General features: G+C 36.5%; 3 protein-coding genes across 6 annotated transcripts; 1 reads left to right on the top strand and 2 right to left on the bottom strand.

Annotated features, from left to right (window-relative positions):
- Positions 1 to 12,150: 12,150 nt before the first annotated feature.
- LOC144978416 (uncharacterized) lies at positions 12,151 to 26,529 on the bottom strand. Of its 2 annotated transcripts, XM_078924435.1 has the most exons (7): positions 26,159 to 26,529; positions 23,828 to 23,885; positions 20,671 to 20,771; positions 17,400 to 17,485; positions 16,147 to 16,247; positions 15,161 to 15,321; positions 12,151 to 14,431 (listed from the first exon to the last, which is right to left on the bottom strand). In XM_078924435.1, the coding sequence occupies exons 1-7, from the start codon at positions 26,213 to 26,215 to the stop codon at positions 13,097 to 13,099; spliced, it is 1,899 nt and encodes a 632-aa protein (XP_078780561.1). In that variant the 5' UTR covers positions 26,216 to 26,529; the 3' UTR covers positions 12,151 to 13,096. The 2 variants fall into 2 exon arrangements, with proteins under 2 accessions (XP_078780561.1, XP_078780562.1); XM_078924436.1 differs by lacking the exons at positions 23,828 to 23,885; positions 26,159 to 26,529 and adding an exon at positions 23,412 to 23,534 and having other exon boundaries at positions 12,157 to 14,431.
- Positions 26,530 to 32,235: 5,706 nt separating this feature from the next.
- Positions 32,236 to 38,760, top strand: LOC144978415 (uncharacterized). 2 transcript variants are annotated; one of them, XM_078924433.1, is made up of 2 exons: positions 32,236 to 32,440; positions 36,173 to 38,760. In XM_078924433.1, the coding sequence occupies exons 1-2, from the start codon at positions 32,339 to 32,341 to the stop codon at positions 38,069 to 38,071; spliced, it is 2,001 nt and encodes a 666-aa protein (XP_078780559.1). In that variant the 5' UTR covers positions 32,236 to 32,338; the 3' UTR covers positions 38,072 to 38,760. The 2 variants fall into 2 exon arrangements, with proteins under 2 accessions (XP_078780559.1, XP_078780560.1); XM_078924434.1 differs by lacking the exon at positions 32,236 to 32,440 and adding an exon at positions 35,542 to 35,726 and having other exon boundaries at positions 36,173 to 38,215.
- A 3,025-nt stretch (positions 38,761 to 41,785) lies between these two features.
- LOC144978414 (uncharacterized) lies at positions 41,786 to 53,700 on the bottom strand. 2 transcript variants are annotated; one of them, XM_078924430.1, is made up of 3 exons: positions 53,513 to 53,700; positions 46,930 to 47,146; positions 41,786 to 43,755 (listed from the first exon to the last, which is right to left on the bottom strand). In XM_078924430.1, the coding sequence occupies exon 3, from the start codon at positions 43,753 to 43,755 to the stop codon at positions 42,541 to 42,543; it is 1,215 nt and encodes a 404-aa protein (XP_078780556.1). In that variant the 5' UTR covers positions 46,930 to 47,146; positions 53,513 to 53,700; the 3' UTR covers positions 41,786 to 42,540. The 2 variants fall into 2 exon arrangements, with proteins under 2 accessions (XP_078780556.1, XP_078780558.1); XM_078924432.1 differs by having other exon boundaries at positions 53,518 to 53,680.
- Positions 53,701 to 64,814: the final 11,114 nt, after the last annotated feature.

The following is a 64,814-nucleotide window of genomic DNA, read 5'->3' as shown; positions in this document are numbered from 1 at the left end:
CCAAATTGTGTCGCAATTTGGCACATCTCGGCACCCCTAGATGCTAGTCATACTAGAGCTAACATTAACAATAATAAAAGTAATTTAAAATTTAAGATGACCAGAAATGTGAAATTTTCTTTTTTGGGGTTTTTTTTTTTGTTTTTGTTTTTGTTTTGTTACTTTAACAAAATATAATTACTCTACCACTACCATATTCTGAAAAAAATATTAAAAAACAAACAAAACAAAACATAAAAATACACACGTATTCAAAAGTCTGGCCTGAAAACTCGTCCTAAAATATCTTCCGAAGTCCCAGGTTTGATAGTTTTTGTCAAGGCGAGGGTCGTTTCAATCAATCAATATTCGAAGGTCGAGTTTTCAAGCCAAAATTTTAAATATGTATATATGGGTTTGTTTTTGTTTTTTATTCAGAATACGTTAGTATTGTTTTCACTTTTAAAAAATACCCATATCTATGTAATTGTAATTTGTATCCAATGTTCACATGTTTCTTTACAAATTTAATTTTTTTTAGCATTAAATACTGACCTGCCAGCATACCATTTTGAAGGCACGGGCCACAAATTGAAATTGATATTTCTTGTTTTCCATGCCCTATAATGACCTGTTTTAACCAGTTAACTGCCGTACTCTGGAAAAACGCGTATTTGAAAATTTGACCAGAAAACTCGTCATTCAAATATCGATCGATTTAATGACCCTCATCTTGGCAAAAACTCTCAAACCTGGGACTTGAAGGAAGAATTTAAGAAGTCCCAGGTTTGAGAGGGTTTTTTTTTTGGTCTTTTTTTTTTAGCCAAGATGGGGGTCATTTAAATCGACGGATATTTGAAGGACGAGTTTTTTTTTTTGCCAAATTTTAAAATATTATGCGTTATTTTCCAGAGTATTGCAGTTAACTGATTAAATAAACGTTTAGCATTTTCCCCCTTTTTAGAAAAAAAATATGTTTTTTTGTTTGTTTTATAATCTTCGAGTCATATTTGCAAGTGTATTATTTTATATAACAAAACAAAAACGAACCTAGTTCTATAGCCATGCATTTCATGCACCATTGATTTTTTTTATCTCTATTGTTTAAAATATAGCCAAGTTTGTTTCTTTTTTTAAATAAAACAAAATAAGACTGCTGTCGGTGTTTGTTTTAATCTCGATATTAACGAGGATCTTCCTCCTTTTTTTTTTCTTTTTTTTTTTTTATTAAAGCGCTTTTTAAGAGTACTAACGGATAGACTTTTTGCTTTTCCTGTCATCTTCCTCGTTGTTGATGATGAAATGATTTAAAAGCGCATTAAGTAAGACTCTTGAAATGGACAACAAATTAGATGACTTGGTTTTTTTTGCCCAGACCCTGGCTTGGGTCCTTCTCTGTAAAGTAGAAGATGATACTAAGCTGCGAGATGTTGTGGACTGTAACATATATTTAGCAAAAATGAGGGTAACAGCTTCAACAACAACAACAACAAAAAAAACAAAACAAAAAAAAAACAAAAAAACACCAAAATAAAAAACAAAGGAACAAAATACTTAATTCGGAACGTTTTAGACTCAACAAAAATTTTGTTTTAATCAATTGGCTTGTGTGTGTGTGTGTGTCTGTGTGTGTGTTTGTTTTTTTAAAAGCATTGTATTCATTTTTTTGAGAAAGTAAAAGAGGGTATTGGACTTTTAAGCGCATGTGTATGTGTGTGGTTTTTAAAAAAATTTATTTATTTCAAAAAACATTCTGATACAATTATCAAGCAGCAAAGAAAATACCTACAATTGCCGTAAGTACTCTGGAAAAACCCTAATTTAAAAAATTGGCGAGAAAACTCGTCCTTCAAATATCGATCGATTTAAATGACCCTCATCTCGGAAAAAAAAATAAACAAACAAAAAAAAAAACCTATCTAAAACCTGGGACCTCGCCCTTCAAATATCGATCGGTTGAAAAATCCTCGTCTTGGAAAAAACAAAAAACAACTCTCAACTCTGGGACTTCGCGAAGTCCCAGGTTTGAGAGTTTTTGCCAAGATGAGGGTCACTTAAATCGATTGATATTTTAAGGACGAGTTTTCTGGCCAAAATTTTAAATATGGGTTTTTCTAGAGTACGGCACTACAGTCCTCGCTGGATTCTAAGTTAGAATCCAGCGAGGACTGTAGTTAGACTAACTCGCTTTAACTTTAATCCAGCATGCTTTGCAATAACTCGCGCTGGAGCAGGGTGACCTAATTTTATCTTTAAGTACTTTGATAGAGTGCTTTTGGAATCTACACCTGTTTCTTTTTTGAACAAATTCCCCTTTGTCTTCCCTTTTCTTGGATGCTTTATTGTAATTGTAGAACTTTTTACTATCCCATTTTCTTCCTTTTACTGGCGCTGATATGACCTTAATGTGTTGCAAGCGCCGTAAAACCCTTAAAAACAAAAACAAAACAAAAAAAAATATCTTAAAAATAAGTCGTTACCTTCCCTGAGCATCGGATTCCGGCACGTTTTTTTTTCCTCCTGAGAGCGTGCTGGAATCTAGCGAGAACTCTAATATTGTATGATAAAAGAGAAACGGAGACTAGTTCAAGATCAGATGTATATATATATATTTTTTAAAGAGCATTTAGAGGCGTAGATAGTATCAACTAAACATGCTCTTTTCTAGTGCTTTACAAAACCGAAATTTTGGGGACCTTCTATACCATTTCGGTTTAAAGACATTTTGGTTTAAAGCAAGTTCCCGTTTTGCGATGTTTTTCAAGGGTAGTAACTATTTAAGGAATTTGTTCATTTAATCGTATCATGGGTTTCGCCTTAAATGGAGTTGTTGAATAAATGCCGTCTTTGTAACCTTTTTTTTTTTTTTTTTTTTTTTTTTAACAAACATTTTTTTTGGGGTGTGTTTTAAAAATAGTTTTGGGGGTTTTCGTTTTCCTTTCAAAATTGTTGAAAGAGTTGAGTTCGGGATGCTGTGTTTTTTACATATCTCCTTCTTGCTCAACTTTTTTATCGACTTCACATAGTATTTTGAATTTAAACTCCAACGTGTAAGCACAGTGATTTCTTTTAGTAAAATGTAAAGCTAAAATAAGATCGAAAGTTCTTGTGCGATAATTGATATCGAATGATGCGAACTACTCAGAGGTGAAGTGAAATGGAAATGAAAAGGCGTGTTAATGCTATGCTGTCTACGACACACCCCACTTTTGTTGAATAGCCATTAGGTTCAAAGGCCTAATTACATAGAATCCCCCCCCCCCCCCCCCCCCCCCCCTCATACACGCATATTTAAATTTAAACAAAGTGGAAATAAAATGACATATCAATGGTAAGTTGTCAACCCCCCCCCCCCCCCCCCCCCCCCCCCCCCCCCCCCCCCCCCCCCCCCCCCCCCCCACACACACACACCCAGCCCCTTATTGTGTTGAAAATCAAAAGCATCAACACACGAGCGAGAACATCTCGCTTGCGTGATTCTACACCCCAACTCCCCCTCTTTCCTCATTTTTCGCCTGCCAGTCACCCGTTGTCTTCCTTTTCCAATCTGTGCGATTGTGGTGTTGGCCAAGCCCAAGTTTGAAGTGTTTGCCTACCCCCACCCCCAGCCCACCACTCACCTTCATCTGAGAGGTACTTACGCTCTTTGTTTATTATCGCCGGGCATTATTACGTGAGGCCACCTACCCAAATTTTGGAAGAAAAATAGAGAGAGAAAAGGGAAGATGCCCTCAAGTTGTTTCGGTTTAAAGAAAGTCCTGCTTAGAAGTATTTCGGTTAATCGTAAGAATTAGTACAAAGATAATGAAGAAACTAGTACAATTTATTAAATTCTTTGCGATTTAAGGTATTTTTCGGTTTAACTTCTTTCGGTTTAAAGTAATTTTACTGTATGGGTTTTTCTAGATTACGGCACTACAGTCATCGCTGGATTCAAGCACGCTTTATTTAATCCAGCATGCTATACAATACCTCGCGCTGGAGCAGGATGACCTAATTTTATCTTAAAATAAGTCGTTACCTTCCCTGAGCATCGGATTCCGGCACGTTTTTTTTCCCTCCTGAGAGCGTGCTGGAATCCAGCGAGAACTCCAATATTGTATTATGATAAAAGAAAAACGGAGACTAGTTCAAGATCAGATGTAGATTTTACCAACCATAGGAAAATCGTCACATTCGTTACGATACAACCAAATTTTTTATGGCTAGGGCTATTGGTCAGTACTGACTCCCAGGCGCTAGCACATGCGGGTCAGTACTGACGAACAGACGCCAGTGCCTGGAGGTCAGTACTGACCAATAACCTGGTGTCTATTGGTCAGTATTGAACAACAGGTGCCACCGCCCACAGACAACCTCTTCGGTCTGTGCCACCGCCCACCATTGATCAGCACTGACGAACATCGGACCTGTTCGTCAGTGCAAAGACCTCTTCGCACTTATTCGTCACTTCCAAAAGTATACCATTTAAAAAAAAAACAATTAAAATTCCAGGCTCTCAGGCCAACTTATCCGATGGCACACAGTAACACTTGGTCACCTAGATAAGTTTGATTTCTAACGCGTTAGATGCCGTTGGGGCAACGATATGACTCGTTATTTCAAGCCACCGTAAGATTCTATTTTATTTTATGTTGTCCATTCTATTTCTTTGGGTTATTTTGTTTTTATTGTTTTTTTTTTTCCCCGTATATTTTCGTTATAGCTTTATTTAAAGAAAAATAGAGGAAAATGTGTTATAATATTTCCTGTTACGATTCTTTTATAATACTTTGTCCATTCTATTACTACTACTACCACTCACTACTACTACCACTACTGCTACTACTACTACTGCTACTACTACTACTACTACTACTACTACTACTACTTATATGTCTTTTATCTTCCATTATTTTCTGGAAGGTTCTGTTCCCTGACGCTGACCTTTTCTTATCAATCAGATCACCCCCATGGGGCACCCTATCCTCTACCCACGCTGACATTTCATTCATACTGCAACCTCAACCACCATTGAGTACAGACGACAAAGTTATTTTTCATTATATTTTATTTGTTTTCCACGTTTATTTGTGTATTGTTGTGTTAATGAAGGGTTTGTACCCGAAACGTCCATTGTCTGTTTTGTTCCCATACGAAGCCTTTCATTTTCACTCTTTCGTTAGTATTTTACGATCACCGGCTTCAGGCAGCCCTTACCGTTTTCTACTTTTCCTGTCTCAGTAAGATGCGAGCAAGCCGAATTTCAAATGACAGGAATGAAGAAAGACGAGACAATGAAAGAGCTTTCACTTTCAGTTCTAGCGCCACGCATCAGTGCAGTGAGCATGCGCGTTGGATGAACCGAAATATAGGGCTTCCAGTTTGGCGTTTCAACACCAAATTTGGTCTTTTTCTCAGGATTGGACAATTTCACTTGTTTAATTAATTGATATATTTATTAAACAAATCTCACGTAAACCGACAAAAAGATTTAGTGAAAACAAGGGCTTCCCTGCGACTAGTATGGGACAGGAAATGCTGATTTATTTGTCGTAGAGCAAGTTATTTTTAAAAATGGCATTTTTCCATAATTTTGGTACCGTCAACGCCCGTGGCCAGGTCAGAACTGACCAATTGGCATCAGTACTAGTAATAGTAATAGTAGTATTAGTCAGTACTGACCCCCAGACGCCGGTGCCTGTTCGTCAGTACTGACCCGCAGGTGCCAGCGCCTGGGGGTCAGTACTGACGAATAGCCACTCCGATTTTTTATCATTCTGCTTTCTTATGAACATCACAAAATTTAAAGAATTTTTTTTTGTTATAGCTATAAAAATTTGACATTGTATTATAGAGCTCATTTTGCTGAAAAATATTGTGTTTAGAATGTACTTGTTGGTTTTCTGTTTGAGTAAGAAAAATATATTTTTGTATTGGATGGGCGTGACGTTTTGTGGGAAACTCTGAAAATGGGTAGTAAGGAGAGAGTTAAAAGAGCATTTAGAGGCGTAAATAGTTTCAACTAAACATGCTCTTTTCTAGTGCTTTACAATGGGTCCATCCATAGCCAACATTTAGGGAGAGAACTGAACAATAGTGGTGTGTAATGGTAGCGCGTCTGATCGGTAATCAAAAGGCCTGAGGTTCGAACCCCAGTCAGCGCCAATAAAAAGAAAGATCGTTTGGGAAAAGTTGTTGGACTGGAGTTAAAAGCACCAAAAAGAAACACACCATAACAAAGGGGACTCGTACTAGTTCAAAAAGGGGGGAAAAGGATTCCACAATTCCAACAATGTGCCATATCTTGATATTACCAGGCACAAGCAAACGATCCTGCTATGACGTACACTCAAATGTTTACAAAGTACAATATGTATATTTACAACTAAAAACTAGTTATATAACTAAGACTGATAGATGATTTGAGAGAGAGAAAAAATCCATCGCTCAAGAAAAACAAAATAGAACTATAGATTTGATGGCTTTCCTCTCAGCTAAGGATCCCAGCCACGGCCACGAAAAAAAAACAAAGAATCAATCTCAATCCAGAACAAAGGCAGAGAGCAATATGGAGATGGAAAACATAAAGGGAGATTAGAGGATACAGATAGACTGACCTATCCGCACATCGTAGGAGGTCAGAAGACCCAACCTAGGTTTGGATGGATTGAAGAGATAAATAAGGTAAAGACTGATAAAGACTGTCGGTCGTGGGGGGTCAAACGGCCCCTCGGCTTGACGGAAATTCCACCCACTGCAGGGTCATTTTAATCGATATTTCAAGGAAATGTTTCCCACTCAAAATGAACAAAAAGGTGTATGTCGAAAGACGACAGCATATTTTATAGCCCAGGGAGGAGGAGTTTATCCCGGGTTTTCATAACGTGAAACGGACATTAGCAATTGCTTGCTACCCTTTGGATAGGACGCTAGTGGATCGCAAAGTAATTCCCGCCAGATCGGACAGACCTAGGTACATAATCACTGCTAAGTAGAAGAGGGGGGGGGGGGGGGGGGGGGGGAGTCGTTGTGTCCGAAAAAAGAATCTCGACTGCACCCGGGACTTTGCTTGCGAAGCGAGTGGTTTACCCACTGAGATATTTGGACGCTCCCACGACAGCATTAGATATCCCCGAATGTTTTACTTAGCTACCTACCTACTTAAACACACACACACACACACACACACACACATTCACTCACACGCATATCGAAACGAAGACGGTCATTAATTCTCATCTTTATACAACAATGCAAACAACTCACATTTTGTATGATATTTACAATTTATTTTGGAAGAACATGCTGCAATACAAAAAAAAAAAAAAAAAACCCAAATAAAAAACCCAACTTGTCTGATCAATTAAACCTCATACTTATACATGTATTATTTAATACGTTGCCTCTTGATAAGCTCTGTTCTCATTTCAACATGAATCATAAAGTTTATCAACAGACTGATCAAATACATGCAAAATTAGGTGGGTCATTCAACTTATGTCAATGTTATTTTGAGAAGAATTAAAGAATATCGATTTTGTTGCAAAGTCATCCATTATACGGAAATTTAGTTGAAAGTTAACGATTACGTTCCCAACCTCCAACGATCGACTAACGACGAGGAAGAAGACGAAAATATGTCCTAAGACTCTGAGGACTGATATTTGTTTTCTTCCTCGTCGTTCCTTGCAGGCTGGGAACGTAATCGTTTTGTTTATTATCTTAATGCTACTGCCATTTTCTCTCCTGTGCGCATGTCAACAATTAATTTATGGGCATTAATTATAGTCATGAGAATATCTTACTTTAAAAACAGACAACTGAGATACAAAATAGAGACTGAATTTGGTTTCCAAAACTCCTGTACTATAATGTCACATGTCCCAAAGAAAGGACAAGCTGTGATTTTGCTCTCAAGCATGCAACGTGACAAGTCAATTGACCCTGATCAAATCAGAAAACCTAAAATATGCATCTGCATTACAATGCCACCAAAGGAGGTGTACATTTCCTTGATCAACTTGTTCACAGATATGAGTATGAGTAAATGACAAACTAGGAGAAGGCCATTTGCATTTTTTTCCAACTTGTTTGACGTTTCAGGTGTGACTGCATAATATCGTGTAGACTGAGCACAAATCCTTTTAAAATCAAAATAAAACGCATAAAAGAAGGTTATTCCGAGAACACTCGCACATCAGCTGATGATTCCCGAGATTGAACAACGTTTTTTTTAAAAGCCTGCTAAGACTAAGATCAGTGTTTTTAAGGGCTCAGCTATATGGAATAACACCTTGACCATCAAGAGAGGCAGTAAACATGTTGCAGAAAACTACAGGCCTGTAAGTTTTAACAAGTGTCTGTTGCAAATACTGGAACGCATACCTTGACAACATGTCATGAAACACCGTGAAACCTGGTGTATTATTATTAAGTTATTGCCCTTTGCTATTGTATTACTTTTTTCTGCATGGGATTATTTTTGCAAGTTTCAGCATCAAGCCACCAGTCCACACTGTGTCATACACAGCAGAGAGATCAATAAACACTGTGCCTGTTTTTTATTTCTTTTCAAATCCATTTTCAATTAAGGAGGTGAGGGCAAGGACCTGCTCGGTTGTGCATCTATTTCGTTGAAACCCTGCCTGTTCAATTGGGATTATAGGATTCAAGTAAGGGGTTATTCTTGTTAATATTATTTTTTTCTAGTAGTTTGTAGAGGCAACATAGTAGAGAGATGGCTCTGTTGCTGGTTTTCCTGGTTTGAGGATGGCTATAACTCTAGCATGTTTCCATGTTTGTGGGTATCTTCCTTTGTCAAGTATGTCAGACATTATGGCAGCCAACCAGTTCTTTGCATTGTGTCCAAGGTTAAACTGCTCTCATACATGACAGGACCTAGAAATTTCCATGTGGTACTTGGTGGCAACACCAGCAAAGTCAGAAGAATAAAAAATGGAGTACCACAAGGCTCAATCTTAGCACCAGCATTGTTTAACGTCTACATAAGCGACATGCCTCAAACAACTTCCACAAAACTAGGATATGCAGATGACTGGGCCTTAGCATACCAATCAAGAAACTGGGAAGATATAGAAACAACTCTTAGCAAAGACACCACGGCCATGAAAAGGTATTTTGACAGGTGGTATTTAAAAATGAATACGACAAAAACAGCTGCAACTGCATTTCATCTTAACAACAGGGACTCATAACGAAAACTGATGATCAAGACTGATGACACAACACTACCAACTGATCAAAATCCAAAATACCTCGGAGTGACACTGGATAGACGGCTGACCTATAGAACCCATCTTGAGGGTACAGCAAGAGAGATAGGGAAACAAAATTGTCTACTCAGAAAACTGGCAGGAACAACATGGGGAGCATCGCAAACTCTTCTCAGAACATCAACCCTGGCCCTTTGCTACAGTGTGGCAGAATATTGTGCTCCTGTTTGGACGAGAAGTGCCCATACAAACCTTGTTGATGCGAAACTAAGAGACTCGATGCGAATAGTAATTGGATGCCTGAAATCAACTCCAACACAATGGCTGCCAGTCATGAGCGCTATAGCACCACCCCACTTGAGGAGAGAGGATGCAACACAGAAATGGATATCCAGAGCTGAAGAAGATAGTGGAACTCCTCTGCAAACCATATACAAAACTGCGCCCCCAACATCAAGACTAAAATCTCGTTCACCTTTCTATCTATCAAAGAAAGAAAACTACAACACACAAGAAGCCTGGTGCGAGGAATAGAAAAAGAATAAACCAACAGGAGGGGAACTAATTGAAGATCCCTGTAAAAGTCCCCCAGGTATACAGGATCAACCAAGAAAATACTGGGTAGCTGCAAATAGACTACAGTCAAAACATACAAGAACAGCTGCCAACGTGCACAAATGGGGGCTCCAAGAATCACCAACATGCCCAAAGTGCAACCAAGCACCACAAGATGCAAACCACCTCGTACTAGATTGCCCAGAGACAAAACTTAAAGGGGGGATTTGAAACCATCAACAAATGTGATGAGGACGTCTGAACCTGGATTGATACCTTGAACATAGAAGTGTAGCCGAACGATACTACTAGTACTAACTATTACTGTATTACTAATATTGTATTTCCATGAATTATACACTGAATTACATTTAATTACTTCTAAATGTCACAATTGAATGTATTTTAGGAATACATTATAATCGTATCAACTACACTTGTGCATTGACGTTATATTACATAACGTATATTCCTGTTTATGTATATTTCTATACTGCCACGTTAAATATTGCTAAGTCTGTGATATATGATTTATAGAGCTTGAAAAAAAATAACTTATTGACTGGCCACCAACGAGTGTATTCCCTGTCAGTCTTTGTATGCACTGCTTTGGTGCATAACATTACTACAATTCATAATGTCAACAGAGTTATTCTATTCACATGGTATGGTATGACAGGAGTTTTAAGAATCAAATTGGCTGTATCTGCAATTGAAGCTGGAGCAGAGTTCCCCCGAGTACCAAATAAAGGGACAGAAGCCTATTCTCTAAGTCTCATATACCAAAGATCAAGAGATCTATCCATGTTGGCTTATACTTATACCATCAAATATTCGAAGTGGTGTGTATCACGCCATGTATCTGACTTGGTAGCTTTCATTACCTTTTATTTATATGCATTGACTAACATCACCTTAGCCCTAGAAGCAGACTGGAGTAGCTTCTCCTGTCTTATCCGGGGAGCAAAATCAGGTTGTCTCCATAGAGAACATTTTGGACATCACATTTGGGAACGACATGGCGGAAGTAGGAAGAGGGGCTTCTTCAAAGGACATTAGATATCTGTTTATCTTTCTTTTGGAAACATTTAGGTTTCAGGTTCTCTCGGGGATCCAACAAGAGATGGATATCTATCTATTCTAAAGAATAAAATAGTAATTTTAGTCTCCGATCTTGGGCATCTATGGTCTTCTCTAGCCGAACGGTGTAATCACCCGGATTTCTTTAAGTAGCTGCCATTGAAATGCTCCTTGTTAAGGCTGGCCCAAGAGACAAATCCTCGTTAAGAATGTGCACAATGAGTGCTTACTTTCTATATTGTGGGAAAGTCGGTTTATTAAAATATTTCGGGGGCCAAGGTTGGGTAGACAAAGGCAGACAAAGCAGAATGTATATCTTCTACCAGCCAGCGGTAGGTGAATTGATAAGGATGCTCAAAGAAAATGAGGAGCTTGATAGAATAGACTCCTACACACCTTACTACATAGTTTAATATTTTTAAAAACTATACAGAACCACAACAAACACAAACTCCGCTATAGGGTTCATTAAAAGGAACATCAAGACACATGAAAGAAACCACCTACAATGCACTCGTATAACTAATCTTAGATTATTCCAGTGCAGTTTGGGACCCATGTTTACAATCGGATATAATGGCCAAATATTCCATAATACATTCTGATTTAGTTGGGCTTCCTATAATCGTCTGAAAGATTTGGGTTAATGAAGAGACTAAATTTATTTCAAATTTCTCCTAACTTTCTCAGGATTTTAAATAACTAAATACATATTTTCTCACAGCGTACTTAGATAATTTTATAACCCCATCCTCACCTACATAATTTTACAATTACCACCAGGACGCCGATTTATAACAATGGATTAATTAACGACCAACTGAGAGATGCCACATGCCTGCATAATTATTACCTATCAACTAGATCAAACCATCTTGTTACTCTTAGCTACAGTTTATTTTGGCAGTAAAATTATCGTAAGATTACACAAAATGATGTCATCATTTATTAACTGATGACCAGCCATGGACTCGAATACGAAATGTGATTGGATCCGAGTAAGTGACCAATAAAATTCTGGCACTAACAAATCCAGGAAAATTGGTTTCTGGAATTGACTCAACTCCAGTCATATTCCTATATAAGCCAGTAATCAGCGAAAACTCGGCCTTTCTCTTATTCCATCACTGGGGGGGGGAAAGGAAAAAGAAGTTTCCACAGACAACCTCTGACTCAGGCAGTGTTCAACTCTGAATCAGAAGAGCAAAATGACCTCGACGTAGATTGGTTGCTGCAGAGGACTTACAGAGACTCAGACAGTGATGTCTCTGATGAAGATACTCAGTCGAGCCGAAATGTGTTCAATAAATTCCTGTCTTGATTTTTTTTTTTTTTTTTGGATGAAATTGTCCAGATTAAACTGTTAAAACAAATCTTGTTTTCCTTAAAAATTGTTTGCCATTATTGTCAAGTGTATGTTATAAATAGTTGCTATGTCCTGAACATATGTTCCAAAATTTATTAAAATATAATCAGTCATTAGGGCAAAAAACACGGCTTAAATTGAGAAGACCTTTGTACCACACAAAAATGGAAGACTTCAAAAGAGAACTGGAGAGAAATGTGGAACAGGGAAAAACCTAGAGAAGGCAGAATCAAAAAATACCCCACTGAAAGAATACTTGCATTCCACAAAGCTAGGAAATACTGGGTTACTTCAATTTTTTTTTCACAGGACATGACAGAACTGCAGTAAATATGTACAAATGGAAACTTAAGAACAGCAATACGTGCTGGAAGTGTCGGGCAGCTCCAGAAACCAGTGATCACATCATCATCCACTGTCCAGTAACAAGACTTGCAGGTGGCTATGAAACAATTCTTAAGATAGAGGAAGACTTCCAAAACTGGGGTGATGAAATAAATTTGGAGGTGTAGCCATACGCTACTACAACTACTACTACTAGGCATGAGAGCAATTTATGAAAAGTTGTGGTTGAAATTGACCTGGTTGGAACAATCGGTGATCCAAATACTGATTTCGCTCTAAGATTCAGTTACACTTAGTCCTTTGATTAACTGGAATAAGAAAAAGGGTTGTTCAATTACTATAACTTGATTGCCTATTATTTCATCCTTATTGTAATGTTTCAAGTTCACTTTCTTCATATGTCAAAGAAATAATTTGTTGTTTTGAAGTGAAAGCATCTATTAAAATTAAATCCTTTTCAACTCCCCCCACTCCCTTTCCTCAAAAACCAAAAAAAAAAAACCATGTCATTAGAATATGAAGAATGCAAAGTGTCTTTCGAATAGTTTGAATATGCCTATTTTTTCGTTGACTTTTTGTGTTTCTTTGAAAGGTGACTCTTTCTTTCAATGTCATCACTTGAACTAGAACTAGAACTGCTGCTACTGCTATTATCATTATCTGATTTACTACTGTCATCACAACTGCTAGATGAAGATCTGCTTTGTTTCTTTTTCTTGTCTTTTCTCTTACTTTCTCTCTCTTCATGAACATCCCTCTCCAATTTCAAATCTCTAGACCTATGCTTTGACCCTAAAATTGTTTCTTTATCATGAGATTTCCCGTAACTCAATTCTTTACCTTTTAATTTTTCTGTACTTGAATGTGATTCTTGACTTCTACTTCTATAACGCTTAACATTTGATCTAGATTCCAAAGGACTGATTCTTGACCTTGACTCATGAGATCTTTGTCTTGATCGAAATTCTTGACCTCTAAACTTCTCACTGCTTGACCTTGACTTATATTGCCCATGTCCTCCTTCATGGTTCCTTTCCTCCCTTTCTCCTCTGTATGTGCTGGAGGTTTTGTCATAAGACAAACGGTCTTGCTCAGCATCCCAGCTGCTTAATCTTCTACCATCAGCACCAACTCTTCTTTCATCTTGATCCCTGTGATGTGGCCTTGATCGACTGTTGCGGTAATTATCAAGATTCCCGTGACTTCTTATTCCCTTATTTTGTCTCCAACTTGAATCACTGTCCAGATTCCTATTTCGTCCTCTGGTGTCTTCTCTCCTGTCAAATCTCTCACTTCCTCTCCGATTCTCTGATCCTGATTGTGACCGCCTATCCTGCACCTCACTAAACTTTTCTGGGCTGCCATCTTTATTCCTTCTTAAATCATTGTTGCTTCTTCGCCTGTCATTTGAAAACGGTGATTCTCTTGACTTTTCTCTGGAGTGCTTTCTGTGTTGATTGTCAAAACTACCTCTATCATCTCTTCTAGAAAGCCTGAGGCTTCTCATTTCACTCTCACTTGGCTCCTGGTCAAGCTTGGATTTCCTTGTCTTTGAGTTTGAGTCTTTTTCACTTTCACTACTGCTGCCATGATTTTTGCTTTGGTGGTGCTTAAATTTCCCTTTTGAGAGACTTTCACTGACATGCTTCAATTTGGTTCTTTTCAATTCCCTATCGCTCTCACTGCTATATTCATCCCTACCTTTTTTAGAATGTTTGTGTTTTGTATGTGATGGTATTTCATCTCTTTTAGATCTCTTTTTCTTTCTTATTTTCTCCTGACTGTCACTGTCACTTTCGCTGTCCTCTGAAGACGAATCGTCAGAACTGACATGCTTCCTTTTCTTAGCTTTCTTCTTCTTATTTTTCTTCTTTTCTTTCTTGGATTTTGTCTGGGAATAAATATACAAATAAATACATTGACTTTGATCGTAATCAGAAAGAGAATAATTAAATTTTTTTTTAAAAGGGAGGCTCGAACCCAGGACCTTCTGATCCGAAAGCTAGACCACATTAAACATTTTAATCAGCAAGTGAAACATCCAGAAAAGTAATAGTTTGGGTCTGTTTTTTCATATGATTGTGTTGGCCCTTTTATCCCTGTTTTGGGGCTGTTTTTCATATGAATGTGTTGGCCCAGTAACAGGAATGATGAGCAATCAAAAATTAAAAGACATGCTCATTGACCATGCCATTCAGTATATGACAAAAGCCAGGCACTGACCGCATATTAGGAACACATGTGGCATAACCAGAATACTCTCAAGTCATCTGTAAACCAGTTTCATTGTTTTACAAGCCCATTCTCATGGGAGCTGTCAGTTGTGTTTTTTTCACACGGCCAACCTGATGGCCTTGTTGATAATGATAAATCTGTTTGATAAGGAAACCTGTCATTCACAAATTTATAACTGTCAATATTTGTTCTAATTTCAGTTAAAACTTTACACTTCTACTCATTGGCTTAAGTGACCAATTTCTTTGTGTTACCCATCCCATTCAGGCCAACACACTCTTGTGTTCTACATTTGGTACTCTGTGGTTTGAAACTGAAAATGATATAATAAAACTAGCATAATTCAAATATATTCATTCTTCATTTCACATTACAGAAACTCTACCTTCTTCTTCTTCTTCATCTGCTTCTGCGAAGCCTTCCACATAGCTTCCTCGTCCTCTTCTCTTTGATCTGCTGCGGCTTTCTCCAGTAATTCTGCCATGTCAGGGACGAGATTGTAAGAGATTTCTCCCTTAGCTGTGTAACAATCCATGGTCAAGTGACCTGGAAGAAGTGAGGGAACAAACATAAAGGTAAGAAAAGAAGTTGACAGTTGATAAATCTGTTATTATATTAGTAGCAGAGCAACCAACCATATGACTATAACAGGTTTAGGATATGACTTCAAAACTTTTTCTTTTAAGCCAAAAACCAGTGCTCATAACAGGTGAACATCAAAAAGTCTGAAAAATTTTGGCAGCAACATCCAAGAATCTAAGAAAACAAAATCAACCTCATCCAATTTCTAACACACAACTCAAGGTTATACAAAAAAAAAACAAAGCAAAACAACCAGCTACAAAAAAGCACAGTGAAAGAGCCCTCAAAATGAAATAATAGTAGAACACAATATGCATTTCATAGTTGCCAATTAAGTTTGTAAGGAAAGCCAAGATGGCTACCAGACATGATATTGGACATGCTGGTGAAAAATGTCGGTGATGCTGGAAAAGACAAGATTCTGCCAAAAGACGAATAATTAAGAGCACTGAAAAAAATAAAAGTTATCAATAACATTTTGGTCATTTTAATTTTAAAATTCAGATTAATCATAATATTACATCCCAAACTGGCCTTAATGATGACGGAATAATACTAGTACCACCAGCAAATTGCCTGTAAAAGCCTTTTGGGTAGGCTATACATATTATTACAATTATAAAAATGCTATATACATGCTAACTTAAATTCAATTGTAAATAAGCAGAGGAGAGAGAAGATGGGACAAAAGCGGAGACAATTATTTAGAAACTCATATATATTTATATAGTATAAGTTAGTGGTAAAACGTTGAGGAAAAAAAAGATGACGGCACCCCCATACACATACCATGTCCCCCACAACGCCCACATGTTGTGTTGAGTTCAGCTCCCAGTTCTATTTTGTTTTTGCCAATATGTTTCCATTCCCGTCTCTTCTTTTCATCTTGACTGAAAATAAGTTATTGAATAATCAAATTCTTATTAAAAAAGTACATTAAATAACAGAATTACGGGCTGATTCTAACACTATTGTAATAGAGTATATTTCTTTGGTTTGAGAGCATTTCTATTATTTATTAGACTTCATCAATTTGGGATGTCAAGACTTATTTTTTTTTAAAGCATCAGCAACCTTTACTCTCTCAAGTTCATATGCATGGAAATCTAAAAAATGAGGGTGAGCTCGAGAGAATTAATACAAATTATTGTAATTGACATTCTAATATCATAATTAATGTTCAGCAGTGCTCCACAAAGTTAAATATTATACAATGAAATCCTGATAAAGACCACACCACCGGACCACAGAGTTTGGTTGGCTTTATCCATTATCAATGGTACACACAATGGATAAAGAACATAAAATTTGGGACCAACAAGAGATGTTGCCTTTATATGGATTCCATTATACCTGCATCTTATTAGTATTAGAATATTATATAGAATAAAGGGAAAAATACATTAGATGGGGAAAAAAACAAAACAATAAAACACAGCTCTAATTTCAGAAGGTTTGCAAAATTTCAAGCAATATAAAAAATTCCCTTAATATCAGATATACCATCTCTATACATTCCAAAAGTGGAATCAGACGTTTAGGAAATAGCAATTTGGGCTAGTCACATATTTATAACCAAAATCCCTTTGACATTAGATTTTACTTCTAAAAGTAAAGTGTTTATAAATCTTTTAATAAAAATTCTTATGTGATTGTTGTAAAATTTATGAAATTTTACAAAAATTCAATTCAAATTTATACATTGCATAAATTGTCTGAAAAAAAGGAGGTTTTATTTGGTTAAAAAAAAAAAAGAAAATAAAGACAACAAAAATGCATCCCCATAAAATAAAATCTAATTTTTTGGCAGTAGTGGTTTGGTAGGAAAGTAACCCAAACATTTTGACGAAAAGCAGAAAGCTTGACATGTCTGTAAGACTGACAATGATGACAAAAATAATAACAAAAAGATAATTATCAACCCCCCCCCCCCCCCCCCTCTAAAAAAAACCAAAAAAACCCAAATAAAACAGAAAACAAAACAACAGCAAAAAAACCCCAACAAATGCCAGAAAAAACCCCATTAAATTGTTCCATCTAACCTCAATTGTATATTGTTTGGATCTTGGTCGGCACCAGTAGTCTGGTTTATCACCTTCATCGATAGGGAAATCTTCTCTCCTTCATTCTGGACAAAGAAAATCATAGACAGGAATTTAAAATCAGGGCTTAATCGAGAAAAGAGGAAACACAATCACGTAAAATTTGAACTTTTGGTTTTAAGCAAAGATTTTATGCGAGTCCCGATAGCTCAGTGCCTCACAAGCAAAAAGACAAGTTTCAATCTCGATGGGTTAAAAGTCAATATATATATATATATATATATATATTATATATATATATATATATATATATATATATATATATATATATATATATATATATCCTTTCTTTAAAAAATATAGTCTTGTGGAGAACATTGTGCTTATTTGAGACAATAAAAAAATTGATACGGCGCCCAACTCTACTGAAAGATTTGAAAAATAGAAATGTATTTTTTACAGATAGATAAACAGATAACTTGATTTCCTTTTATAATTTAAAGTCAGTTTGAAAGTTCGTTAAATCAAACAGATATCATAAAAAATTTACCGAAGACACTAACACCTCATGGCCACACCCTCAACTCTATCTGCCCAGTAGAGTCCTTACTTCGTGTTGATTTAGCGGTGATCAGTGTTGTTATGTAGTAGTGTGTTCTCATTGCGTGTATGTTAATGTGTGTGCGTGTGTTTGTGTGTGTGTGTGTGGGGGGGGGTGTATACATGTGTGTGTGTGTGTGTGTGTGTTTTGGAATGTGGTTGCGTGGAAGAAAAAAAAAAAGGGGTGGGGGGTGTCCATCAAGTACAGAAATTCCTGAGCAAGAAGGGGGGTGGGGGGGGGGGGGGGGGGGAAAGGGGGGTGTGTTTGCTAGGAACTGTCAGATTGGCATTTTTCAGCAAATCGTGGCATTCATAGTGATATAATTCACTTGATCACATGACGGTATTCGGATTTACAGAAATTTTAAACAAGTTTCACCAATTAACAACATCAACTAATATTACTGCTGATATTACTGTCGTTTTTATGCCATCGATGTGATAATTATTGCCCTGGGAAATAATTAATTAAAGGTTTCGGCAAACTGTCAATTGGTTCTGTCTAGCTTCTAGCCCGAACAAACCAAAAGTAGACAGATTCGGGGACTTGATATTTTTCGCGCCCGCTTCAGATTTTCATTTGACCTCACATAGGGGAGACATTCCGAAAGCTCCTTCATCCCCAGTATTCATTCAATTTGTATTTTCACCGTTGATCTTTTGTCAGGCTTTTATTTATTCAATTTGTCACCATATAAAAGCGTTTTAAAAACTCTAGAACAAACCTTGATAGATTTGTGAAAGTTTAAAATTTCCTAATTTGACCATTGTTTTAATTTTCGGCCACCATTTTAATTTGTGAAGTATTGAAGGTAGTGCAAAGCACTCCCAAGTAAAGCGTGGTAAAGACTTGCGACTTATTGATATTGATATCTACTGACTGATAAACTAAAATCATGCCGAATAAAGCATGGCAGCGACGACAAGCACATCGATTAAAATGTGCATCTAATCGTAATCAAGCTCATCAAGAAAATGATTCTGGCAATATCGAATGAAAATAGTTCTTTCCCCGCGAAATTGCTGGCTTTTTACTAGTATATATATATATATATATATATATATATATATATATATATATATATATATATATATATATATATATATATATATATATATATATATATATATATATATATATATATATATATATATATATATATATAAACGGGTAGATGGAGCTCGTCATCGGGGGACCGACATCCATCTAAGAGGACACTCCGAACAAAAACCCGGACAGATGGAGTTCGCTAACAGGGGACCGCAATCGATCTAGGAGAAGGACACTCTGAAGCAAAACCGCCACTGCCTTGTGGACAGACCTTGGATGGTCAAAGGCTAAGGAAGCAAATCCTGAAAAACAGCACGCCGAAGACAGAGCAGCGGGGCCGGAAGGCGCAAATATCACAGGAAACTGGAAACTGCCACTGCATGCTTAAATCCCAATATGATACACACACACACACACACATATATATATATATATATATATATATATATATATATATATATATATATATATATATATATATATATATATATATATATATATATATATATATATATATATATATATATATATATATATATATATTTTTTTTTTTTTAAATTGAGCTTTTATACAACACAATATCCACTAAACATGCTCAAAGTGCTTTAAAAGGGCTCCATGTCCAACAGCAACATTTAACATGGAGGACAAGACATGATGACTGTAAGGCAATATTACATTTTTTTCGAACCGAGACAACACTGTTAACGGCCAGGTACTCATTTTACATTTTACACCTGATTATGGTGAGAGAATGTGAGTAAAGAGCCTTTTCCAAGGACTCAACTATGTGCCGAGTGAGGCTCAAACCCAAGACCATTCGATCTGAAAGCAAGTGTCATACCACTAGACGACATAGCTCCCCTTACCCCTATTCATCAATCAGTATTTGGCTAACTAGATATAATGCAGGGCTGTAAATGGTTGGTGAAAATATTGTCAAAACTAGTTGAACACGAGAAAATAAGACCAACAGGACAAAAATATGGATTAATTAATTAATTAATAAACACAACACAAATATGACATGTCCATTCACTAATCAAATCAAGTCACTTTCCCCAACTCATTTATAATACAATAAGCAGGTCTATATTTTATAGTACAAAAAAAAAAAAAATTTAAAAATCCCCATTATTTGAGAGAGTACACACATTTCTGGTCCCAGGTCTGAGTTAGTTGTAAACAATTACTACTTTTTTGAAGGATGTGTATCTAGTGCTTGACACGAGATGCAGCTTTATCTTCGCTCCTGTTTATGTTAATTTTTTTTTTAGCTCATTCCTTCATTTATTTGGATTAATTCTTATAGAATAATAATAATAATAATAATAATAATAATAATAATAATAATAATAATAATAATAATAATAATAATAATAATAATAAGAAGAAGAAGAAGAAGAAGAAGAAGAAGAAGAAGAAGAAGAAGAAGAAGATTCATCTTAACAACGCCACTACCACAATATCTCATTTATCTGAAGTGTTTGATTTATCCTGTTTTACATCCATTTTATCTGTTTTCCTATATTAAATTGAAGCTTACATTCAATTTCACATTGCTATTTATTTCTTCAAACTTTGAGCAGCAACATGGACATTCCTTTATAATCATCATACCTCAAGACCAATCACTTTACAATAGACTTTTTCTCCCTTGGCCAACATTTCATTTGGATCATCAATCCTGGCTGTCGACATCTGAGACTTGTGGACCAAGCCTGGGAATGGATTGGAAACATTTTTATAACTTTTGTTCAAAATTTTTTTTAAAGAATAAATAATACAGGCAACTGTCAATAATGACAAAAACTTTTTAAAAATTGTAGTGACTTTGATGATTCAATAACAAAAAACGAAAACATCACAGTTTAAGAGTCCACAGTTAATCCGAGATCAAACAATTATGTGAGCATGCATGTGTGTTTGTGTATATATGTAAGTATGCAAGTCTGTGTGTAGTCATCTTGTAGGTATTACTTACAATAAACGTCCTTATTTATGATAAAGGTTGTCCTGTAATATTTTATCATGATGGTTGGAAGCTATATAGGGAAAAAAATAGGAACTTTGACTCAATGTTTTTATAGAGATAATGTCACTATATCAGATGTTGTTATAAGTGGGCTGCACTGTATTCTCTGAGCTGAGGCTATCGATTTGGAAGTATGGTACTTTTGATTGAATAGCTAATGTTGACGATCATCAGATTCCTATAAGTAATTCATCAGTTGTTTCCTTTTGTAATTATTGCTTTTGCAATATATCCAGAGACCCCATTCTAGAATTTCGAAAAAAGTTGGGAAAATACGAGAGTTGAAAAGGAGGAAAGAATTTCAAATAAATCTTCCTACACTGATGTTCTTAATTTTGTAACACCATAAGTTTAGCTTATATTTAATTAAAGGTTATTTCAGTTACTCTAAAATATTCATATTATATATCATTGATATAATATCAATGCGAAATTGAATGTAAGTTTCAATTTAATATACGAAAACAGATAAAATGGACATTTCCTGATGTCCATTTTCATCCATCCTGTTTTGTTGATAAATGGGAAACCCGAAATGTCCATTTTATCTGTTTTCATACATTAAATTGAAGCATTCAATTTCACATTGTTATTTATTTCTTCGAGCTTCGAGCAGAAAAATTTACATTTTGATATAATATCACATACTGAGTCGCACAGGGATTGCAGAGAAGATGTGCAACATGTTTTTACTGATGAAGGGTTCGACTGAGTACAACGGCATATGTGTCAGGTGATGTCTTCCGTTTATTATTCCATCACAAATATGAAGACTAATAAGTGGAAAGAAACGAGACTAAGATCCATAAAATGTGGTAACATATCAAACTCCTAGCTGTCCAGTTTAGCTTAGCCCGGTCTATAGATAGTTTGAAGTTGACGTCACTCAGGTCTGTGTTATTGTTTTTTGTCATCCACGTTTATGAGTAATTCTCATTAAACTGTATTAACCTGACTATAAACGATCATGGTTACACAAAGTTTCGTATGTTGGTCCATTATACTTCCGGATGGCAATGGTGTGAACTCTTTAGCCAAGCGCATACTATCGATATAACACAGATGTAACAAAATATATCTTCATATTTTTTATGGAATTTTTTAAAAAAGACATCGCCTAACATATAAAACCTCATCATACACTTCTCAATTTCTATCACTATCACTGTTTTGAAATAAGCTGGTTCCACTAGATTTTTGCTGATACCTGATATTTCTAAATTTGACCTTTTAGTCTCCAATTATGACCAACAACTGGGGTAATTAATCAGAAGTCCTTAAAAATCAGGGTCACATCATCAATAAAAAGTAATTTTAGTCAAATTTTCTGATAGAAATAAAATATAAATGTTGAATAAATAAAGGAATAACAATAGTGAAAGTAAATGGAAGCATTGATTTAATTGTCGAAGACAGGTGTCTGGTATTGGTGAAAACATGTGTCTTTGTTTATTAAATTGATGCTTCCATTCAATTTGATTACTGTTATTTATGACTGAAATCAAAGAAATATGCAAACATTTTTCGTGTAATCATTAAAACATAGGGAAATTACAATTTTTTGTCACAACTCTACTCCTAAAAATCTCAATTTAAAAAAATAGTAATCATCCAATATTATATAACCTCTTACTGTTCATCGATACACTTGCACACAACATTCATTCTAAAACATAAAAAATAAAGGCCTAATGGAACACAAAACAAAAATTTTGACTTTATTTATCCCATTTTCTGCTTTTCTTGACTATCGATGTGATACTTTAGGAAGAGGTTCATGTGACGCTTCATCCCCGCTGGCCGATTGCTCTCTCAGTACTCTTAGTTACAATGTCATTTGTGATTTTATTTTCGTTTTCAGATGTTGATACTGACTTTTAGATATCTTATATTGTAAATTATGGTATAAAATTGAAAAAAAAAAAAAACATGCAATAGTCACATTTTATTGATGATACATTATTTCACACAGGAAAGTAAAAGGAATGTTGGACTATTGCTTATCACATTACTCATATTGTTTATATATATTATGCGCAGTCATTTTATTGACTCAACAAACTTTCTATTCATGCACATTGACTTGCACTCCAAAACAGCGAACACTGTCAAAAAGAATGATATGTAATATTTTGGATCTCAGCCCTGAATTGAATTCACTAACCTTAGGTCAATTTCGAAAGTATTTTGCATTGATAAAGCTCAGAAAAAATGTAATTAAACTATCTATAAGCTTCAAATTTTAAAATCCTTTGGTGAAAATGTAACTGGATAATAAAAACGATGAAGTGAAAAACTGAAAATCATGCAGCTACCAACTTTTCACCTTTATTCGCTCTTGTCTCAGAACTAGCTCATCCGACATCCCACGGGTTTTGCCAGATCAGCAAACATATGTTACACAAGCATTGAAGATGTGTCCTACATCCCAGGCACTTTACAAAAAAATGTATTTACTATGCTGTACGATGCATCCAGCATGTTGATCAATAGTCCTGTGTGTGGGGTGTGTATCAAGGAAGTTTTACTTTTAAAAAAGATTTTAAAATGGAAGATATTAAAAAACACTTTTGAGAGAGTGAATAGTTTGGATTTTTCTTAACATTCAGTGAGGAATGTCGAAATCCTATCTCTGTTATTCAACAGCATAACTTGATCCATATAAAAAGAATCATACAATAAAAAATTTTAAAATCAAAAAAGCAAAACAAAAAAAGAACTTCAAATATTTTGTTAGGTTACCTTGTCTTTTGCAATAGGGGATCTTGATAAAGACACCATATGATTGAACATTAGCAACCTTAGGAAAAGAAAGTGCAAATCATGAAACAAAGGCCAAACAGTTGTCTTTCACGAGAAAAATAAAATGTCGATAGCTATTGATAAATTGAACTAAAATTGCTAAAAAAACAAAACAAATAGAAATAATGTTGGAACCGACAGCCCTGTAAATGTATAAGCCAGTCTTTTCTGTTTTATATAATGTAGAACAACTAATCAATAGGCAGCAGATTAAAAAGGATTCTATGCATTTATAAAATTAGTTTATGTGCAAGTCATGTGCTCCGCTGTATAAAGCGAATGGAACCCCGTGTATTTTGATTTTAAAGAGCCATAAGGTCCACAGTAACAATTGCTTTGTTTGCTAACCTTCGGATTAGATGCAAGTCAAGTCTATCACAAAATACTTTCTGCCAGATCTAGCAGACATAGCTACCCAGTCAAGAGGTGAGAGCAGATTTCTTAACGGTGGAGTCACTATTAGCAGTACTAATGCGAATGAGTACTTCTTAATTAAAAAGGTAACATGCATGAATTTGAGCAGTAGGTGGTAAAGTTGGGAAAATATTGTCAATAATATTTTATTTTTTTTAAATTACAGGACTTGATAATGAAAAATACATTTTTTAAATCTCGGGTGCTCGTTCTCATGTAATTGTCAAGACCTAAAAATTTCCATGTGGTACTTGGTGGCAACACCAACAAAGTCAGAAGAATAAAAAATGGAGTACCACAAGGCTCAATCTTAGCACCAGCATTGTTTAACCTCTACATAAGCGACATGCCTCAAACAACTTCCACAAAACTAGGATATGCAGATGACTGGGCCTTAGCATACCAATCAAGAAACTGGGAAGATATAGAAACAACTCTTAGCAAAGACACCACGGCCATGAAAAGGTATTTTGACAGGTGGTATTTAAAAATGATTACGACAAAAACAGTTGCAACTGCATTTCATCTTAACAACAGGGAATCAAAACGAAAACTGATGATCAAGATTGATGACACAACACTACCAACTTATCAAAATCCAAAATACCTCGGAGTGACACTGGATAGACGGCTGACCTATAGAGCCCATCTTGAAGGTACAGCAAGAAAGATAGGGAAACGAAATTGTCTACTCAGAAAACTGGCAGGAAAAACATGGGGAGCATCGCAAACTCTTCTCAGAACATCAACCCTGGCCCTTTGCTACAGTGTGGCAGAATATTGTGCTCCTGTTTGGACAAGAAGTGCCCATACAAACCTTGTTGATGCGAAACTAAGAGACTCGATGCGAATAGTAACTGGATGCCTGAAATCAACTCCAACACAATGGCTGCCAGTCATGAGCGCTTTAGCACCACCCCACTTGAGGAGAGAGGAAGCAACACAGAAATGGATATCCAGAGCTGAAGAAGATAGTGGAACTCCTCTGCAAACCATATACAAAACTGTGCCCCCAACATCAAGACTAAAATCTCGTTCACCTTTCTACCTATCAAAGAAAGAAAACTACACGCAAGAAGCCTGGTGCGAGGAATGGAAAAGGAATAAAGCAGCAGGAGGGGAACTAATTGAAGATCCCTGTAAAAGTCTCCCAGGTCTACAGGATCAACCAAGAAAATACTGGGTAGCTGCAAATAGACTACGGTCTAAACATACAAGAACAGCTGCCAACATGCACAAATGGGGGCTCCAAGAATGACCAACATGCCCAAAGTGCAACCAAGCACCACAAGATGCAAACCACCTCGTACTAGATTGCCCAGAGACAAAACTTGAAGGGGGATTTGAAACCATCAACAAATGTGATGATGACTTCCGAACCTGGATTGATACCTTGAACATAGAAGTGTAGCCGAACGATACTACTACTATTGTCAAGTGAGCCTTCCAATTGCATTATTAATGGGGGGACAGCAAGGCTCAGCAGTGCGACCTTGCTTCGCACCCGAAAGGTACCGAGTTCGATCACCCGTCACGCCCACGCTGTGTAGTGTGGCCTTGAGCAAGTCACCTCGCCCTAGTTCACTTTGCGGCACTGCACTGCGGCTGACGCCTGGGTTATTCCAGTCTTCCCTTGGGATAGACCCTAAAGACAAATTCCCCCATGGGGATGAATAAAGGGAATTTTACTTCTATTTTCATAATTATAGATAGGAGTGAAGGCGGAGGAGAAGAAGACTTGGTCGTTGTGACTGGACTGCACTGGTGGCTAGGGTGCTGTTGTGAACGGTGCACGGCTGACTACGCTCAAGTTCAGGGCGCCGTAATTTTCGAAGATTGGCAAAGGAATCTTATTACCTCTCCATGAAATATTTCGTAGAGTTTTGGTTTTCTGTCATCTCTGTCTTCCCTCATTTTATTTTCTTGACTTGCAAGTTGAGTAGATAAAAACAAATCGACTGGCAATTATAGGGCTGCCAGATGGCCATAGTACCCCGTAACCAATTTCGACTTCAAACGTGGCCAAATAGAACACCATGTGACCAAACACGACCAACGCCTTAAAAATAATACATTTTCATAATAAAAAATCGAATAAACCAGGATGTTATTATTAATTTTTAAAATTATTATTAATTGAATCGCTATTATTTGTGTAACCAAAAAATGGCAAAGCCCGTGACCATCTGACAGGCCTGCTGGTTTTTATCATGATTCCGTCGATTACTATAGTCTTACAGTCTCTCACAGTTCGTTGTACTTCGAGGTGGGCTCTAATCGATAATTACTTGATAATAATAATAATAATAATGTAGCTAAAACGATACCGGTCGAACCGGAACCCGACAAAGTTATGGGAAGTAGGCAGCAGTGGGGAGTGAACCTGGGACTCAAGGAAGTGTACACCATTGGGGAGTGAACCCGGGACTGGGTTTCTTAAAAAAGCGATTACTTTTTTACGAAACCCGACCATATTCGTCAAGTTATGGGAAGTAGGCAACCTGAGACTCTGGGCAGTTACACCGGTGGGGAGTGAACCTGAGACTATGGTTTTCGTAAAAAAGCAATTACTTTTTTATGAAACCTGCCAAAACCCGACGAAACCTGACAATATCCGACAAAGTTATGGGAAGTAGGCAACAGTGGGGGAGGGAACCTGGGACTATGAGAAGAGGATATCAGGGGAAAATGAACCTGGTACTATGGGACATGGGTACCAGTGGAAATTGAAGTAAGACTATAGGATTTGGGTACCGAGGAGAATGAACCTGAGACTATAGGAAGTGGGCATCAATGAGGATTGAGCCTGAGACTGCGAGAGCTAGATACCAGTGGACAGTGAGCCCAGAAGGTACCTACTGCTCTTTTTCGAAACCTACCGAAATCGTCGACAGTTATGTACCGGAGTTTATCCCAGTTAATGTCGCGAGAAAAGGACATAGCAACTGCTTGTTATCCCTTAGATCGGACGCTAGTCTATCTCAAAGTGCTTTCCGGTGTGTCGCAGACATATAATCATTAACGGGAGTTTTGTTTCTTTACTGATTGAGCGAGAGACAACATTAAAAAATTTTTTTTAAAAATTGAGTATAGCATAGTTCTATGTTATTCTCTATGTATACCCTATGCGCTTTAAAATGGGTCTCAATCCAGCCAACAGTAACATTTAATATGTTCAACAAGACATGACGAGGTATGTAAGGCGCTATGCGTTACATAATATGTAACCCGTCGTAAGCGGTATTTATGTCGGCTTGAATTACATGCTGGAAATTGAAATTTTCGCCACAGATACGGGGTTACTTTTTATACATTTTGGTGAAGATAACAGCTATTATTAATCACATTGCAAAAGACCCAAGGTGACAAATAAAGTAAGGAGCAAGCACTCACTGGTGTCAGATAAAGATCTGAAAACAAAGTGTGTGCGAAACAGTGCTAGTCAAAGCAAGAAAGAAAAATACAAGAAAAAAAAATCCCAAAGTCAGTCTTCCCTGACTGAGGATTCTAATCCGAGACCTGATTACCGGAGATGAGCGGGTCTGAGATTCGATGCCAGTCGAAGCAGGCTGGGGTTTTTTTTTAATATTTTGTTTCTTTGTATTTTTTTCTTGCTTTGTCTGGCACTGTTTCATACACACCTTCTCAGATCTTCAAACGATCCAAAGTTCGTATTTCTCACAATCTAAATTTTAATCTCACTATCCAGTATCAATCTGATTCATCCTGAAATAATGCCGTTTTGAGTCGGTTTGTCACAAACATATTGTTGTCGACAGTGACAACGTTGGTACCCTCCAGATACTCATTTTATACCTGAATACAGTGAGAAAAGGTGTATAAAGTCCCCACCTGCAAGTTAGAAGCCGATTGGCAGTACCAAAAATCCACTAAGTCACATAGATTAAGATAAAGAATAAAATATGATGTGTGAAAATTGGGGGGAGAGAAAAGATTAAAAGGAAGATTAAAATAATATAGCATCTGCGTTTGTTGCCAACCCGGGTTCACTCCCCAACGGGGTCCACCTCTCATAGTCTTATGTTCACGCCCCAGTGGTATCCACTTCTCATAATATCCCCGTGTTCACTCACCACAGGTGTCTGCCTCCCAGGGTCCCGCCTAACTCTCCAATGGTTTCTACCTCTCATCATAGCCCGTGTTCACTCCCCACTGGTGTCCACCTCCCATACCCATGGTTCATTCCCACTGGTGTCCACCTCTCAAAGTCCCGGGTTCACTCCACACTGGTATCCACCTACCATAGCCCGCGTTCACTCCCTACTGGTATCCACCTCTCATAGCCCGCGTTCACTCCCCACTGGTATCCACCAATCATAGCTTTGGTCTTACTCCACACTGGTGTCCATATTCGGCGGTCCTGTGTTCACTCCCCAGTGATGCCCATCTCTCATTGCTCCGGGTTCACTCCCCACCGTTGCCATATCTGGTGGTCCCGAGTTCACTCCCCAGGTGCCTACTTCTCATCATAGCTCCAGGCTATGTCCACCTCCTATGGTCCCGAGTTAACTCCCCAGTGGTGTCCACCTTTCACTTTCATAGCCCTGTGTTCACTCCCCAGCGTATTCATCTCTCATATCCCCGTGTTCACACCCCACTTGTGTCTGCCTCCCATGGTCCCGGGTTTACTCCCCAATGACGTCCATCTATCATAACTCCAGACTCGTTCCCCACTAGAGTTCACATATACAGTACTTTTGAATTTACTCACAAGTTGTGTCCACCTATAGTCCCGAGTTCACTCCCCACTAGAGTTCATATACTGTACAGTAGTCTTGCATTTACTCACAAGTTGTGTCCACCTATAGTCCCGAGATCACTCCCCACTAGAGTTCATATACTGTACAGTAGTCTTGCATTTACTCACAAGTTGTGTCCACCTATAGTCCCGAGTTCACTCCCCACTAGAGTTTATATACTGTACAGTAGTCTTGCATTTACTCACAAGTTGTGTCCACCTATAGTCCCGAGATCACTCCCCACTAGAGTTCATAATATACTGTACAGTAGTCTTGCATTTACTCACACGTTGTTTCCACTTTCTATAGTTCCGAGTCCACTCCTCTTTGGTGTCCTTATCCCATGGTACCGTGTTCATTCCTCAGTGGTGTACACCACCCATAGTCCCGGGTTCACTCCCCTCTGGTGTCCACCTCCCAATTTTCCTGGATTCACCCCCCCCCCCCCCACTGGTGTTCATCTCAAAAAGAAGGTACGTACATTCCTCTCTTATGTTCGCGACCGCGACAAACGCAGATGTTAGAAATATAGAAGGGTGTATAAAGAGAGAAAGAAGTCCACACGATGGAAACGAAGTTTTAAAGCCATATTTATTGTGTGGCTGATTCGCCGACCTCTCAATCAGTAATCAGTCAGTCAGTCAGACGGTGGGTGAGATATCTATTGGATCCCGGGCTTGACTCCTTGATAACGTGATATATTTTTTATTCTGTTTTCACCTGGCACTTTCCATACCCATTATTTCTCACCGTGATTGATATAATATAATATAAGTGATTGCTCCACACACTTTTGTGTGTGTGTGTGTGTGTGTGTGTATGTGTGTGTGTGTGTGTGTGTGTATGTGTGCTCTTGCAAGTATATAGTGCAAAAGGTTAATCCGGGATGGGTCAGCATATCAACCCGTCACGACAAGAATGTACTGTATTTATCCCATACGATAGAATTTACTTGCTTGGCGGGACATGTTTTGTTGCCTCTGTCCAGAAACTACAGTAGTAGTAGTAGTAGTAGTAGTAGTAGTAGTAGTAGTAGTAGTAGTAGTAGTAGTAGTAGTTGTTGTTGTTATCGTTGTTGTTATTGTTGTTGTAGTAGTAATAATAACAACAGCAGCAGCAGCAGTAGTAGTAGTAATAGTAGTAGTAGTAGTAGTAGTAGTAGTAGTAGTAGTAGTAGTAGTAGTAGTAGTAATAGAAGTAGTGGTAGTAGTAGTAGTAGTAGTAGTAGTAGTAGTAGTAGTAGTAGTAGTAGTAGTAGTTGTTGTTGTTGTTGTTGTTATTGTAGTAGTAGTAGTAGTAGTAGTAGTAGTAGTAGTAGTAGTAGTAGTAGTAGTAGTAGTAGTAGTAGTAGTAGTAGTAGTAGTAGTAGTAGTAGTAGTAACAACATTTACAGGCATCTAGATCACGCTAAGAGCTTTTGCAGATTTTTCTTCAGCGTTCAATACAATGCAACCTCAGTTGGTTGTTAAAAAATTGACTAGTCTGAATTTAAACAATTATATAATTGCTTGGGTGCTCGAATTTCTTACGGAGAGAGCAAAATATGTTCAATTAGGACAAAACATATTTTCCTGTATAACTACAAATATTGGTGCTCCTCAATGTTGTGTATTGTCCCCTGTATTATTCACAATATACACGAATGACTGTAGAAGTCAAAACCTGAGTGTACCTTTAATAAAGTTTGCAGATGACACCGCTCTTCAAGGCCTCATAACAAATGGCAACGATAGATTTGTGTCTTCGTGTGATGCCCACCACCTAGAGCTTAACATAAGCAAGACAAAGGAGCTAGTGATTGACTTTAGGAGAGTGAAGGAACCGATAGAAACGTTAAAATTAAAGGACCAATTCGTCCAGCGAGTTCCTCACTACAAATACCTTGGTGTAACAGGCTCAAGTGGCATGAACACTTGGTAATAATTAGGCATAAGATGCGCAGACGTACTTATTTTTTTAATCAAAACTTTCTCAGTTTAGAATAGATAAAACCCTCTGCACATTATTTTATAGAGCAGTAATCGAAAGTGTCTTGTCATTTTGTATAACAACTTGGGGAGGCAATTGCTTAGCAGTGGAAAGGACCAAAATAAATTCAAATATTTAAAAATCCATTAAACGCCATATAAATGATGTTGACGATGTAGATCTTTTATACGAAAAATTTTGTATTCGTAAAATAACTAAAATATTAAATGACCAGAATCATCCACTAAGACCATCAATTATTATGTCAGGAAGGAGTGGTCGCCCTTTCTCTATTTCAACGAAAACAGAGAGACACCGAAAATCTATACTGCCGTCCAGTATTAGGCTTTATAACAACAAGCAATAATCATTTATATAATTATTTCGCATTTTTACTTTCAAAAAATGTAAATATTAATTTTATTAATTTATTTGTTTTGCAATCTTTCAATTTTCAATTTATAGTGACAATTTTAACTATTTTACAGTGTTGAAATTATTCATATTATAAAGCGCGGCTCAGGTTATGGAGCTGCTCCTTTTTTATATATACATCATATTTCCATTGTATTTTTATCTTATTGTGTAAATTATAACACGTCTGAACAAAAATTTTCTTTTTGGGATGCAATAAAGTATTATTGTTATTATTATTATTATTATTATTATTATTATTATTATTATTATTATTATTATTATTATTATTATTATTTATTATTATTATTATTATTATTATTATTATTATTATTATTATTATTAGTAGTAGTAGTAGTAGTAGTAGTAGTAGTAGTAGTAGTAGTAGTACTAGTAGTAGTAGTTGTAGTAGTAGTAGTAGTAGTAGTAGTAGTAGTAGTAGTAGTAGTAGTAGTAGTAGTAGTAGTAGTAGTAGTAGTAGTAGTAGTAGTAGTAGTAGTAGCAGTGGTGGTGGTGGTGGTGGTGGTAAGAGAATAAGAAGTAACGTTAAAAAAACAAAAACGATTTTCTACCAACATAATAAGAACAAAATGTAGGATAAAAATATTGCTTATCAAATTTCTCAACCTACCCTTTAAGTTCTATGTGACAGCTACCTCATCTATCATTGTGCTATCTGCCCATGTTTGCCACAAGCACTCAAAAAAACCCTTAGAATTTGGAAATGTCAACACAAAAGATTGACACGTAGATAACACCCACTTATTAAAATCATGCCTATCTTCTACACTTAAATCTTTTGACATTTTGCTGGGGAGCTCGAGTCGACTCGGTACGTGATTTGATTTAGTAACACTGGAGACCATTCCTTCCTACATTATCAGAGCGGTTTAAAATGGCCGGGAATAAGAATTCGAAACTGCAAATCTACCTTGTGTGTATTTTGTTCCTTAATATCTGTACTTCGACTGCTGGAGCACGTTCAGCTATTCACAAGGTATTGTATTTATAACCTTTCTCTATCATCCATTAATGCATCGCATCGATGTGCACACATGTGCAGGTCTGACAGCCAAACGCAATTATGGGCCTAGTTTAACATTGTTGTAATGGACACCACTTTGCGTCATTTATTAGATTTTCATAACAATATTGAGCCCATAATGAATTGGGTTATCAGACCTGCAAAAAAGTGCACTTCCGTGTAGGAATATTCATGACTATAGATTTGCAGCACACTAAATATGCGACTCCATGTAACGAGTTTTAACGGTTAACAAGTTAACTGCTGTGCTCTAGAAAGACACGCATTTAAACATTTGGCCAGAAACTTCGTCCTTCAAATATTGATCAATTTAAATTACCCTAATCTTGGCAAAAATTCTCAAACCTGGGACCACGAAAGCTCTTCCTTGATTTTTATTTTATTAAATGCAAGAGTTGTGTCCTTCGTCCCCTCAGAGACATTAAGTCAATCGAGCCGGAGCCGGAGTTTAACCCGACTACTATAACGTGAAACGGACAGCAGCAATTGTTTGCTACCCTTTTGACAGGAAGCTAGTCTTTAGCAAAGTATTTCCCGCCAGATTAGACAGACCCAGCTACCAAACCACTGCTTGGTGACCACGATAGATAGTTGTGTGGGGCCCGGGATGGCCGATGCCACTCGAGCATCGGGTTGGAGCTCCATTCAGTCTCATATCTGGGTCCCGTTTTCATGAACGCGGACTAGCGCTTTCTGACATTAGTCTATGACTTGCAAAAAATCGGATTTCATGTGAGCTGACTAAGCAAGTCCGGGACTAAAATCACTGCACCTTCCTATTAAATTTTAGTCATTTGCTGAAGCAAGACTTCATGATTTAGTCCGAGTCCAGTTACTATGTGACGGCATAACGTCATCAAGATAGCAGCTATTTTTAGATTGAGTGCGCTTCGCTTCGGAAAGAGAATACGTCGGTTATGAATGACAAAGGGGCAAAAAATGTTCTGTTGCCACTGACACTCGCTTTAAAAAAAACGACAAGTTAAGTGCAGATCGTCGAAAATACTCATTTTTGTGAGTATTAACTTTTTGAAAACTGAATTTATCTGCTCGGATATGAGACTCTCAAGGAGAGTGCGAAATCGAAGGGTTTGCGACAAAGAACAACCCGAAAATTTATTAAAAAGTATAGTGGAGACAAAAGTTATTCTGTTGACATTGCAATTGACTGAAGAATGTGATTAATCAGGACACACTTTCTCTTTTGTGTAACTATTTGTTGTTTTGGTTCAATCTCGGTATTCGGTTGTCTCGATGATACCCTAGAAATATGAATGCTAACGCTGCTAGAAGGGACACTCCTTCTTTGAGCCAATGGTCAGCAGCCCGCGCACGCTATCTCGCGAAGTGCGTGTGAGATAACGAGTGTTTGCCCTAGATACGGCTTGTCGCCTGGGCAAAACCTATTGTGTTTTTATGCTCTGATGGGGTTGGGATAGATAGATAGATAGATAGATAGATAGATAGATAGATAGATAGATAGATAGATAGTGAAAGAAAGAAAGAAAAAACGAAAGGGATTGAGAAAGAATGAAAGAGAGAGAGAGAGAGAGAGAGAGAGAGAGAGAGAGAGAGAGAAACATAGAACGAATGTAGAAAGAAAGAGAGGGAGGAGAGAGAGAGAGAGAGAGAGAGAGAGAGAGAGAGAGAGAGAGAGAGAGAGAGAGAGAGAGAGAGAGAGAGAGAGAGAGAGAGAAACAAAGTACGAATGTAGAAAGAAAGAGAGGGAGGAGAGAGAGAGAGAGAGAGAGAGAGAGAGAGAGAGAGAGAGAGAGAGAGAGAGAGAGAGAGAGAAACAAATAACGAATGTAGAAAGAAAGAGAGGGAGGAGAGAGAGAGAGAGAGAGAGAGAGAGAGAGAGAGAGAGAGAGAGAGAGGAGAGGAGAAAGGGAGAGATACAAACAAAGAAAGAAAGTGGAAAGAATAGATGAGAAAAAGAGAAAAGAAAAAGAACGAAAGTAGAGAGAGGGGGAGGGGGACACACACACACACACACACACACAGAGAGAGAGAGAGAGAGAGAGAGAGAGAGAGAGACAGAGAGAGAGACAGAGAGAGAGAGAGAGAGAGAGAGAGAGAGAGAGAGAGAGAGAGAGAGGGGGGGGACATACAATTGACACGTTAAGTCTATTAACCAGCGCACCTGTGCTATACTATAAACACTACTGATAGTGCTTTCAGCGTTGCCAAAATGACTATGGTAGTGTTTGTTGCATAGAGTGATTTTGGCTTATTACACCGGAGTACTTTCCACCAGATATGACAGACCCAGCTACCCAATCACTGTTGGGTGGAGAGGGGAGTCAGAAAAAAATCTTGACTGCACCCGGGATCGATATCGTTCCATTTGACTGTGAAGCGAGTGCTCTACTAACTGAGATATCGGCACCACATTATTATCATCATCATCATCATAATCATCCTCCTCCTCCTCCTCCTCCTCCTTCTTCTTCTTCTTTATTTATTTATTTATTTATAATTTATTATTATTATTATTATTATTATTATTATTATTATTATTATTATTATTACTATTATTATTATTATTATTATTATTATTATTATTTTATTATTATTATTATTATTATTATTATTATTATTATTACTATTATTATTATTATTATTATTATTATTATTATTATTTTTAATTAATTCTAGGCAAGTGACTAGCTAGTCCGAGACTACAAAGAGTTCATGAAATCCAATTTTTTAGACACTTACTTTGCTTAGGCTTAATACGAGCTAGTCATTTACTAGACTAGTAAATTATAAAATCTAGTCCTCGTACATGAAAACGGGGCCTGGACGGCGCCAGCTTATTCGCTCGACATCTGGGATGGTCTAGTGACGGTCAACCGGAAACACTCCTTTGCCCCATTATATACCTCGTGTTAAAGTATATATAACCTCGTCTTACTGTATGATTATTGTTTCACTATCTCCTGTACTCATAATTACTACTTATTAACTTGTTACCTTACAAATGGAACTCTCTTTTTGTCAGAGATCAATTTTGATGTTACTTTCACTTTTTATTTTATACTTTCACTTTTGTAATAAAACGTCCTGTTCTATCTAAACATGAAAACAACGAGACGTCTGTGTCAACTCTATAATATTAAATCACTTTATTTTACTATTTTCCCACATGCCATCTATACTTTAATTATGGCAACTTTAACAGGTTATCAACTTCAACATCAAACACCCCACATACGTCAATGCGGTGATTCAATAGGTGTGAAGATTTTGACTAAACGCCATGCATCAATTACAAGAATTGCATTTGTTCGTGTATTTATTTGGGAATGAGGGTATTGCTTTTATTCCGAAGATACCCAAAATATATAAATAGAACAATGACTTATTCCCTTACATTATTATTTAAACAAATTTTTTGGGTGCTTTTTGAAAAGTTTTTGATGAGCCCCGTGTTCTAGATTACAATGTAATGACTTTTCAATCTTAACAGCCCTAAAAGTTAATATTATAAAACTTCTGATGATACCGATATTCTACCCCGATAATCTATGAATTACTTTATAGGACCTCAAAGACACATCTTTGCTAATATTATTCTAATATAAACTCACTTTTAAAATGTTGAGTGCTCATTTAATTCTATTTTGTATTGTTTTTTGGTGTTTGGATTTTGTTTTGATTTGTTTCTCTCTCTCTCACCAGAAAATCCAATACCACCTTTTGGAATTAAACAAAGCTTTGCAAGAATTGAGCGAATCCAATACTCACGTCATCCACAAAAGATCTGTCCTGAACCATGACGAAATCATTTACAACTCTCTGATGGTATTTTGTAATGAAATGAATTCAGGCGGTGCCTTACGGTCATCGAATGCCAAACCAAATCAAACAGACTTCTCATCATCAACTTCCACGAGCAACACTTCCGAATATAGTCTCAAATATTTTGCTATTCCAAACCACACAAAAATTCCAGATACCTCACCATTATTCACTTGGCCCCAAATATTTCCACGCAAAGTACAAGCAGAACGGGACGGCAACGATCTTTGGTTAGTCTTTGACATCATCCATACAGCTCCTGTTAAAGTAACTCGATTTCATTCATTCGAAACCATTAATGTTGTAATCGATTATCCAGATAAACTTACGACGTCATCATCATCATTACAAGCATCAGCGGCAGCCCACTCACAATCACCAATAATATCCAAGGTTCGTCTTCGGATCGATGCGTCACAGTGCGTTAACTTATCAATTCCATCGAACCATCAAGTCGCATCTATAAGCTTCGAACTTGTAGGGACAGTAGGATATTCTGCAACGACGTATATAGAGATGTGCATGTTTGACTACTTTTTAAACGAAACTGTAGCCTACGAAAACCAGGTGTGGGAGAAAAAGAAAGAGAAGATTTTTACAGACAATCTTTCTCCGCCCTACTTGAATATTACACCCCCAGATCTGGGTCATGAGATCCTAATAAAAAAGGGACAAAATATCGTGTTTTATTTAGATACTGAATTAAGAAAATATGACAGTTCGCTGTCCATAGCACTTTGGATTTGGGATCGAAGCAATGGAAGAAAAATAATGAAATCAGACAGGAATCTTCGTTACTACGGCGACACAATCGAAACCCCCCGGACGGATGACCTACTTTCAATGGAAATATTGGAACAATACAAAATGGAATCCTCACAAAGTTTTGGAAACGAAAGCAACTCTGATAGTCCCATTGACAGCGAGAAAGATAAATTGAGAGTAAAAATTAAAATAACATTGAAAGTTTCCAATGGAAAGAGAAGCGGCAGACTCTCGATAAGCTATTTTGAAAATAGATTCAATTTCAATGACAGGAAACTCGTAGAAACATTTTCATCTAATCGAATTTCTTTTCTCAAACTCCCCAGCAGACCCACAATACTTCCTAAAAATCAAGTGGAAATAAGACCTATCCATGAAAATGTAATTAAATGTGACAAAGATGGAATAATGCATTATGCTAAGACTGGTAAAAACTGCACGGTCCATTGCTACGCTTCTGGAGCCGATATAAAGGACATTTTCATCTCTCATACAAATTCTAGACGCTCCCTGACAGTTAACTCTGTATCACGAGTGGTTGAAGATGGGACTTCAGCTTTCGCCATGATCGACCTTGGACCCGCTTCCAAGAATATCGAAGGCACATATCGATGCACGGCCATCACGAGCAACGGAAAACGACGACGACAGGATGTAAAATTGTTCACTTCCCTTTTCACAGAGGTCATTGGTCACGATATCAAAGAGTTTACCAACGGCACGGTCAAAATAACATGCACGGCGTTTGGTGCCCAACCCTTGAATATGTCAATTTCGGTACAAAAAGACAACGGAGAGCGTGAAAGGGTGGATAACAAATCGAGTAACAGTCGCAGCATTTCTATTGATGGGAATATCAGCACATTAACCCTTCTCCTCTCTACCGATCAGCTTAGATATCCATACATATCCCTTACTTGTAACGCCGTTGGAGAAAGAGGAGGAAACGGCCTTTTGATTGAACTGGCAGATTACATATCTAATCACAAACATTTGGTACCGAAAATAGACTAAATGTGCCCTGTCGTGTCACTCTGGTAGGCTTTTATGTCGTAAAAAAAAAAAAACGGAAGAAAGTGTGACCCATCGTCTCAACACGGTATTATGTCGGAATAAACTGGATCTCTGAACGTGAATTAGAGCTCAAATGATAAGACCTTGGAACTTTGAATTGGTTGCAATGTAAGAAATTATCTTTATTCTCCACCATGACGGACAGGAATTATCTCCAAGTTTTCCATTTGTGGCTAGCTATACATTCAAGTTCCAATATCTGGCTCTCCTCGACAGGATAATACCGTTTTGAGACGGATGGCCACAATAAGAGTTTGTTGTTAAAATGAATTAATTTGCCAAATGCATGTTTTTCTCACTTCCTACTTAGAGTGAGAGCGAATGCTCGAAACAATATTGTAGAAGTTGATCATAATTATACTTGAAATATTTTATAAATAGCTCCTTTTACCAAAAAGTTGAGCACTATTATTTCATGGTTTTCATGTTTTTATGATTTATACATAATTGTTTTTTTTTTTTTTGTTGTTTTTGCTGATAAGAAGTGCTAAATACTTTTCTGGCATCTATCTGGATTTTATATTACAAGATGTATACATATCTATTGAAGTTCCTATATATATATATATATATATATATATCTATATTGTGTTTCTGGTATTGAGTAAAGAAAGGTTTTGAACCTGTAATGTTCCGTGTTTTGGTATTTTGTTCTCTTTTTGAAGTTCCAATAATTTGTATTAATGTTTTGTTATTTACTTTCTCATTTCACCTCAGCACTTTTGCGTTTGGCAATTTGTCAAAAAGGAGGAAACTCACGCAAACTCACGCCGAAATGCAAAAATTACATATATACAATATGACAGTTACGTAACATTATATATTTCTTGCGTTAATATCTAATGAATTGTCCTTTCCTGAAAATAATTTTAAAGGCTCACAATATTAATCAAACTGCTATCTCCATCAAGAGACGACAAATTTTTGGCCCACAGGCTATGTTACTGCAACCTAGAACGAGTGGTCATGCAGTTTATATTAGACTCATGAATATCTAACAACTTGCAAGACATTCTATTTAAACAACTAAATATAGTAAATTTAAAATTAATTTGAATAATTGCTTTCCGAGTTGATCATCATCCTTGGTCATTATAATGTTTTATCTTTCTATGACAAAATAACTTGTAAAAACATAAAATTAAGAGTGGCTGATAGATGATAGAGAAATATGGGTAAGGGGGAGAGACAGAGAAAAAAAAAAAGAGAGAGAGAGAGAGAGAGAGAGAGAGAGAGAGAGAGAGAGAGAGAGAGAGAGAGAGAGAGAGAGAGAGAGAGAGAGAGAGTTTTGTATTGATCTTCTATTTTTTTCCAATCCCCAATAAACATCTATTAATCCAAGGACACCACTGGTCTTGTGTCACTTTTGACATTTGGTGCCACCTTGTCTAGGTTGACGTCATAAAGATGCGAGTGTCACCAAAATTTATGCAACTCAGCACAGGTGTTAAAATTTGACACGAGACGTGATGGTGATTTTTTTCATCCATCTACCGTGGAGCGTGAGGGCTTTTCATGGAAAAATGTTTGACACTGCAAAAACAGCGGAACATTTCAAAGAAAATCACAAAATCCCGGAATTCTGCGGATCCGCGGAAGATTATCATCACTGTTGTAACACGTCTCAATACATTATAATGTTGGGGTGTACCGGATCTCGGAATATTGCAATAAATGATCCTAAGAATTTGGTACCTTTTTCAAGTTGAAACCAAGAAGTCTACCATTATTTTTCAAAAAAATTTTCAGAATACACCACTACACAATACATCGATTCTGTATAAATATTTTCATCTATCACTCGTGTCAGTAGAATTTTGATTTAAATGATAAGCATAGATGTTGATTTGGGGAATGCCACTTTACCCCACGCCCCCAAATCCATAAATGCGTCGCCCCAATTCAAACTATTAATCCAAGTATCCAAAGAATCGAAATAATTTCAAAAATGTGAGCATTTATACTGCGCAGTATTCACTAAGCGTAATAATAATAATAATAATAATAATAATAATAATAATAATAATAATAATAATAATAATAATAATAATAAAACAACAAACAGAGGTTCAAAACCATAAGCAACACAGAACATGCATGGTGAAAAATGCAGCCTATTCTGTGATTACAATTTCTTTTAAATAGACAACAGGTCGAAATTTTACACCTGGGTATGGAGAGATATGTAAAAAAATAAATAAATAAAATTCCTTTTATTCATCCCCAAGGGGAAATTTGTCTTTCGGGTCTATTCCAAGGGAAGACTGGAATCACCCAGGCGTCAGCCGCAGTGCAGCGCCGCAAAGTGAGCTAGGGCTAGGTGACTTGCTCAAGGCCACACAATGAAGCGGCGGGTGATCGAACTCGTTACCTTTTGGGTACGAAGCAAAGAGCGTACTGGAAGCGTGGCTCAAATAAATTTTTTCACCGTCCACAACGGACCTCAAAACTTCAACCTAAATGGTGTGGAGGGCGAGTTCAAAAATACGAACAAATTTAAAGGTAAAGCGACATCTTTCAATAGGTAGTCAATAACCATTACTATAACGTCCTTTGTTTTATAAATTAATATACTTGTCGTTTGATAAGGGGGGAAAACCCGAAACGTCCCACACCATTTGTCTTTTAGCATATACTTAAGCTGAAATTCTACCACGACATATTATATATATATATATATATATATATTCTAATTGAAAATATATTAGGCTGTATACTGTATGACGATGAATTTAATGCTGTACGCATCTAGGGCAAACCATGTAAATGTAAGGGATTTGGGCATGAGCGTACGTATTTGGGCCTGGGGTTTTGATAATTTATTTTCGTTTTTTTAGCTAGGTCAACCGATAATATCTCACATGTATGTATTTACATTAAACCACCCGAAAGACGTCAAATAATTCAGTTGATCAAACAGATGAAAGTTCAGTTGAACCAATCAACAATAAGAGCTGTAAGAAATAGAGGTAAAGAAAAAGCGTATGGATTTGGGGCGACATACCCTAGTGGTAAGTCAGTCGTATGTGTTTTCCATCTTGAAAAAAAATCTGTCCCGCCAGGAAAATACCATTTATTCACCCAAATTATGCCACACTAAATATGAAAAAAAGAAAGGTGAAATTATGCCAGAAACAACAAATTCTTGCGTTTGTTTTTAAGGGTTTTACGGCGCTTGCAACATATTTAGGTCATATCAGCGCCAGTAAAAAGAAGAAAATGGAATAGTCAAAATATTCTAGATTTACAATCAAAGCACCCAAGAAAAAGTAAGACAAAGGGGAATTGGTTCAAATAGGGAACAGCTGTAGATTCCAAGAGCATACCATCAATGTACTTAGTGTGAGATCACCTTAAAGTCTTGTCCAGATACCAGCACAGGACCCCACTAAGAGGAACACACTCGAATGTTTACAGAATTCATAACTAACAATACATATAACAGATGTTTTACAAGGAAAAAAATATCATCTCCTAAAACTATACTATACATTTGACTGTTTCCCTCCCAGTCAAGGACTCCAGACAGCGCTGGGACAAAACTAAGTAATCCCATTCCAAAAGAAAGACAGACAGCAACTCGGAAAACAGATATAAGGGGAGAGAAGACACAATGTAACCTCCTGCCCACCCAAAGATTTGTTGTGATGCTGATGAAATTTACACATATTTATTCATATAAGTTTCAAACGAAAGAGCAATTATAAATTGTTAGAATAAAGAAGCAAACGATATATACAAATTTTAAAGACAGAAGATGAAGAAGGAGACGAAAAGAAAAATACTACAACATAATCTCAACTCAAAACATCGAAAGCCACAAAAAATTGTCGCAATCGACATCTGTATACCAAAAAAAAAAAAAAATAAAGGAAGAAAAAAAATGTCATGAAGTTATGCAACAATTAGTATTATTATCAGCATTAATGATAAATACTGTTATGTATCAACAGATCTATCCTATAAAATTTATATAGAAGCCTAATTTGAAAAAAAGGTATTTCATCATACCTACCTTTGAATCAAAAAGTATTTAATATCTAACAAAAAAAAAAAAAAAAAAAAGAAGAAAAAACAACTTTATTTGTTACACAATTTAATAATAATGATGATACAGCATTTCTACAGAGCATAACCATGATGATGTCGTGCTCTGTGCGCTTCATATCGGCAATAATACTATGACAAAACATTTATAACAATAACAGAAATCTAATAACACACACACTATCAAGTGACATATTTATGCAAATAAAACAGATAATTACAATACAACAATAAAAGGCTCTATGCAAAATATTGCTCATTAAATATATTTTCAATCTAGATTTTAAAATGTTGATATTTAGTGTATCTGCTACAATTTGGAAACTCAATTTGGAAACGCAATTTTTGATGGACGAAAACTTTTACTCCTGGTGTGATGATGATGATGATGATGATGATGGTAGTGATGATTGTAGTGGTGGTTGTGTTGCTGTGGTGTTTACTGTGCTTTTGCTCCTGACTTGCTTGTAGTGTATAAAATTAATGTGATTGTTCAAATGCTGTTTAAGGCGAAAATTTTTACCACAAAACCCACAAGGTAATGTTTTCTCTGAGTGAACTTTCTTATGCTTTTTAAGGTCTGATACTCCTTTAAATGTTTTTTGACAATGTGCACATACAAAACCACGTACATCTGAATGCGATAAAAGGTGAATATTAAGGTCTGTATTCCTCTTTGCTTTGTAATCACAATAAAGACACTCGTATTGTTTGATATCTGAGTGTAAAAGCATATGTTGCCTCAAGTTGACACGAAGTTTTTGACAAATGCTGCATTCACGGGGCTCGCCCTTAGTACGTTGCTGTTCTGATGAAGTATCTACTGTGGTGACAATTGGATATGCATTTCTTTCCATTTCAATATCATTCTGCAGTAAACTGAACTCCAAACCCTTCTCCTGTACATCTCCCTGAGATACAATTTCATCATTGTATGTGGTGAATACATGAGTTTTGTCATTGACGTGGCAAGAAGGATGTGTGAATTTCAAGCCCTTATGCTCATCCTTCGATAAGAAAGAATATACATCTCCCTGGGAATACAAAATATTTGACACACTTTTGCGCTTTCTATGATCTCTATGTCTTTTTCCCCCTTCATTATAACTACTTTTTAACATTTCATTATCACTGCTTGTTGATGAACAGGCACGAGTTTCTGTTCCATTTACATCTGGGTTGTCAACAATCTCTAAATGAGACTCAATGTGGCGTTTGAATAAATCAGTTACATTTGTTTTGAAGTGGCAAGAATGGTGAGTGCAGTGAATGTCAAACTTGAACTCACAATTGGCCAATTTGGATTGTATTTTAGATATTAATGTATTCATGTATACAGAAAAGTGAAGTGCTTTTGAAGCACTTCCATGATGAACAAAGTTAACATGTTTTTTAATCTTCTTAAAACTTTTATAAACAGCAACACACGTTTGTTGATTTAGACAACACTCACAAATGAACAAAGATTTATTTGGATGAACATTACAGAAGTGTCTCAAGAACTTTTTCTTAGAATTCTTTGAGAAATCACACGTTGACATGGGGCAGCTGTATCTCCTTTTCATTGACTGGTCCATCTGAAATAGAATTGAATTTCCTTAAGGTCAGTCAAATATTTACAAGTCAGAATTAATACAGAGCGGCCAACATTTCAAAGAGCTAAATCAGGATACTCTAAAGCACAATACCGTCATGACCCAAACCAGCAGTGTATAATATAATCTAGACTCGGTGCAGGCCTTTAAATGGCCGGTGAAAAAAATTGTTGGAACTTTTTGAACACGCAAAAATAGACCAACAGGACAAAAATATGGATTGTCAAACACAACACAGTAATGACACGTCAATTAACTAGTCAAATCATGTCATTTTATTTTCCCCCCCCTATTTTATGGTACAAAAAAAAAAAAAAATCCCAATTGTTTGAGAGAGTACACACATTGCGAGTAATAGATTCCAACCCCTAGCTGATCTCGAGGAGGATATAGATGTAGAATCACATTGGGCAAGGAAGTCTACATAACAACTTGTCATGAGGTATTGGGTGTAAAGAAATTGGAACATAATGAGTGGATAAGGCCAATCGCCTTGGACTCGATTGAAAAAGGAGAACAAGAAAGGAACAAGTGAATGCAAGTCGAACAAGGGCTTCAAGACAGGATGCAGAGGTGCAGCATCGAGCCACAGAGAGGCTCAATCTTTACTAAGCAATGGAGGGAACATTTTTCTGCCTTCTGAACAGACCACCACCACACAAACCGCCGGAAATTTTGCCTGCAAGGAATGAGCTACCAATTAGCTGTGATCCACCATCGATAGCAGAGATTGTGGGTGCCATTAACAGGATGAAAAGAGGGAAAGCTACTGGACCAGACCAGATTCTGCCAGAGGCTCTAAAAGTTGATGCTGAAAGAAATGTTGAGGCCCTGCACACATTATTTGAGAGGATCTGGAATGACGGGATATTCCCAAAGTATTGGGAGGAAGGACATCTTGTCAAGCTTCCAAAGTAAGGGGACCTCAGTAATTGTAATAATTATCTAGGAGTCACTCTTCTCTCTAACCCAGGAAAGATTTCAATCGTATTATTCTCCAGAGAATTAAGAATGCAACAGATGCTAAACTGCGGGAGGAACAGGCAGGTTTTTGGAAAAACCGTTCAACTACTGACCAGATTGCCTTTCTGCGAATCATAGTGGAACAGCTATAAAACGAAACTCACTTCTTATTGAATTGTCAACTTTCTGGATTACGACTAAAGCTAAGACTTTTCAACTCAAACATAAAGTCTGTCCTACTGTATGGATGTGAAACTTGGAATGCATTGCAGGCATGTATAAGGAGGATACAGATTTTCATAAACAGGTGCATGCATAAGCTACTCAGAATAAAATGGATGGATAGAATCAAGAATGAAGAAGTATGGAAAAGAACACAGCAGAAACCACTGGGAGAGGAAATAGGAAGAAGACGATGGAGGTAGATTGGACACACTGTTAGAAATAATGACTCCACTATAACAAAGAATGTATTGGACTGGAACCCTCAGGGCAGAATATCAAGGGGAAGGCCACAGAGAACATGGAGAAGAATTAAAGAAGCTGATATACAGAGAAGTGATAAGACATGGAACGAGATAAAAAAGTGAGCTCAAGATAGAGAAACTGTTTGTCTGTGGCCTATAGCCTGATCTAGGATGAAAAAGGCAATGATGATGATGACACACATTGCTGGTCCCAGGTCTGAGTTAGTTGTAAAATGAAAGGAAGAAAACAATTCCTACTTTTTTTTATGGATATGTAGTGCTTGACACGGGAAGGTGCAATATCTTCACTCTGGTTTGTGTTAAATTTTTAATAATAATAATAATAATAATAATAATAATAATAATAATAATAATAATAATAATAATAATAATAATAATAGAAAAAGAAGAAGAAGAAGAAGGAGTGAGGTCGTGTGCGAAGGAAAAAAAAAAAAATTTAAACAATCATGGTCATAAGGAAATAAAACTTCCGCTGAGAGTAGTCAATCACCTTTTCAATTGAAGAAAAATATATATTTTGCATTCATTATTCCGGTTCACTTTCAACCCGATACAATTTTATGCGTTGTAACAGAGTTTGTCAACTGGAAAATTTGTGTGTGTTAGGAGCAAAATAGAGAGAAATGGCCCCATTCAACACGCTGTATGTGTTAGTTGATTACCAAGGATGCATGTGTTCAATGACTCGCAACTCAACAAGAAGTGGCGAGATATTGTCAGCGAGGAATCAGCAATCAACACTACTGGGTATGTGCAGGCAGCATTGGCAGAAAATACGAGGGGGAAGGGGCACGTCTTGTGGAGTGTATAAGTGGCGATCGATAATTGAAAAGATGAAATTATAGAAGGAACGAAATTGATGTCACTCGGCTCCTTATTGTTTTTAGCCAGTCATTTTTATAAGTAGTACTCACTAAATTCTAAACGTCAGACTATTAATGTTCAAGTGTAAAGAACATAAAACATACTTTTTTAAAAATCCCCAAACATCAGCCTGCCCCTCGTTGGAAGAAGGCTGATTTATAGGGATTTTTTTTTCTTGTATGTTTCTCTCTGCTTTGTCTGGTAATGTTTCATACACACCCAGGGCTGCCAAAAGTTCACAAAGTTAAAATGAGGGACAACTTTGGGGTGGCACTGGGGCTGACTGGGGGGAGGTGTTATCATGTGGATTAAAAAAATTATTGGTATCAGATTAAATTGGCATTATAAGAAAAGTCCAGCATTTGAAAATCCAGAATAAAAATGATTACAGACCATACAGACAAAATGGAAACGCACAATACAATTTTGAAAAAAAAAAAAAAGTCTTTTTTGTTTGGATTAACAACTGGGCTTTGTTACAATCGCTACAAGGAACTGATATTGATAGTGGTTGCAGTCAAGATCTTTTTCTGACCCTCTCCCTTTTCCCCCAGCAGTAATTTCGTGGCTGGGTTTGTTAAAACTGATAGAAAGTACTTTGCGATAGACTAGCATCCCATATAAAGCATAGCAAGCAACTGCTGCTGTCCATTTCACCCTTTATAGAAACAAGGACAAACTTCTACTTCATGGGCCTAATGGCTCTGAAGGACTACACTACTACAACTACCGATACCACCACAGCTGCTACTACGTATTAAAAACACAACTTGATCTTTTATATACTGCAATATCCACTAGATGTTCTCAATAATAAAAAAATGACCCTTTTGCAACTCACCGTTGCTTCCGTTTTATATTTTGGTCCAACCAAGATGTCCACTCCTACTTCTATCAAGTTGGGGAGAAAAGCACTGACAAAAATACCACTTTTGGCATGTGAGCAAGCACCACAGCAGTCAACTGGTGAGTGAATGCATTCATCTAAGCTAGCTTTATGTCTTGCTTCGTTTCCTCAATGGAACAGGCCAAAGGTATTGTCAATAAGCTAGAGGTACCTAAATGAACCAATAAAATGGAGAGAAAAATTAAAGGGAGTGAATGTGACCAAATAAAAAACAAACAGCATGGGTTTGACCCACATAGAAAAGAAGTGGTGACTGCTAACAAATGCTGATACTGATGTTGATGTAGCTGTGATGACGTAATTCAAGCAAACTTGAGCGATGAACAGATCAACATTGTTTGTTTTTATCATCATTATAATTATCATTAAAATTACTTTTGTTCAATTGCCCAACAATATAAGTAATAATAATAATAATAATAATAATAATAATAATAATAATAATAATAATAATAATAATAAATATACACATACATCCTTTGTAACATATCAACAAAGTAAATAATACAGTTCCCTTTTTCTTTGGGTTTATTCAAAAGGAAGACTGGAATAACTCGGGTGCTGCAAAATGAGTTAGGGAGGAGAGATGGATTGTTGACGGGCACATAACACGGTGGAAATTGAAACTTGGTATTTTTCGGATACGAATCAAAGACCTTACCGCTGAGCCACCCCAACTCCTCATCAAACATCATGGCAATGTACGGTTTCCTCGAACGTTTTTGCTTGTCCCGAGAAGTTCGAGGAAATCGTATAATAATAATAATAATAATAATAATAATAATAATAATAATAATAATAATAATAATAATAATAAAGTGCAACCCTCTCTACAGGCCTGTAAATGCCCATTTTTTTAACAAGTGTGAAAATTTTTGGTCATTATTTTCACAACAAGTAATATATACTCTACTGATTATAGATATGATGTGCAATTGCTTGAAGACGACGTGCACTGCTCATTGTTGTAATGGAAAAGTTTTTTTCTTTTATTTATTATTATCTTGATAGGTGGGAAATTCCACGGGTAACGGACTGACAAATCAGACCAAAAATGCATACATTTCGTGCTCTGAAATGCAATGTATTTATTGTATGGAGCTAATATTTCCCATGGACATGTATCATGTCCGCCCTTATCATATATCAAAAGGATAAAGATGAATCTTAATCAACTTGAATTTTTTTGACATTATAATGTTGGTAACGGACTGACATCAGAAAATCCATCTTTTTCAATTTTATATGTAGATGGATCAAACTTTCTGAAGTTAAACCTTCCAGTAACAAATAAGTTCTTTTATAGTAACCACGAGATGTTGTTCTACAACACACTAGCAATATTTAAAAGATTATCCAAAATTTGAATCTGCAGTCTTTGAAAAAGTGTCGGTAATGGACTGACAAATGGATGGTAACGGACTGACACCTCTGAATTTTATTACTCAGAATAACGGTTACTACATAAAATCCAGAGCAAAAGAACACATTATGTAATTATGAGCAACACTGAATACCCAGTGTGATTGATCAAACCAATACTCTTCCTTATATGGATGTCAAGCTACATTGGGCATGATGAGTAACTCGATGGGTGACATCTGATTACCTCAATCCCAACTTTGCTTTTGAAAAAATTTAATAATGAAATAATGATTCGTGGAGTTGAAATCTATTCTGTCACAGCCAAACGGGAGTTTTATTTGAACTATGAAATTAAATTATCAAAAAAAAAAAAAAAAAAAAAATGTAGATAAGAAAGGACTTTAAAACTGGGGAATGTTTAACATTCTTTTGAAGCTTAATTTTTATTCTGTATTTCATCTTGATTCCTCAAGCTTAGGAATTGTCAATAGGCCATGACCGTCACTGCAAACTGGTCGATAGTATTGGCAGTCAATCTCTTCCTCATCTGCACTTGACCAGAAAGCCAGTTATATAAGATCTGAGAAAGATCTTCAAAAATAATCATTTGGACCATTTTATCCTTGATTGTTACAATTTACTTATTCAGATTGTGGGATTTCTCTTAGAAGTACATTCTGAGATTCTGAGGGAGCAAAATAAACTTAAGCCAATTTTGGTTCCTGGATGAAATTCACTAACAATCGACACCCTCTTTTTCATTTTTTTTTTACACGAAACTTTTTTGAATTTTCGTCCTTTCTCTTTTTTCATCTCTCACAATTATGAAATATTTTTCCCTTGGTGCTCGCCAAGAGTACTTCTTGTCCAAATAGAAATTTTCGATCAAATTATTTTATTTCATCTTGAAAGCCCATTTCCATGATTAAAATATTTCAAAACCCATTGGTTGATGGATGCCCTTAGCAACACAGGCATAGTTTAATTTTAAAATTTTTTTTTTTGGGAGGATGGTAGACTCAAAGTTGAATTCAGTATTTTACTTTCCTGTGCTGAAATGTGAGGCAGATGTGGATTTAGGTGTGCTTGGTTTACTTTCTTTTGGAGTTGTAGATTGATCGGCTTTTCTCTTTTTTTTTTTCCATTTTGCTTGAAAAATCCCGTTATTTCTTTTAAGCGTCCTTTACAATCATTTCCAAGTTTTCTTTGAGACTCCTGCTTTTGTTGCCTATCTTTTTCCTAAACAATGTAATGCCCATCAGTTTTCAGTCTTTCTTGATAATTCCTCTGCTTTTGAACCATGGATAGAGTAGGCATCTTGAACCTGTGAATAAAGAAAATTGAGCGAAATTACATCATAAGCTATGAAAGTCAAATAATCAAATCGTGTTGTCTTAAAAATTATACAGCAAAACTAAGAAAATAAAACTCATTTCTAACTTGTAACAACTAAAATATTGACATTATACACAGCTAAACAGCTTGCTGACCCACTACATTTAAAGCCTCAGTGACTCAATAGTTTTCCACATTAATTTAATTGTTTGATTTCTTTTTTTTTCTCCCATGGCTTCTTGCCCCTTTAACAAAAGACTACTACTGGCTCCATTGTCATAAGGATATTATAGAACAATAAACAGTGTTTTTTCCTCAATTCAAACATAGCAAAAATCTTCAAGTGATCAAAAGATTCACAAGCTTTAAAAGATTTAACTTACCTATTGAAAAATAGCAGGCTTGATGTTGAAGACCAGTGTTTGAAATTTTATGATCCAAATGTTTATAAAATGGCTGCCTGATCAGTTGAAACACATTGGAGTGGACATTACTCTTGGGACTTAAAAAACAACTTTTATATATTGTCTTTGAATTAAAATAGAATTAGTCAGTCTGTTACTGTCAGTCCGTTACCCTAAAAATGTCAGTCCGTTACCCAACAAAAGTACCTTAAATGATAAATTTCTTGAAAAATTATCTTACAGTGCTAAAGCCATTCATGTAAGAACAGAAAATCTGAAATAGTGAGTCTGTACAACAATCACATCTTTCGTAGATGAAAAAATACTGTTTTAATGGTAACGGACTGACATACAATTTCCCAAGGTCATTAAAACGACCGATGAGGACAACATTTCATTAAAATCGTAAATTTGAATGTTTATATAGGTTTCTGATACTTATAATTGTTTTAATATCAATAAACAAAAGCAAAGGTGGCTATAATTTTGTAGAAGTTGCAAGATTTATAATATTGAGAAAATATTCTTTTCGTTCTTCAAATAGGGAATGCCCTTACATAAAGCTACAATAAGCATCCTGTACCACAAATATGCACGAAATATCCTTATATTCATAATCCTGAATGATTTTCCAACAAATTGGTACCAAATTTTAATATGTTCTTAAGAATATGTAAAACACCCCTTCGGTTGACATTTTCGTGGAATTTCCCAGGTAATCCATGACAAAACAACTGACAAAAACAACTTAACTTACTTTATGATCTTACTTGGACAGGGAAACCATAACCATAACAACACTGTTGAAAAAATTTAAGCTATATGGCTTCGTAAATTGAGTAAAATGTATGGTCCACGATTCAGTTTTTCAGATTTCTGGGCTGAAATTTGGTCTGCACTCTAAATAACAAAGATAGTAAGCAAGGAGCTGATTTCAGATTCAACTCATGTGATCTCGGATGATGAGAGAATCAACAGTAAAACCCTATAGCCAGACCTGCCTACTTGAAAATATAAAAGTTCGTAGTTTTTAGGATATAAAAGTAATAGTCGCTATGAATAACTTTATAGCCTTATAGGCATGTCTGTCAATAAAGATAGCTTTGTGAATAAAGACAGCCTTATTGTATTATCGAAGTGCTTATTCGAAGTAGTACTGATTCCACGGCGGAATCACTATTCACAGTTATAGAAGCGCTCTCCTGTCTCTGAAAGTTTAGTCATTGTTCCCTCACTAAACACAACATTGTATTTTCTGTTCAAAATGGTGTGTTGTCGAATGGCTTGAAGTTGAATGAGAGTGTGTTGGTTTGAGAAGAGGAAGGATGATTGAAACATTTTGTGTGCCTTAGAATTGAGATTTTGAATGTTTCAACTTTTTCTTCAAGTCAGAAACTTGACAAGAATTTATTGTGTTTTGTTTTGATTTTGGTACCCCAATCCAATCCATGAAAATTTCCCCATCCCCACCCCTCCGACTTGATCATTCATTCACATCTTGAAATCTATCAGCTTATCTGTCAGATTACTTTAATGAGAATAGTTCCATCCCTGTTTATTGTATTATTTAGAGTTAGTTAAATATATTTTATAAAGTTCCAGGAATCTCTCTCTCTGTCTCTCTCTCTCTCTCTCTCACACACACACATACACACTCTCGCCATTGCTCGACTCATATCTCAGTGCTCCTGCAAATAATAGAAGTTACAATCAATAAACTACCTCTACTACTACAGCCAAACTTTGTGACACAGCAGTAACATGTCTAAAACCGGTCGCACATCTATTCGGTAACTTGTGGGATCAATTATCTTCATCATTATTTATTTCGGGAATTCTCAATGAAAATATTTTGTCCTTAAGTAAGTCCTTCTGAGCCACTTGGGCTCATTGTAAGACAAATTAAGTTCTTTAAGGCCTTGTAGCCAATGGTGCAGGAGTCATCCTGATTTCAATAGCGTGAAGCGGACAATAAACGTATTTGATTGAAAACCTTTGCACAGGACAATAGTCTATCGCAGATTAATATCCCAGCTTGACAGGTACCCTTCTACCCCTGAATGGAGTGAGTGATTGGAGTAAATTTTCATGTCCTAGGAAAGTGCAGATTGGCTTCGGTCTGAATCGAACACAGAACCACTAAGTCCAGAGTACAACGCGCTAACCACTCAGGCATCCTGCCTCCTAAGCTAGACCGGAACTTATCCATGATTCTGTAGGGTTGAGCAGACAGATAACAGTTTAAAATTTAAAAAAAAATTAAATTCCCTTTCATAGAGGAAAATTTTCTCGAGTAAATTTTATGTTTTTATAGATATTTTATTAACTTTCCTTATTTCTATATATGCATTTGGAAACAATCCATATTCTGGAATGTGGATAATTGTTTAAAATGTAAAGGAGCAGAGTTTCAAATATATGTCTGGGGATAACGAATTTTGATTTTGGTTATCCCCAGGTGTCTGGGGATAATCACAGCGGCGTGCTAAACTACAATCTAAAACTATTTAATCCTCATGGACGTATGCAGCAACATTTTCATTAATTTATCATCACCGCCAACGGAGGTGCATAAAAACGGTGCGTTTTGTACACCTCCCCAACGGAGGTGTATAAAAAATAAAACGTAGTGTTTCTATGCACCTCCGTTGACGGTGTATCTTAACGGACCGTTTTTATACACCTCCGTCACGCATGCGCATCCCACCAATTTCATCAGCGATATTGTGTTTCTGTATTTGGACATGGCGAAAGTTATATTGTGACATCTGTAGGATGTTTTTATTAATAAATTTATATAAAAATAATAATAATTTAAAAAATCGAAATATAAAACCAGAAAATAGAAGTTGCATTGAAGGTAAGGTTTTAGAAAGAGCTTATTAAATGTGACGAACAGTCAGGTGGCTCCGTAGCGCAGTGGACAAGCTGTTGGACTCAAACCTTGAAACTACCGGGTTCGATTCCCATTTTAGACTTTTTTTTTTTTTTAAATTACTTTATTGTGAAAGACAACATTTTTGTGGGGTTTTTTTTCTTCCTTCTCCTTTTTTTTTTTCAAAATCTTTTTATTATGTTTTTTTTTTTTTAATTCGATTTTAATTTTCTAAATTTATTTATTTCTTTGAGATCAGTATTTTTTTTTCCATGTTTCTTTTACTTTGATTTTTTAAATTATTGTTATTATTCTTTCATTTATTATCATTGTATAAACGTACATCGGTAATCAATAAGCAGCGTGCTAAACTAAAATCTAAAACTATTTAATCCTCATGGACGTATGTAGCAACATTTTCATTAATTTACCATCATCGCCAACGGAGGTGCATAAAAACGGTGCGTTTTGTACACCTCCCCAACGGAGGTGTATAAAAAATAAAAAAATTCAAGTAGAGCTTCTGAGGCGTCCGTACTTTACCAATGAGATCAAAAATGATTTCCGTTTTAATTTGAATGGTGATTGCTTTGTTCAAATCCTTCCCATGCACGATGACGTTCATCAAAGAGTAATAGCTAGGTAAGAGAACTGTTCGAGTAGGTAGGGACTTTCGGTTTTTCGTCAAGAAATTTCGATTTCGAAAGTAGAAGACCTTTCTGTAGTGATGGGCGCTAGTCGATATCACTATCGGGTATCATACTGTTAATACAAACACTCCTAACAGACTAGCCTACCTGAGGGTGTTTCTTTTTTTCACGAAACCCAGTCCCAGGCTCACTCCCCAAATGGTGTACACTTCACTGAGTCCCAGGTTCACTCCCCACTGCTGCTTACTTCCCATACCTTTGTCGGGTTTCGTAAAGGAAGTGTCTTCTGGGAGACCAAATTATTGGTCTCACTAGCCAAAATGGCCCGATTTTGGCTTCCCGGCGTAAAACCGTATTTTTGTTTATGAAACTGTTTCTTTCTGTTTGAGGGGCGAGTTTTTTTTTCTTCTAGATATTTATTTATTGCTTGGTTGTTTTTTGTTTTTTTTTCGTTGTTTCTTATCTTGTTTGTTGTTTTTTTGTTTGTTTTGTTTTTGTTTTTTAAAGCTTTGACATATTATCATCAGTTAATAGTATAAAACTTGGGATAAATGTTTATATTATATTGATGGCAAAAGACTTTGATTCTTTACGTGTTAAAAACTAAAAATTTTCATTATTTGCCATTTTTACTTGTAGATTACTCTTAATCGTCTGATACACCTCAGATGAATACATTTTGAGGCGATTGGGCGCATTATATATAGTCATGTGTAAAAGTAAGTTAACACTTGTTTGAACAACCCTCTTAATATTGGGTAGAAAACAATCATTATTATTTTGTTATACATCGATGGAAAGATCATTCATTTCTCTGACCGATGACCATAAGTATGTTTATCTCAATGCCCCGTGTAAAAGAAAATTGAGAGTTTAAGACGTGACACCGAAAAAATGGTGTTTGCACATTTACACAACTTTAACTTGAGTGCAGGGAAATTACTCGCCTTCCTATGGACGAAATAAATAATTAAATATATTTCAGTTAGATTATCCCCAGATATCTTAAAGAAGCTGGTATAAATCAGCTCCGTTTTGAAGAAGACCTATACGACATACCGTACTTCTATATTCATAGTATTCCACATGCTCTCGATTGGATTCATGACAGGACTGACTGATGACCACACCCTTGCTCAAAATTATTGCTCTCTTTAAAAAAAAAAAAAGCCTTGCATAATTTGAGCCATGTGCTATGGTCCATTGCCATACACAAAACCGTTGCGATTTTATTATCTGAAAAAAGGAAGAGCATTTTCGTAATGCTATCCTTAACCCCCTCCTTACCAACTACAGGAAAATCGTCACATTTGTTACGACACAATGAACGTGTTTCTTAATCAGATTTGTTTTGTACAATACAACATTTTATGAAAAATCTTTGTTTGATAAAACTTGTAACTAAAAAAAAATTGCATATCTTGTATGTAAGTATTTCTAATGAATTTGAGTGTAAAAAGTTAAGTTCCGTGTTGGGTAGGTGTAACATTTTTGGAAAAATCATGAATATGGTCGGTAAGGAGAGAGTTAATGTATCTGTCAAGATTACAACCAGCCATCTATTCTCACAGAGGATGCCTTTTAGCCTCCCCAGATCCAACCACAAACTGCCACAGAACCATAATATTATCCCCAATCCCATGTTTCTGATCTGAATAATATATTTTTGCTGATATTGTTCACCAGTTTTTTTTAATGAAACAAATGTTTCACCTGTCAGCAGAATCAGTCTCGAATTTGACTGGTCGGGGGACAAAACATAATTTATTGTCCATTGTTCATGGGATCACTGAAGATGTCAACGTGCCAACTTGGAACGGTTCATTCAATGCCAAACAGTCAATAGACGTGTTGTTTTTTTGTTTTTTTTTTTGTGGTTTTTTTTGCGCTCCAATAATATTCGTAAGTAAATGCTTAAGCCTGTTAAACGATGCCAGAAAATTGGATGATGTACGAACAAGAAAATAATTCGTAATAAAAAACTGTAATTGTATCGAGTTTGTTTTCTAAAGATCTTTCATCTCAGCCTCTCAACAAGTTAACAACTTTAGAAAATGAATTAACGTTCAAAAATAGATGCAAACAGAAACAAAAATATTGGATGCCATCCGCGACCGTCTTTTCAAAGTCTAGTTGATTAATAATCTAGAAATCCCTGTCATGTTCGATAGTTCATATATTGAGAAAGAATCCCCTAATATTTCATTTCATTATCTAAAAGATTTTATTATTGATAAGCGACTATTGAAATGACATGGGCAGATTCTAGTTTATAATGTTTGGGTTAATCCTATCGTGATTTCAACATTTAAATTTAGATTGCAGATGAACAAAAGGAAAGAAAAGAAAAAAAAACAAGATTACTGACCTGTGATATAATGTAGCGTTTGTACCTTTTTATACATTCATTTAAAATCTTTATAAGAGAAAATCTTTGATTCAATGCCCTAAAATAGTAACATGTCGAGGTCAACTGAATCATGCTGAAAATTTCCATTGTTGATTTATTATAGTTTACGTGAGTTCGAGGTTTGCGTAACTTAATCAAACGTGTTGTATTTAGAAATCATCTAGACGTCTAGGTGTAAGTTATTAACTCAGATTTCGAGCCGAACATTTCATTGATTCAAGTTTTGTGTGTTTAGGCTTAGAAAAAAAAAAAGGGGGGGGGGGAATCGAGAGAGAGATAGATAGATAAATAGATAGATAGATAGATAGATAGATAGATAGAGATAGAGAGAGAGAGAGAGAGAGAGAGAGAGAGAGAGAGAGAGAGAGAGAGAGAGAGAGAGAGAGAGAGGTGGGTGTCTGAGATCATAATTTTTGACAAAAATATTGAGATTGTAATGTTTTTTTAATTTACGATGGCGAATTTTCTTCAATTAACCTAAAAATCTAAACCAATGGCTAAAAAGTGTCCACCAATGAAAGCATTCAGCGCCATTTTCTCTTGGGCTGGGAATGTAAACATTACCATTTATTCGGTGTCTATGTCAACATAACGACACAACAAAAACAACAACAATATCAAAATCCACAATAAAATGGTTCAGAACTGTTGCGTATATTTATGCCAAACTGTCAAAAAATGAAGTGAGAGAATGTGTGTAATCATGTATTATAATAACCTATAGTGTTTTCCAACCACCACATCATCACTGTCACTACTACTACAACCACCATCACCATTTCATCACTACCACAACTACTACAACCACCACCACTCCATCATCATCACTAAAACTACTACTACAACCATCACTATCACCACTATTACAACCACAACCACCACATCATCATCATCACTACCACTACTACAAGAACCACCACCACCACCACATCATCATCACAAACACTACTACTACAACCGCCACCACCACCATATCACTATCATTACCACTACTACTACAACCACCACAACCACATCGTCATCACTACCACTACTACTACAACCACTACCACATCATCATCACTATCACTACTACTACAACTACAACCACCACCACCACCACATCATCATCAATACCTCCACTACTACAACCACCACCGCAATATCATCACTACCACTACTACTACAGCCACCAGCACCACATCATTATCACAACCACTACTACTACACCACCACCAGCACATCATTATCACTACCACGACTACAACTACATCGTCATCACTACTACTACAACTACAACCACCGCCACATCATCATCACTACCACTACTACTACAACTACAATCATCAACACCACCACTACATCATCATCACTACCACCACTACTACTACTACTACTACTACTACTACTACTACTACTACTACTACTACTACTACTACTACTACTACCTACCTACCTACCTACCTACTACTACTACTACTACTACTACTACTACTACTACTACTACTACTACTACTACTAATACAACCACCACCACCACATCATCATCAATACCACTACTATTACAATCACCAACACCACACCATCCTCACTACCACCTTTACTACAATCACTACCATTAGGTTTTGGAGCTTTACCTCATTTGAAATAAGGAAACTTCGGAATCGTATTTGGCATTGTGTTTATATATCGTAATATAATTCTAATCAGTTATCTATTTAGAACTAGATACTATACAATATGTATGCCAAATACCATCCCAATTCCCTGTTCTTGTGTGCGGGAATTCCTCTTTCGGCATTGAAATTTCTACGAGTAGTGTCTGAAATTCCTGTGAGCCAAATTTAAAGTTGGCGTCTCTATGCTATGATGATGCAGCGAGTGTGAGAGAGTCATCACTACATACATAAACAACAGAAACAATTTTAAAACATGACTATGACACGCAACCACTCACACACGAGGCTATACTATTTATTCTTTTCTCTATATAGAACAGGACAAGACAAACAATAGCTTGGCTCTCTCTACACTTCGCATTGATGTTTGTCGTCTGACGAGTTCAACTCTCGGTCGACCTGTCAATATTCCTTTTTGCATAGGACGTAAACATTAATAGAATGTTGCGTGGTTTTGACAGTGAAGAAAACCTTAAGACGTCACATTTATATTATATTAGAGACATCGTTGTGAATAATTTTGTGTTAAACGAGCGACAGGAAGTTATTTTCTTAGATTTCATGAACGGCCGATTAGCGCTTGTTTACTATGGTAACGCAATTCCCAGCTCAAGTTAAAATCGCGGATGGTTTTCTCATCGAGGCCGCTGGTTGGCCAGCCAATAAGAGCACCGTACGGTTTCCATTGGGTAAATTCCTTGGGTGGCACTGTTTTTTTTTATGCCACAACAAGCATTACGTAAAGACAAAAGAGCTATCAAAAACTGCATCAATGAAGCTTCGATATCAATAAACCAGTCCTGTTTGGTATCATTTTGTTTGTCTTGACCTCTTCTATTTACTCGTGTCATTTAAAAGATAAGAGTGTTAAAATTTGTCAAAATCCAAGATGGTTGCATTTCTATGGCAACCGGAAGTGACCATCCAAAAAAAAAAAATCATATTTCAACTCAACACTCATAATCCTATGAACAGTTTTGATTGATAAATATATTTAAAAAAACAAAAAACAAAACAAAAAACAAAAAAAAAAGGAAAAGAAAATGATCCCTGAACCCACCGCCCCCGAAATTTTTTTTTAAAAGGAGGGATCGGTTGGGGGTGGGGTGGGAGGCGGGATGGGGGAGGGCCAGGGGTATAAAAATATCCATATTTGAGTCAGACCAAACTTGTTTTGCTTGTGTACTGATCAAACACTCAATGATTAACCCAACCATCAGGGCTCCAGAAAATCAATAAAACAAGGGTCATTTCAATACTAGCCATGTATTTACCTTATAATATAAGATGGATGTCTTTTGGATGAATGTCGGAAAAGACAGTCTTATCGGAAATTGTGCCAGGATTTTGATGGATTTCCCACTTGGGAAATGATCAACATAGTCCTGATGCTTATCGGTACTCCCGTGAATGTCAGATTCTCATTTTTACTTTTCTTTTCTTGTCTCTTCTTGGTTTTGTTTTGTCACTTAAGATTATGACCGATTTATCTATTCTTTTTTTAATGTGTTGTTGTCATTCTAAACCTTTAATTGAAGTCGGTTATCTTTGTACTTTGGACCTGAAAGAATTCTTGGGCAGTATTGGTTTCATAGACCCCATGTGGTCTCTTTGATAATCTTTATTATTTGTTTTATCGTCAGGGTTTTAAAGATTCTCGGGATAACTTAGTTTTCGACTATAAGTAATTAATGACAATGTGATTTGCTTCGTTTTGATATAATATTGTTTTCATGCTTAAAAACACATTTTGTTGATTTAAAAAAATTAGCTTTTATATATAGCTCAATATCCACTAAATGTGCTCAAAGCGCTTTTTGATTACATCAAAAGTATAACAAATATAAATGCCGACGATTTTTTAAAATCTTTGAATGAATCATCATTCTTTTTTTTAGTCATACCCAAATAATTATACAAAATATAATAGAAAATCCGTAAAACTTCAGTAAGATTATCATGAAAACAAAAACAGAGGCAGTTTCAGTTGTATCTTTCACGTAAACTTATAGATAGTGGACGCTTGGCTAGGAAGCTCACAACATTGCCATCCGGAAGTAGAACGGACCCTCACACAAAATTATGTGTAACCATGAACGTTTATAGTCTGGTTAATACAGTTAAGTGAGAATTACTCATAAACGCCGATGGCAAGAAACAATAAAAAGGCCGGATTGGTGTCAACTTCGATCTATCTATAGCCTAGCACTTTGACCCACGAGGACTAATTGATGCTTTGCGATTACTTAAAAAAACTCAAAACAATGCCTGCTGGATATTCTGTCCCAACACTCAAAACCTTAAACGTTTAGTCAGATTTATACAATTTAGTGAAAATTGCGCATTCAATCAAATGACTGGCTAAAACAATAACAAAAAGCTAAGTGACGTTAATTTTGTTCTCTCTATAAACGTTCAAGGTAGCAGTACCTAGTTTACTTGCACATACAATAATAGATGGCCTGATCGTCTTTAACTCTCTCCTTACAAGCCATTTTCAGGATTTCCCTAAAACTTGACACCCAACTAACACAAAAATATATTTTTTATCACTGAAACACAATAGCAGAAAAGTTCTTGCGATACATAATTTCTTTAGCAAATCAAGCTCTACAACATACTGTTCATTTTCCTTAAATTTTATGATGTACAAAAGAAATTTGAATAAGAAAAATGTTGGTTGTATCGTAACAAATGTGACGATTTTCCTATAGTTGGTAAGGAGAGGATTAACCAGTTCACTGCCGTGCTATAGAATACTTTAACTATTGCAAGCATTTTTATTCTTATATTATGATGTACAAAAGAAATTAGAATGATGAAAATGCATCGTAACAAATATGATGATTTTCCTTTGGGTGGTAACAATGGGTTCATTGTTGTAATGGAAATCTAAAAAAAAAAATGACGCAGAATATTGTCTATTACAACAATGCTAAACTAGGCCCATAAGTGGTTTCGGATGTCAGACCTGCATATATATATACACGTCGATTGAGGAAAGTTGATTCTGCGACTCTCAGCATTCGCGCAATTATTTTGGACAGATAAAAATGTCATTATACATTTTAGATTTTCATATGTGGTCTTGTGGTATGATTCTCGCTTTCAGTTCGGAAGGTCCTGGGTTCGAGCCTCGGTCAGCGCATAGTTATGTCCTTGGAAAATGATTTTTACAAAATTCCGTCACCGTACTCAGGTGTAAAATGAGTGCCTGGTCGTTAGCAGAGTTACCTTTGTCGAAAAAAAAAAAGTAATATCGCCAATGTAACTGGCGTCATGTCTAGTTCTACATAACGTGTTGCTGTTGGTCAGGGGCCCATTTGTAAAGCACTTCGATCACGTTTTGTGGATAATGCCTATTTTTTAAAAAAAATGTACAACTATAATATGATCCAGAAGCTGGATATTCAAATGTTATTAATATTGGCAGGCAATAAAAATGGCTCTTAAATTTCCACTATTTCAAGTCCTCTGCTATTTTCATTAAAAGTAATGTATGATGGTGGGCAAGTTCATAAAATTTTATTTTGTCTAGTCGCATGGGACTTATCTATAATCTATTTCTTCTTTACCCATCTTTGTACTTTTATGAGATAGAATGATTTTTATGTTAACAATTGTATATTCTCCATTTCATTTCTGATAAAACGCGCGTTTCGCGACAGCCACGGAGTGTTTTCCTCCTTTTAGAACATTCTGATTTGAGAATCATAGTAATAAATGAATACCATCAAGATAGATACTTGTGTTTGGGTGGGCCAAAAAAAAAAAACCCCCCAGAATCACCACCACCACCACCACCATCATCATCATCATCATCATCATCATTATCATCATCATCATCATCATCATCATCATCATCATCATCATCATCATCATCATCATTATCATCATCATCATCATGATGTATGTATGTATGTATGTATGTATGTATGTATGTATGTATGTATGTATGTATGTATGTATGTATGTATGTATGTATGAGTTGCATTGTACATTAGCACGTCACCTATAAAGTGCTATGCTACATCAACTTAAAAGTGTCATGGTAACAGGGAATCCACGTATCGGCACCAAGCACGTCTGTTCCTGGCTAGAGTCACAACTTCATCAATAGGCATATAATCCAGCCCATGTAGTAGAGTGCCTGCTGGTCTAGTTGTCGAGCTTTTCAAGTAGATAATAAAGGTTCGACGCAGGAGGCGGTCTGCGTCCATGCGGAAGATATGCCCAGCAAAGCGGAGCCTGCCTCTCATCACTGTAGCTACCAGATTCGGGGCATTTTGCGGTTTCTCTGTAGTCTTCTCCTGTAATGATGGAAAGGCATCGTCTGTTGCCATTCACAGTTTTAGTTACTCGCTCTGTAAGTCGCCAAACCTCGCAACCATGTGTGAAGACAGATCAGACACTTGAGGCATACAACCTGATTTTCTTTCTGCGGGAGAGACGGTGATGGGACCACATATGGGATAGAGTGTTGAATGGTGTTTGTGCTATTGACATTCTGTATTCAACATCAGCCCTCTCATCACCATCGCACTGGATACGACTACTAAGGTATTCAAAGGAGTAGACATTGTCTAAATGTACACCATCGATAGTCACACGAGGAAGCTCGCTTTCCTTGTCTTTGCGTTTCTGTTTTTGGACAGTTAAGTCCGCGAGAGATCCTTTGCGGGATCTTCACCATTATCATAAATCATCATCATCATCATTGCCTTTTTCACCCTGGGTCAGGGTATTGTCCACAGACAAGCAGTTTTCATCCTTCTCTATCCCGAGCTAACTTTTTTTTTTTATCTCGTTCAATGTCTTATCACTTCTCTGTATATCGGCTTCTTTAATTCTTCTCCATGTTCCTCGTGGCCTTCCACGACGCAATTCGAAGCTGCTTGTTTGGCGAAGACATCATCGGGTCAGCAAGTCCTTTCTGCTTTGTCTGTTGTCCATCATAAATCCTGTCAATGCAGAAACTCTTCGATCGCCTGAGCTAAAAAAAAAAGGATTTGATATGTCCGTCTGCGTTTCTGTAACGGGTTGAGTTTTACGAAGGAGTGTTAACCCTTTGACAACCCCCAAACTGGAGGACCAGGTGACTCAAAAAAAGCCACACATTTCTAGATAACGCACTCAGTTCGGCAGAAGCATCGGTAAAACTTCGTCGCGTCATTCAAACCATCTTCGATGCAGCTTCTAGATGCGTGAGAATTAGAAAGCCCGACGGAAATGAAGAAACCTATGCAGCCTTCAATATCGCTCGTGGTGTGCTCCAAGGCGATATATTTTTCCCAATCGCTTTCATTACCGGCCTCATGCACATCTTCAAAATTCATGATAACCCATATGCCGGAGTTACAGTCGGCTTGCCACCAAACCAGGTCTGAATAAACTCCCTCGAGTATACCGACGACACTAGCCTCCTGGATGAAAACGTCCAGGACTCATCAGAACGTATATCCTCCATAGCAGCAGGTTCGCGAGAAGATGCAGCTATGGAAATCTCAATTCCAATAACCAAAGCTCTGCACATCCACAAGGAAATCAGAGTCTCGAAAACAAGAGATGACGATTTTTGCATCCATGAGATTTAAACACATATTATGTCCATCCCGTGAACGAGACTTTCCAAACTACAGAGGCATTGCTATTCATCAAGGCCGGAGGTGCGATGGTGGAAAGACTGTAAGATCCCGCAAAGAATCTCTCGCGGACTTAACTGTCCAAAAACAGAAATCATCATCATCATCATCATCATCATCATCATCATCATCATCATCATCATCATCATCATCATCATCATCATCATCATCATCATCATCATCATCATCATCATCATCATCATCATCATCATCATCATCATCATCATCATCATCATCATCGCCGTTGTCGTCATCATCATCATCATCATCGTCGTCGTCATCATAGACATCATCATCAGCATCATCATATCTTATGATTGGAATTTTTTAAGTATAAGGGAGAACTTTGAGGCATGACATTTTCATAACAATATTGAATTTTATTCTTTATCAAACATTATTCCGGAATTATTTTCTCACATCAACGGCACTTTCGTAATAATTGGCAGCTCTGAATATAACTGTATAAATATAACAATCTTATTCGCAATATAAAGATGTAAATGCCAAAATAAAGATATAAATGCCAATGGCTGGAAACGTTGATCATTAATACTGATGATAGAAGAGGACATCGTTTAGTTATAAATTATATCTGTCTGGCACAAAAATATTAAAGAAAAAAAAACAAAAAAAAAAACAAAAAATAAAACAAAAAAAAAACAAAAAAAAAAACAACAAACAACAAACAAACCAAATTTCCCCCTCCCCCCCCCCCACCTCCTAAAAATACAAAGAAAACTATAAAACAAACAAAAAACCCAGCAAAAGTCAAAATAAAACAAAACAATCAAATACAAAGGAAAAGAAAAATACAAAAATAAACAAACAACAACAAAAAATAAAACCCCCAAACAAATGCAAGATACCCCCCCCCCTTCTCCCGCCCCCCCCCCCCCCCCCCCCCAAAGAAAAAAAAAACAAAACAAACAAACAAAAAACGAGCAAAAAAAACCCCCCAAAAAACCCAGTGAAACAAACCCAGAAAAACCCAAGAGTAAAACATCCCCCAAAATATCTGCGCAAATCTTCACAGAAAAAGGACAGACAAGCCTCGGGTTATCGATAACTTAAAAGTATGGTTACATAAATCTTTATTTTATCGTAAGAAACCAAATTTGGGTACTAATGGTATTAGCCCGGGGATGTTTGATAAAGACTATTTTAGATCTATTAAATGCGTCCTTTCAGTTTCTTCCCTGCAAACAGTTATTAATTAACTGTTTCGTTTATGGAAAACACCCAAGGGGCGAAATAAAGCTTTAGACGATATCATCCATTACATATAGCACTCCCACGCACCCCCCCCCCCACACACACACACAAACACACATACACACACAAACACACATATACACACACACGCACACACACACACACACACACACACACACACACACACACAAATCGTCTTGCGTTACTTGGATTATCTATACCTATTTCAGGTTCTGCAGCGTGAACCCCCCCCCCAAAAAAAAAA

The sequence above is a fragment of the Berghia stephanieae genome, chromosome 8 (assembly GCF_034508935.2).
Source record: "Berghia stephanieae isolate SIO BIC M18660-M18661 chromosome 8, UCSD_Bste_1.3, whole genome shotgun sequence".
Classification (NCBI taxonomy): Eukaryota; Metazoa; Mollusca; class Gastropoda; order Nudibranchia; family Aeolidiidae; genus Berghia; species Berghia stephanieae.
The sequence above is the reverse complement of the archived record's forward strand: the minus strand, read 5'-3'. Positions and strand labels throughout refer to the sequence as shown.

Bases quoted from the DNA above. Each gene is read 5' to 3' on its own strand.
- LOC144978416 (XM_078924435.1), bottom strand. From the start codon at position 26,215: ATGAGGGAAGACAGAGATGACAGAAAACCAAAACTCTACGAAATATTT. The intron at 23,886-26,158 runs GTAATAAGATTC...TCTTTTCCTAAG, and splicing joins ACGAAATATTTCATGGAGAG to GTTGCTAATGTTCAATCATA. The intron at 14,432-15,160 runs GTAGAGTTTCTG...ATTTATTCCCAG, and splicing joins AGATGAAGAAGAAGAAGAAG to ACAAAATCCAAGAAAGAAAA.
- LOC144978415 (XM_078924433.1), top strand. From the start codon at position 32,339: ATGGCCGGGAATAAGAATTCGAAACTGCAAATCTACCTTGTGTGTATT. The intron at 32,441-36,172 runs GTATTGTATTTA...CTCTCTCACCAG, and splicing joins CACGTTCAGCTATTCACAAG to AAAATCCAATACCACCTTTT.
- LOC144978414 (XM_078924430.1), bottom strand. From the start codon at position 43,755: ATGGACCAGTCAATGAAAAGGAGATACAGCTGCCCCATGTCAACGTGT.